Source organism: Pinus tabuliformis, chromosome 1_2 (assembly GCF_031772625.1).
Source record: "Pinus tabuliformis cultivar Carrire ecotype Pingquan chromosome 1_2, CPIR1, whole genome shotgun sequence".
Classification (NCBI taxonomy): domain Eukaryota; kingdom Viridiplantae; phylum Streptophyta; class Pinopsida; order Pinales; family Pinaceae; genus Pinus; species Pinus tabuliformis.
Window position 1 is genome coordinate 497,015,889 of NC_142298.1, and position 72,089 is coordinate 497,087,977.

At 34.5% G+C, this 72,089-nt stretch overlaps 1 pseudogene; it reads right to left on the minus strand.

Moving 5' to 3' along the window:
• Positions 1–45,654: 45,654 nt before the first annotated feature.
• On the minus strand, positions 45,655–53,194 carry LOC149206504 (putative E3 ubiquitin-protein ligase BAH1-like pseudogene; annotated as a pseudogene).
• Between the last annotated feature and the right edge of the window lie 18,895 nt (positions 53,195–72,089).

The following is a 72,089-nucleotide window of genomic DNA, read 5'->3' on the forward strand; positions in this document are numbered from 1 at the left end:
TTCTTACCTTCTTATATTTGCAAGAGTAATGGCTCCACAACCTCAAATTTTTATTTTGTTAAAAACTCCTTCAGGACTTTATTTTTCTTCCTCAACCTTTATATTTCATCAAGAACACTTACCACTTCTCCTTCAAGATCTACTTCTCTTTCTTCATCATCAAAATTAATAACCTTGACTTACATATTTTTTATGGCCATAAACATAAATTCTTTTGGATTCTCATCATCTTTGTCCTCATCTGAAGATTGGCTAGGTTCACTTTTTTGAGGATCTCTCTTCTTGAACATAAAAACCTCTCTTCTTAGTCTTCTTTATATTGTTTTAAACCTTCTTGATTTTTTCTTTAGGATCATAATCCTTCTTCTTATTTTCAGGACACTTCGATGCATAATGACCAAATTTTCCACAATTAAAACATTTAAAAGGTAGCTTACCTTTATACTTGCTTGATCCTCACTTGAGCTTCCTCACAAAGTTGGCTTCTTCTTCATATGATTCACAACATGATTCATCATGCTCATCCTTGCACTTCTTTTCTGCTTTGAAGGATGATCCTTTGGTTGTAGACTTCTCTCATAGGAAATGAGTATTCCAAGAAGTTGATATATAGTGAGAGTGCTTAGATTGGTCATTTCTTCAATGGATGACACCTTAGGATTAAGCCTCTTAGGAAGATATCTTAACACTTTTTGAACTACCATAGCTTCATTTAGTTTCTCACCAAGCTCTCTTATGGTGTTCACAACTTCATCAACTCTAAAAAAATACTTTGCAATATATTCATCATCATGCATGCTTAAAGATTCAAATTGCATCCTATAACCTTAGAGTTTATATTTCTTTACTTTGCTATCTCCCTCATAGCAGCTTCTCATCTTGTCCCAGATAGCTTTGGCATATGTGAAATCCATTACCTTGATAAGGTCTTATTTAGGTAGACCAACAATCAGAGCATTCATTTCCTTAACATTGCATGCAATTTCCAAATTTTGATCTTTGGTAATCATTGTTGGAGGCCTTTGATATGCTTCTTCCACAACATCCCACACATCAGCTCCAAGTGATTGAATGTAGGTCTTCATCCTCACTTTCTAAAACACATTGTTTGTTCCATTGAACATTGGTGTCCTGTTGGTAAATCCTCCTTCCTGATTTTCCATGGTCCTTGATCTTTCTTCCAACTGTTAAATTGATTTGAAGTAACCTGCTTTGATACCAATTGATGGAAACCAAGACAATACTGGGAGGGGGGGTGAATCAATATTGTAGGAATTTCACCCAAAAAAACTTTCTTTTACTTGTGTTAGATAAATGGGAAACCATAGGGTATTTTTAGAAAATAAATAATCATAAAATGAAATAATCTCAACAATTCACAATGGAACACAAAGAACAAATAAATTCTTCAAGACTGTTCTTTTATTGCGTCACAAGGCGAGCTACAACTTGATGTTACAATTCTTTGGCTACAACCAACACAAAACTACAACTCCTTGATTTATTGACTACACCTGAATGGAGCTACAACCTCAAATATTTTCCATCACCCATTGGAAGGAGCACCAACCCCTGATTTTAAAAGCTACAACTTGCTTGACACTCACTAGTTCATATTTAATCCATTTTCATACTAGAAACACTGACTACCAATTTTACTGTCAAACTAAAATGGTTTCCTCAATCACCAATACCTTCATAAATTTATTGATTATTAAGAAAAACCTTCAACAATGTATGATTACTGATACAAAACAACACCACCTTCAGCAATCTATCATTACTGAACAAATCACCAAGCTCTATACACCAGCAACATCAACCCCAATTACTAATGCATTCTATGCATCTCTAAAACACCTTTCAGATACCAATATTGGTCTCTAATTCACCCTTGATGCATACCACCATTATTCATCATGCTGCATTAACAACTCTCATCCACACACTCTGCCACACACACTCTTGCAACCCATCGCCTCAACTCTGCTGCTCAAATTATGCTTTAAAGAATTATGGACTGATATTTTTGGCTTCAATCTTTGGTTAACTTGTCACATGGTTTTATTATTTTTTCCTTTGTTCTATTCACAAATTGTCCTCTAAACCTATTCTCTAAGTCTTCTTTTTCTCTTCACCTGTTACTTCAATAATTTCTGAGTTAAAATGTTGTTTTCCTCAATTATGGTGAGTTACAGGTTTTAGCGAGGCTTTTCTAAATTTAGTGAACCTCTAGTTTTACTAGAATTTCCAAATATGCCTCTTAATTACTGTTCTGCTACTGAAAATCCAAGTGTTCTTTTTAGTTCCAAATTGAGCTGCCAACTTCTGTTATGTTTGGATTAACTGCCAAACTTCAAGTGTTGTTGAACTAAAGCTTCTGACTCAACTATCCATGCAAGTGTATTGCATCATCACTTATTCCAAAAATAGTTGTCAACTCGTTCATGCCAAAGACAAAAGGATTTGTTAGCAATAACTATTGCCAAAATAACTATTGAATCATTCATCATGCGTAAGAACTTTGCTATAGGCCCAAAGGCCTTTGTCACCCTTTTTAATTTCTAAAAGAAATTACTGCCAAAACTGACGAATTTGGCCTTTAGCCCCTTTTTCTCTGGAACCTATTGATTTTCACCATAGGACCGATACTTATGACTATCGGCTAAGCATTTAGGTGCTAAGCCCATTTAAAGGCCTATCGGGGGCCTATTTTCCTTTATAATTGATATGCACCCTCGATCTTATTTCTTCGCGAAATGATCAACCACCTAAGCCTTCTACCCAACTCTTTTGGAAATTCTAATTCCAAAGAGGTTACGGGCTCACAGGCTTTCGAGCATGGCCAACCTTACTTCCACTGCAAGTTATTTATATATATGCTCTCTCTAGAGAGTAGAGCCTGGGTGCCCTGGTGCCCGACACTTTCGAGCCTTCTAGGCCTCTAGGATTTTGACCCTATTGTGCCACTCTAGTATTTGTTACGAGGTTTCAGGGTTTGAGGATTTCGGGCCAGCTTGCGCTACCCTGGCTCAATGTTGTTATGGGCTTCTGGGGCTTGGGATTTTACTAATCTTTGAATTTTGTAGGCCCAAATTAGATGGCCTCTATCTTTTGATCCAGGAGGCCATTTGCAAACTTCTATATACCGTTGGAATGATCTTTCAGAGCACTTTGTAGTTGAGTGGGTATGACGTAGTATTTGAACTCATCTGCTACTTAAAAAATAGTTTCAAACTCTAAAATTAACCTTGCTTATGACCGTGCTAAAATCCTAATATTAAATTTAACTCGGTTTTGAAACCAACCATTTATCATAAAATAGTTAGAATATATTATGGGAGAAATAGATTTGATTAGACTTTTCGGTGTGTCGGGTCATGCCAAAATCAGGATCGAGAGCACTTGCGGGAAACTACTCAGCTGATCATCATATAACACTATAAAGATTATAATGAAAAAATAAGTATTTTGTTCAGTCCCCTGCCATTGCTCTTTAACATGGCCAATGCTAGTATGTGATTTTATTAACATGGATCAGGTTATTGAAAAGTTGGAGGCATGTTGTGTTCATGTGATATAATCCATCATTTAATAGTACATTCAAAGCAAGGTCTGCATTTAATATTTGGTTGGTTTTTATTATTATTTTAATATATAAATGTTGAGAAAGAGAACAATAATGTTGAATCAAAGATAAGGGTGGTAATCAAGGTTGGTAGCTCTGTCGCACTTAAGTAATGCAAGTGGGTTGGCTAAAGTTAATAGTAAATATGTATGTAAGTTCCCATCCAACCAACAAGTAAGCCTTCCCTCTTGTTTAATAAAAAAAGTAAACGTAAGTGCGTCTATGAAAGGTAAATTGTAAAGGTGGTGGCGAGGTAAAAACATCATACAGTAAGCATTAACTACATTCCTATGCAGTCATAATGAATGAAGCATATATGGGGTTGAAGCCTATCCCTGCAAGAGCCACGATAGTGCTATTACTGCATTCTTTCCTAAAACAAGAAGTTGTTGGGGCATTAGTTATTGGGGTAAGGTAGGTAGTGAAAGGCTAGTAAGATGGGTTGGTAGAGTAGGTAAAACAAAAGTAAGAGCAAGTAAGCATGGAAATGTAAATGGTAAACAAAGCATGGTATGCATTTAATATTTTGTTGGTTTTTGCGTTTTTGGAATGACATGAAACAATTCACGCAGTCAATAGTGTTAAGGTCGACTCTGTGCATACAAAGATCTCATTTCTACATCCAAACAATTTGCGTAGTGGACACTATTAGGGCTAACTTTCTGCATGGAAGAGGTGGTGCCTTTTTGTGTGGAATAGATATGTATTTCATTTGCTAGCCTCCTTTCTTCATCGATGCCTTCAAAGTTATATATTTCCTTTGTTTGCTGTCTCATATTATAAATGCTTCCTTTTGGGCTATTGTAACATGCTCAAGTCATTTTTGGTAGATACTTTTAGCAAACTGTTAGGGTTAATACATTACAAGGAAAAGACCTTCTAACAGAGGTTATAATATAGGTTTTTAATGTTATAAAATTGGCAAAATTTGTCAAAAAACATCTGCTAAAACATTCGTTTGGGATAGTGGAAGTTTTAGCGAAGGTTTTAACAGAACTTCATTACAATAGAAAAAATCTTGGCAATTGAAGGTTCTAGCAGATGTTTATATATATATATATATATATATATATATATATATATATATATATATATATATATATATATATATATATATATATATTATTTATATATTATTATTATTATTATTATTATTTTATTTATTTATTTTATTTTATTTTTATTTTATTTTATTTATTTTTTTATTTTTTTCAGTGTTCTTAATGGAACAAGTAGCACTGTTTCCCTACATACATAAAAGCACTAGGCAACATACAAAACTAAAAGCGCTGAGGTGTTAAATGCAAATAATATCGGTGCTAACAGATATAAAATCCCCGAGGTGTTCTTCTAATGAATGAGACCAGGGCACAAACAAAATAATTGTTGTGCAGATCCTTTTTTAAACTTGCAGCGCCAATGTGTATCGTTAGTACAAAGGCCCCAATGTGTTAATTATACAAAAGGAATGGTGTTGTTAGTTCTCTTAAAGCATCGAGTTGGAAATAGTATTTTGTGGGACCGAAAAGTTAGTTATATGAAAGCATTTGTGCATTAAGAATTACAATGCACTAGGGCATTAATCTCAAACAAGACCGGTGCTTGAAGGGATAAATGCATTGGTTCTCTCATTTTATTAAAAGGCACCGGGCATGCAAAAATATAATGTCACGGGGATTTTATATAACACAACACATTAGTGCTTTTATATGTTAGAGACACACCGGTTTTTTGAATGAGATTTTCTCCCTTTTTTGTAAAGATCGACCTGTGAAAATTCAATTGTTGTAATTTTTAAAATCCGTTATTCATAAAAAAATTGACATATATATTATACAAATATTCATATAAATTAAAATTTGATTAGTGCATTTGTATATGTTGTTTGGATTAATTTGTTATATTATTAGATTTCACATCTCTTCATTATGATATTTAATCATCCATATATTTAACTAGTGGTGTAACATTTCACGATGACATTGGATAACACAATAGAATAAATTGAAATGTATTTTTTTATATATCAATAAGAAGCTCTTTGCCATACAAATTGGGATTGTTATTGGTATCCCCTTGTTTTTCAATTGGGACACTATGTCCATTACATCAAACAAAATGTCTAATTTTCATAGACAAATATTTCAAAAAATACAACAGGTTGCATTGATATCCAAATGGATCATCATTCTTCACTGGAACTGCTATAAGTGCTCGAGCTACTTCCATGACTTGGGTTATTTGGAGGAATGTTTTGTTGATTGCATCGATTGTTTTCATCTTTTTGATCTTGCATTTCCATCTACAAACATAAAAATAAAGTGTAATGACTGTATCTACATTCATGAGAATAATGAAAATTGAAATAAAGAATATACATCAATGTAAATAAAAAAAAAACGTACCATAGCAAGAAGTTACTCTTGAATTATACACATTCTTTCAAAACCAAATCTCAAGCTCTCTTTCAACAACTCTTATGTTGGCATAGTTCCATACTTTGTTTCCTACAAGTTTTATACCCCATAATAAATCATATATTTAATATAAAGGATTTTTTTGTTCTATTAATTATAAACTCAGAGAAGTAAAACAACATAGATACTTACAAATTCCACAATTAATTTTTGATATGCCAACATATACTCACAATTGTTATTTAACCCAATGTCAATCAATTCTTTCGATGACTCTTCTTTGTATGTTAGCACCTATTTGAAGACATTCAATGATGGTTGCTGTAAAACAAGTTAAAATATACAAAAATGAAATCTTGAGTCGTTGTAAGGAAATATTAACAATTACTCAAAAATTTTGAAATCAACCATTTTCTTCTTTGTCGTCCTATTTTATGTGCTGAATGAGTTCCATCTTGTTTTATTTTCTACAAGAAAAATACTTGAAAATTAATATTTAATGCTAAATTAATTTTTATATGTACAAATTCAATCATGATTACATACATTTTAAGCACATTGGTGTTGAGATGACTCCTCCTGTGATATAATTATGTTTATTTCTTTAACCATCTCCTTATACACTTTTTTGGACATTCCTACTGGAATGTTTCTCATATTAGTGCGTTGATCATTTTGGATTTTCATAATCTTTCTAAAAAAAGTAATAAACTATTTTTATAATATATGAAAACTAAATATAGGAAAATTGATATTAATAAATTAATGTTTTGTAGTAATATATACATATATAGAAAATCATTTTATACGAATATTACCTTTTGAATGATTCTTTTTTGTTGTTGTATGTTTTTTCTATTGCAAGTTTGACATGACTCATTGACCATTGTTTTGGAAACGCTTCTTGTAGTTTAAATATAATTTGGTTTTTGTAATAAATTGATTGATTTTTGTATTGTAAGTAGAAAGTACATATATATGTTTGTTCCACTAGATCCCTCATAGTTCTGTAAACCCCCCCCCCGCCCCTTTTCATTAACCTCCAACACCACGCTAGATGAGCTAAGGACTAATTCATTGTCATTTACATGTTCTATAGTTTTTCTTTTCTTAGGACATTGATCTTTTCCTTCATTGTTGCTCCTTGTAGAACATTAAACATAATGAATTAATATATTGTTTGAAACATATTATCTAATATTCTTAAGTATATTATTAATGAAAATTTATAAAAAAAACTCGTATTGAATAATATTTTTTCATTCACTTGATTCATCATTCTGCAATTTTTCTATCAGTCTTTTATGCTCTTCTACACTTAGATTAGAAATAATCTTATTGCCCTTATTCATTTTGCGGTTCTGCATGACACACACCAACCAATACATATTAGTTAAACTTACATAGAGCTCAAACATATTATTTTTGTAAAGATTTACAAATAAATTGCCTTCTCTACTTTTTTTGATGTGCTATAACTATGTCGATCAGTAATTTTGTTACTTGAGACCTTCCAAGACATTTTTTAATCAGTATACAACCTGTAGTATTCAATATAAAAGTCATTAAATATATTTTACGAATAAATAAAATACTTTTTAGCCAAAAAAGCTTTGGTAACGAGTGCGTTTATCTAAATAAACACATCGGTGCATCTAGAACATTAAACGCACCAGGCGTTTAATTGTTCAGGTGCACCATCATGGAAAAATAATTAAAAAAAATAAATTTAAATTATTACGGTGAAATTTGTAAGGATAAACACACCGAAATGATATAACAGTGCTATTTGAAAGATGCGTGCCGGTGCATTATATTACATCGGGAGCAACAATTATCAGACTAGACAAAATTGAGAGTGTTCTAATATGCCGGTGCATTGAATTACCCAGGGAGAACCGATGTGTTATGTTACAAAGGGTGCATCGCGGAATATATAAAAGCTATAAAAAAACAGAGACAACCAATAGGGTTTTGATCCAATTCAATAATTTATTCCCCTACTTTACATGTGAAACACCCTATATATAGTAAGTATACGAACCCATTAAATTTAAAATCCCTAAATTGAAAAACCCTAATTGTGAAGTGGTAGAGGAAGTTAAACCCTAAGGTGAAATTTTGCAGGAATAAGCAAGGGTTTAAGGTAAATATTGAATTTATTTATTTTTTGTCCGAATTTTAATTAAATTTAAATAAGAAAGCATATAGTAAAACAATTTACTAGTAAAATCTATAGTAAATTTTTTATTATACAGGGTTTTAAAATTATTATTATTATCATTATTTTTCTGAATTGTGAATAAATCTAATAGAAATTGTAAATATTTTAATAGTAAGATTTAAGATTTTTGCTATCTATAGTTTTGAGTGAATCACCATACCTTTAAACCTCTGATCTTTTGGCGGATCCAAAATATTTTGCATCTCCATAGTGCTCTCAATATGTATCTCTTGCAAATGATCTCTCTTTTGACTAATCCCTAACATAAATTGTATTTTTTTTATTAGTAAAATAAAAAATAAAATAAAAAATATTTATTATGCAGGTTTTTTACTGAATCACCATACCTTTCAGCTTCTGATCTTTTGAATAGTTCTGCTGTTTCAAAGTATTCAGTCGCTGCACAATGCTCCATGTATGTCTCTCTTGCAAATCCCTCACTTGAAATTTTAGGTAAAATAATGAAATGGTGAATGACCTTTTACTATTTAAAACACTTTATGAAATTAGATTTTGAAAAATCAATTGCCATTCGTTTTTGAATTTTAAAAAAGAAAAAAAATGCATTTTTTTTTTCAATTTCTCTGCACATCGGTGCGTTCAATAGTCAAGCACACCGATGCATTTACAAAAAAAGTGTATTGACATTGTCAGGGCGAAAAAGTTTTTCAACGCACCGACATGATACAATTTTTTTATTATTTTCAAAATCCCGAAACGGTGCGATTAATTTTTTTAATGCAACAGTGCAATTTCTATTTAAAAGAATCAATGCTCTAATTGTTATAAGAGCACCGAGTTGGTTGAATTCATTTTTAATTTTTAAAATCAAGAAATAGGTGCGTAGCGATACTGTTTTTTTTTTAAACATATTGGCACGCTTTTATAGAAGAGCACTAATATGATAACATATTTTTTTCAAAATTCCATAAACCGGTGCAAGTATTATTTGAATGCGCCGATGCTGGTATTATTTAAACACATCAATGCACTTTGTTCTGATAAGCGCACTAGTCTGGTTTAAAAATTATCTGAAATTTTGTTTTCACATAAAATGACATAAATCTCAAATTATCCTTTAGGATGCATCCACACGAATTACAACAATTCATACGATAAATTTTCTGCTTAAAGTTGCCTTATTCTTGAAAAATTATTTGAAAACTATAGTGAAATTTAGATTGCGGTTATATGGTTCTCGAGATTAATTTTAGATATGCACATAAATTTTTATTTCTGATTTTTCTCAAATGCAGGGACATAATCTCAATAATATCTAGAAATGGCCAATTCTACAAATTCCATCTCATTCTATATTGCTGATCAAAATCCTTCACAGATTTCTCCATTTCCATCTCCAATGAGTTCAGATTTTATTTATATTTTGATTATCTAATTGTTTTTTAATCCATGTCAATTTGAATAAAAATGTATCCAAATTTGTAGAAACCTGATTCAGAATCAAGTTCAGATGCTAAAAATATTATTCCATATTATATTTAAAAATGCCAGAAACTCTTATCAGGAGGAGCACATCAAAAGAAATTAGTCGGTGAAAATGGACAACCTCTTCACCCTGCCAATTGGAACATAGCATCTTCCAGCCGCAATCCTAGATCAATGATGGTAACAATTGTTTGGTATAATGTAATTTCAACAAACCAATTGCATTGAAGAGTTTAATAATATTATTGATATTGTACCAATTACATTCAATATTTTTTGAAATTAGGATTCTAGTGACGATGAGCAACCCACCAACCATCTTTCGGAGCACCCCAATACAATGTCAACTCAAGAGAAGGCTGCATTAAGAGAAAGAATCAAAGAGGAAGCATACAAATAATGGTTGAATCAACCACCTATTCAGTTCCCACTATCCAGATTCACCAATTAGGAATGACTACAACAATAGTAGTTCTTCATCACAAGTTGGCTATGCAAGAGACAATCAAATGGAGGTTGGTATGGATGGTTACTTACGAGATATGACTACCATGGAGGCAATTTTGTTAAATGCATTCCAGAATGATGAGCTAGGGGATGATGTTCATATCACCGATATCTTATTCAAAAGCCTGAAATCTGCTTCCACCATCCCTCTCTTTGAACCTGGAGACAAGTCAAAGTCTACTAAGTTGGGGACAACGATGTTGTTGTACAATGTGAAAGCATAGTTTGGCATGTTGAATGCATGTTTCTCATGAATATTGAAGTAATTGACTTGCATGATCAATCAAGTTCCTTATATTTTGTGACACAATGAAATTTAAAAATGGTTGATTTTATGAATGTTAAATATTGACATTGTACAATTATATTCCCCACCAACTACAAGATATTCAAAGGTAAGGTTCTTTTGAGTGATAATTTTTTGCTAGGTAGCTGTGAAGAGGAAAAGAAGATGTTGAAAATTTTGGGTTTTATGCACATATCATATCATGCATGTCTGAATGATTATATTCTATATAGAGGAGAATATGCAAACAAAAAGATAAGTCCAAAATGCGGGCATGATAGGTACTATAATTAAAAAAAGAAGGGTAAATCACATGATCGTTGTCATAAGATATTGGGGCACATGCCTATAATCCCAAGGATTCAAAGGCTCTTTTGTTGAAAAGAATTAGATATGTTGTAAGGATGGCATGCCTCACATAGAAGTGAGTTAGGAATTATGCGAATCCCAACAAATTCAATATCCATGAAGTATATAGAGGAAACACGACCTAAAAAATTCAAGGATGAACATAGTCTACGACTCAGCATAGCATGGATGGCATCAACCCATATTCCCTCCAAAACACCAACTATTCCATTTGGCCTATAGTAGTGATCAATAACAATATCCCCTCATGGTTGTCCAAAAAGAATGAACATCTTATGTTGGTTCTCATATTCAATGGTAGAAGACAAGTGAAGAATATGTATGTCTACTTACAACCATTGGTAGATGATTTGAAGGAATTATGGGAAGGGATACATGTGTATGTTGTATCAAGAACCATCACAACAAAGAGGAGTTTTACATTGTATGGCATATGTGCTTACACCATACATGGTTATCTAGAATTAAGAGTTTGCTATGGTAAATTACATGATTATCAATGTATATCAAACTCAGTTGAGGTGGAGAAGGCTGTGGCTAGTCTTCATGAGTAAAAGATGATGGATGGTCAACTGCGTCTGCACCCTAACCATGGTCTAGCAAACTTTTAGGTGGAGAGGTGGTTGGTCTTCTTTGTGAGGAGAAACATGAGGCACCTCCTCTAGATTTAACGTCTAATCATCAGGTGATTGACGAGGAGGTGTACTATTAGAAGGATCACCGACACCCTTACAACCATGATCTGATGGGGTGGTAATACCAGAAGCATCATGATCACAACCCTCATCATCATGATCATGATCATCACCCTAATCATCACCCCGATCATGATCATCATTACCACCCTCATATAATGTATATGCCGCTGCATGATGCTAGCCTACATCCCTCATCTAATGTATATGTCATTGCATGATGCTAGCTTACATCCCTCATCATTGTCAGTACCCTACTAGTTCTGGTGATATGCCCCATAAGAGACATCATCTCACATGGAAAGTCCTTGTACAGATCCATGAAAGTAGAATGATATCTCGAGGCCTCGCAGGGTGGACTCTTGCATCAAACAAAACTCTAGACAATCATCAAAGTAGTCCATATGAACTCGGAGACCATGCCTACAGCCTCAGACGCCCACGCCCCCTGAGGATGTGCCTCACCCTCTTGGGCCTCACCCATCTCCTTCTCCTCATGTAACCGCCCTCCTCCCACACCTAATTGGTCCACTAGGGTAGATATGTGATGAAGAGTTACTACAATATGATTCAACTTCCCATGTATAGTTAAGGAAGTGGAATCGACAACCAAAACATAACTGACCTTCCTCAGGAGCTACAGGACCCTAGGGGCTAACCAACCACTCCAGGTGCCCAACCCCTGAGTTAACTTGATTTTTAACTGAAATGAACCCCCAATCACTCCCATGAAAATCCATCCATGTGACTGTAACCCTCCATTCACTCCCACAACAAGGCCTCCATGCGGCTAGAGACTTTTTCACCCAGTTCTATGCTAGTGACTACGAGATTTAAGCCACTTTTTTTGGCTAGTCTCTATACCATTTCCCATAAATTCATGAAACTATCTAGAACAACGAATGACACCAAGAAAGGCCTTTCATACAAAAATTAGACAATAAATTGACCTAAACATACCTATACATGAAAAACATTTCATCAAACACATCATGAACATGTAATCTATAGGTCATAATTACACATATGAACATAGGGGTCTCATACTTATTTGAGAATCACCAATAAGGTCTGATGCCCTCTCACAACAGCTACATTATCATATATTAAGTCATTCATTCATTAATATTCCTCAATCAATCAAAACACATCAAGGGCTATAGCCATTATACATCTCATGACCAACATATAATCAATAAATGAACAACATATACTTCATGATAAACCAACCATCAAAGCCACATAATAACAAATAGAATTACTTATAAAATACAAGAGGAAATAACTCTTATTAACATATGAAAAATCCAACCAAGTCAGGGACTTCCACATACCACCTGACCATGGATTGGACTGAACCCAATCTCTCATTTAGCTAATCACCTGCACACCATATTCCAATCATGAACATGGGATCTCATGGAATAAGCCAAGAAAACCAAACCACAAATTCTAGAGGAAAAATCCACCTCAACCCTCAACCAATGATGCCACCTCACGATATGACATCACTAACAATCACCAGATCAGTCTCTATCCAAGCTGTTCAGGGCTCTAGAGCATTTGTTCCAACTTAGGTTCCAAGACTAGTAACTCAACCCACAACTACCGCCAAGCTCGAGAGAATTTGTCCAACCAAGGCTTCTAGGACTAGTAATTCAACCCACCAATGGCTCCAAAGTGTTTGTTCGACCAAGGATTCTAGGACTAGTAACTCAACCCAAGCTGTTACAGGGCTTCTAGAGCGTTTGTCTAACCAAGGCTCCAAGAACTAATAATTCAACCCACAACCATAAGGAATGAGAGAACCAACTAGAAACAAAAGGTAAAACCCACAACACCATGGCTATCCAGGAAATGGAAAGGCTAGGAAAAACCATTGTCAATCCAGGCAATCCTCCATGCCAATGACAAATCATAACCAAATAACCACATGCATATGCCATGCATGTAAAAACTAGCAAGGAACTCACACATGCAATTTGGTACCTGCAAGAAAAACCCACTATAGTTACTGATCCCGATGTTCCCTTGCACTTTCTTGCTCTTCCTTTTCCTTCTTGCTCCAAATCCAAAGTATGCCACAATGCTCCAAGAGTGATCCAAGAAAACTCTAAGTGTGCAATAGTATGAGAGAGGGAGTAGAGAGAGAGATCCAAGCTAAAATTGACAAAAAGCTATGAAATGATCCTCAAAAGACTTTTTATCATTGAGGCCTATATTTTCCTCATTTTCCATTATTTTCCTTCATTTTCCTCCTCACATGCAACTTGTGAACTTTCACCTTCATTTTCTCCTAATTTCCATTATTTTCATAAATAAAATGCCAACAAATGCCTCTTTCCTTTCCAAATCCTTATTTCTTTTTCCAATTTCCATAGCCATTAATTAATCACAAGTGATCCCTGTCACTATGTTTTTTCCCAACATTCATCTTGGAATATGTGTCCCATGACCTTGGTCTTATTTTTTCCTTTATTAAATTTATTACATGGATTTTTAACCCGAGGTTGTTACAAACCCCTCCCCCTTGGGGGAACACTGTCCTTGATGTTCAATGACACCTACCGATAGCAAGGCTACTAAAAACCAAACATATTTCCCATGGAGATTTATAACTTAGCTCATTGCAGTATTTACAATGAGCAACCCACTAAAAATAAAACCAACATGACAAACATAGAAACATGAAAACCATATCGCTTATTGGAGCTTTATAACACAACTCATTATGGTATTTACAATGAAAACCATATATAAATATGTACATATACCAAAACTCATTTGCCTCCACCAACAAACAATGAAGGATACATAGCCAACATCTGATCAACCATCTCCCATGTAGCTTCATCGGGCCCAAAATGATTCCACTACACTTTAACCTGCTCGATTGCTTGATTCTGAAGCATGAATATATTTCTTTGCCAAATGAATTGAGGTTCCAACTGGAATTCTCCTTCTAGTTCCACTTGCAATATATACCATTCAATCACATGATTAACATATTTAACATACTTCTTAAGTATTTACAAATGGAAAACATCATGGAATTTAATTGTCGGAGGTAGTGCAAGTCTATAGGCCACGGGTCCAATCCTCTCAAGGATCTCGAAAGGCTCATAATATTGAGGTGCTAGCTTAAAAAATGACCCAATCCTCAAGGATCTATTCTTGGGATTGATGTGAAAATATGCATGTTCCCAACTTGAAACTCCTTGAACACTCGGTGCCGATCTACATAACTTTTCTTCCTGTCCTGTGTTGCCTTAAGATTCTTCTTGATAACCTGCATTTACTATTCCATTCCTCCCGACATGTCTGGTCCTATCAATACCCTATTCACTGGATCAAGCCAAATGATAGGAGTATTACAAATCCATCCATAGAGTGCCTCAAACAAACTAATCCCCAGTGACTCCCGATAACCATTGTTGTAAGCAAACTCAAGCAGTGGAAGATACTCTCCCACTTTCGCTGCTGATGCATAACGTACATTCTCAACATGTCCTCCTGAATCCTGTTGATCCTTTTTGTCAACCCATTTGTATGTGGATGATAAGATGTACTGAAAGCCAACTCTGTACCCAAACCTGCAAATAATTCTTTCCAAAATCTGGAGGTGAACTTGGCATCCCTGTCCAACACAATCTTCTTCGGAACACCATGTAACCTCACTATCTCCCTGATGAAGAACTATGCTACATAATTATCTGAATAAGTAGACTTCACTGGAATGAAGTGTGCTACCTTAGTCAACATGTCAACCACAACCATAATAGAATCATGTTGTCTAGATGTCCTCAGAAAACTTGTAATGAAATCCATGGAAATGACCTCCCATTTCCACTATGGAATTGGAATCAGCTATTGTAAACCACCTGAATGCTTACACTCTGCCTTTACCTATTGGCAATTCAAACATCTAGCCATAAAATCTGCCACTTCCTTCTTCAAATTAGGCCAATAATAGAACTTCTTCACTGCTATCAATGTCTTCTGATATCCTGGGTGACCTGAATATGACTTAGCATGACATTGCCTCAAAATACGTTTCTTGAGCTCATTGTTGTCCAACACATATATCCCTTCCCTAAAATCTGACCAAGCCATCTCCCGTGAGATGATAATCCACATCCTAATCACCTATATCCTGCTATAACCTGTGCCTAAGCTCCCTATACCTGTCATCCTATTATCCTACCTAGAAGATTTTATTATGTAGATCTATCCCATATGAACTCATTGCTGCAATGTGATTCACTTGTATTCTTCTGCTAAGAGCATTTTCAACCCTGTTCCCTTTCCCTTTAATGTACCCGATCACAAAATCAAATTCAATGATCATGGCCAACCATCTAGATTTCTTCAAATTCATATTTAGTTGGTCAAACAAGTATCTCAATCCACTGTGATCACTCATCAATACAAACCTCATTCCGAGAAGATAATGCCTCTACATGTTCAATGCGTGAATGATCCTTGCCAAATCAAGATCATGTGTTACATAATTCTTCTCGTGTTAATTCAATTTCCTTGATTCATAGCACACTACCTGTCCTTCCTGCATCAAGACTCCAACAAGTCCTCTCTATCAAGCATCTGTACACACTACAAAATATTTGTCTAGATCTGCGATCTTTAGAACTGGATCATTTGTAAGCATCTGCTTCAACTGCTCAAAACTAGCCACACATTTTTCTATCCATTCAAATTTCTTACCTTTTTGCTTCAAGGATGTAATAGGATAAGAATTCTGTGAGAAGTTCCTAATGAAACTCTTATAATAACATGCTAACCCCATGAATGGTCTAACCTCATCCACATTCTTAGGAGTTGTCCATTCAATGTTAGATTTTATCTTTTCCGGATCTACTACTATGCCTTCCTTGGAAACAACATGTCCCAAGTAATGTACCTTTGTCTGAAAGCAACTGCATTTACTAAGGTTGGCATGCAACTAATGATCTCTTAGCAATCTCAATATTGATGTTGCCTATTCGACATGCTCTTCCTAATTCTTAGAATATATCAATATATCATCAATGAATACAATAAAAAACTTGTCCAGATAAGAACACAATACACTGCTCATCAAACACATAAAATTAACTGGAGCATTAGTCAAGTTGAAAGGAACTACAACAAACTCATAATGCACATACCTAGTCCAAAAAACAGTCTTGTAAATATCCTATTCTTTGATGCGTACCTGATGATAACCTAATCTCAAATCAATCTTCGATAACACTGTTGCTCCCTTCAACTGGTTAAACAAATCATCAATCCTTGGTAATAGATACCTGTTCTTGATGGTTACCTTGTTCAACTACCTGTAATCAATGCATAATATAAGAGTACCATCCTTCTTTTCAAACAATACTAGTGCGTTCCAAGGTGATACACTTGGCATAATGTATCCCTTGTCAAGAATTTCCTTCAACTGCAACTTTAGTTCCACTAATTTTGGTGTGCTCATCCTGTAAGTTTCCTTTGATGCTGGTGCTTCTCATGGTATCAACTCAATACAAAATTCCACTTCCTTGTCAGGTGGAAAATCTAAAATCTCTGTCGGAAATACATCTTGGAACTGCTACAAAACTAGATACTTCTTCAAGACATCCACATCCTCAACTTACTTACCTTTGTCAATAGAAATATGTAATGAAAATAATACACATCCTTTTCTATGACTACGATTTGCCTGCATAGTTGTAACCATTCTAGCTAATGTTTCCTTTCTCTTACCCTGCAAGATTCTCTGTTATCCATTGTCATCCAAGCATTCAATATCCTTCTCATAGCAATCCACCTTGGTCCTATGAAGATAAAACCAGTCCATACCCAACAACATACTGTATGATCCCAATGAAAGCACGTTCAATGCACTAACGTAGGCATACCATTCAACTCAAATGCACAAGATCTTACTAAGTGATCAACTCTCTTCTCAGTACTTGTAGCTAGCTGCACTAACGAAGACTCTGCACACACTTCTTTATTCAAACCACACCTATCCACTAGGTAAAAGTTAACATAACTATAATTAGATCTAGGGGAAATTAAAATAGAAACAACTTGATTACAAATCTTACCTTCCATCTCGATAATAAATTCCTGGTGATCCGCCTACCTATTATCCAACACTACATAAATCCATGGAATACTTTGTCTAACATCCCATACTGTCTATGCTTCATGAGCACTATAAATATGTGGTCTACCACCCGATTCTATGGACAATATATCCTATGATGATCCTTGCCACACGTCCAACAATGTAAAGGCTTCCTGCCATCGTCCTTGTGTTGCTCCTTAGACTCAAACCTCTATCCTCTGTCAAATGGATTGAACTTCTTAGGCGGTGCTACATTCTCTTTGTTACCTATGTCCCGAGGTCTTGTTTGCTTCTTATCCCATTTTCCTTTATTCTTCTCATTACCTTACCAATCCTTCTTAGTCTCAAATCTATGCTTCAATTGCTCATAACAATGCTTTAGCTTTCTAATGGCTTCCTCTAACGATCTAGGCTCATCAAATTCGATTATGTATTTAAATGCTACCGACAATCCACTGATGAATCTTTGAATCTTCACTTTCTCATCCTTAAGATAAGGCACATACCTTAATAAATCCAAGAATTTGCTAGTGTACTCCTCATTGGTCATGGATTCCATCTTCAGGTCATAGAATTATTTTTCCCTGTCATCATAGTATCTCTCCAATAGACACTTCTTCCTAAAAATTCTCTCGAACTCACTCTAAGTCAACTCCTCCTCCCGAATTTCCCTGACATTCTTTACATTTTCCCACCAAATGTATGCTTTATCGTTAAGATTGAACGTAGCTATTCTGGCCTTCAAGTTCTTTGAGTACTCATGCAATCTGAATAACTTATTTATCCCACGCAACCACACTTCTGATCTTGTGACTTCTTCATTTCTCCATGAAATGTAGGTTCTTTGCTTTCTTGAACTCATTCTACAAATATGCCCTATCACTCCTCCTGTAAGGATGATAACAATGATGACCATGATACATGTCTGAACCAGTACTAGATTAAATCCCATGTCCACTGCCTTGTCTATTAGGTGTATCCAGGAATCTACCATCTCTGACCGTGTCATCTCTATCCAACACATTCCCACCATTATTGTTGAGCCTCAAAATTACTCTTTCCCTAGCAACTCTTCTCATTCCTTTTCTTTGTTTTTCCATAAGAAAGATGCATTCTCATCACTAATAATTGGTATATACTGTCTTGAGGAGGACACTTAGTGATTTACATGTTATGCTTTTTATGTTTTGCTGTTTGAATACGTTTTTGTATATTATCTACAGAACACAGTCTATTCTACAGCTAACCGGCTATTCCACAGCTACCTCCATGCTCTAACAGGTTCCAGGTGTCAGAAGGAGAAACTAGCCACATGGGAAACTTTGAAATCATCATGACATGGACCTTGTCCTATTCATTCAACCCAAGTCGACAAAGAAGACGGCATAAGACTACGATCAATGGATAAATGAAACACAAAGAGACCGAGGGTAACAAGACTCCGTTTCGTGGTTAATTAATGTGTTTCACAGTGATGGGAAGCGTCATCCGAAGCTACTTGTACCTATGGACTCTAATAGCCACCCGTATAAATGAATCCAACAGCCACCATGTCTTGGATTTATTTCTCCAGCAGCCGAGGAAGAAATTCCACATATCTGTCTTTTACGTGTTTGGCTGTAGCATGCTTTTCTCCACAAAAAATTATATGATTTTTCTTATAAATACCTGTGTAAGGACTGAAGAAGTTGGTAATAGTTTTAATGTGAAATAAAAGTTCTAGATTCTATAATTTTTGGGCATTTTGTGTCCCTATTTTAATATGAGAAGACCACATGTTTTATGAACATCTAAAGGAGTTTTCTTGGAGTTGATTGAGCAAGCGTAGCCTAATCAGTTGCAGAGGGCCCCAACACTGAATAAGGTTTCATTTTATTTACTTTTCTTCTTCTTGTTAACTATAAATTCATCATTTTCTTTCTAAAACAATGTTTATAATCATTTTCTTACTAACAATGTTTATAATGCAATTTCTATCATTTTCTTACTAACAATGTTTATAATTTAGAGCAGTTTCCATTAGCTTGATTTCTTTTTAGTTCTTATCAGTAGTTTAGAAGATAGGACTCAATAGTGTTATCTTGTTTCTTCAATTAAAAACTAACCTTGTTTCAGGATTAGAGTAGGATTGAAGAATGATAAGGATACATTGTTGGATAGTTTACTTCATACACTGTTTTGCTAGTTTAAATTCTCAATTAAACTGATCAGTGTCATTTACTGTCTTCACCATTTCATTTTTAGTTTAAAATACTAACTCATGGTGTTAATGAATGTTTATGGAAAACCCTTCAAGTTGATAATTCATCCTTAACTAAGTGGTTGAACATTTCATCTATGCAATGAGTTATTTCTGCATCTTTGTATTTGCTTTCTCTTAGATTAATGAAGTACAAAATTACTTAAATGTCATCCCAAGGAGAATTTCTCCCAAAATTGAGAGGCAGAGTAACCAAGTATTTCATTTAGTTTTATTTTTGTAATTAGTTAGACATCAATTGCAAATTTCACTTTCAGTTTTAATTCATGATTTGGAAATAATGGTAAAATAAGAATAGAAACTTTGTTTTCATTTCTTTCTTAGCTTTGTTTCCATATCTTTCTTAGCTCTGTTTTCATTTCTTTCTTAGCTCTGTTTTCATTTTTAGATTTTGAGTAGTCTTTAAGAAAGTTAGATTTAGTTTTGATAATTTACATTGTAAATCATTAGGAATTAAAAGACCAAAAACCCCCAAAACAACATAAAACATAAAAACAACAAAGTAAGAAGGGTTAGCTAGCACAAACAGTGCACTACACTTCATCAGTTTACGATACCCAGATTGATAATTTATGTAGAGCAATTTAGGACACTAAATTGACCAAACATTTTGGCGCCGTTGCCGGGGAAGTGTAACTAGGTAACTTTATCTCTTACATTAAAAAAAAATGATATGCATAGAGAAAGAGACTCTAGGGGTAGATTTATAGCTAGAGGTATAATTTCAATTCCTACAACACCACCTACTCCAACAAGAAAAAGGAAAGATACACCTCCATCCCAAACTCATACTCCCAGTCATAGAACTCTTGAAATTCTAGGGGAAAAAATCCAATCAAAAGAATCTCCTACTTCATCTACCAAGTCAGTCCTAGAGGAGAAAATTTTTGAATCTCCAACAACATAAATAGCCTTTTTCACCTCCACAGGAGAGCACATTTTAGTTGAAGAAATAGGAATACCTGGTGAGGAAGAAGAAGTAGAACCTCTCTCCCATATCCCATTAATAGAAGAACTAGAGGAGGAGAAAGTAACCTTGCAGGTTGAACCCTACACTGACCCTGAAGAAACTATAATGGCAGAAGAAGGAGAAGATGGAGAATTCACACTGTTTGAAGGAAGGGGTAGAGGAAGAGGTAGAGGAAATAATGGAGGAAGTAGAGGAAATAATGGAGGAGGCAGAGGATATAGGAAAATAGATAATTCTTTTGGATTCGCTATAGTGGATGAGGAAACAAATGCCACAACGAAAAATATCTCACCTTATGTCCTCCCAAACTTCCATGGGTTAAAAAGTGAGGATCCTGAAACATTCTTATTTGAGTTTGAAGTCTTGTGTAGAACCTATGACTATCTAGAAGACTCTCAAAAACATAAGTTGTTTCCTTTAACACTGAAAGGAGCTGCTTTGAAGTGGTTCATGGGATTAGTCACCCAATCCATTAGAACATGGAATGACATGAAAAAAATGTTTTTGGATAGGTATTTGGATTGTTGCATGCCTACCAATCACAAAGATGAAGTGTTAAAAATGATGCAAAGAGAGGATGAAAACTTAGAGGATTTGATTGAGAGATTCAACTATAATTTGAAAAGAGAAACGATGGACAATTTAGATGAAGATACCTTGAAAGCTCTTTTATTAAAAGCCATTAGAGATGAGTGGATAGATATCCTTAACATGATGGGGAAGGGAGATATATCTCAACTCCCATTAAATGATATAGGCGAATTATGTGCTCATCTCTCAAGAGGGAAATCCAAAATAGGGAAAGGTCCAAGAGATCCTTCTCTTATTAGAGTAAATAAGTCTGCAACTGGATCAATGAGTAGGGCAGAAATTGGTAATATGCTTGATGAATTCAAAACATATATCCTAGGGAGTCTTAGTGAGCAAATAGACACCCTTAAGTTGCAAAACAAGCAGAAAACCGAGGCTGATGCTTTAGCTATTTTCTGTCCAAAATGTAGAAAAAAAACATGCTCTAAGAGAATGCCCTTTAGAAAAATTATAGATACTTGTATGATTTGCAAAGAGAATCATGAAACCAATGGTTGTCCTTCGATTCCAGGTCTTAAGGTTGTTTTTCAAGAAGAAACAGTTCCAAATTTAGCAGAACCTCTTTGCTTTGTCTCTAGAAAACCTTGGCAGGGGCCACAAAATCAGGGATTTAACAATCAAATGTATCTTCAGCCCCCACCAAATTGGAATTCTTGGCAGCAACCTTGGCCTCAACCTCAATCTCAATCTCAACCATGGGCACAAGGAGTACAAAATCCTTATGGGAGATTTTATCAATATTATCAATATCCTCCATCATATCAGAATTATCCTCCCCCACACATTTCACAACAAAATTAGCAGCCACAACTTCAAAATCAGAACCCTCAACTTTCATTACCATTTCCACAACAAATTCCACAACAAAACCAAAGTCCTCAACTCTTACTGCCATTTCAGCAGAAACCAAATCAGCTACCTGCCCAACCATTACCAAACCCCAACAATAAAAATCCTCAAAATGCTTACATGGTAGAAGGACAACAATTTCCAACTTATATGATCACTCCTCTAGATCTTAATGATGTTCAACTAAGATCTGGTAGGATATTAGAAAAGGAAAGACCTTCTGTAGTTATTCAGGAACAAGACAGTTCTGAGGAAGATTCTCTAAAGGTCAATAAAAGTTTTGAGGGAACATCTCTCCAAAACCAAAACATTGAAAAAGAAAAACAAAAAGAATCAGTGAACACAACTCCTATCATTGAGCAACCAACATCTACTTCTACACCTCCTTTTCCTAAAAGATTACAAATTGATAGAGGAGTAGAAAAGCAGATTATGTTGCCCAATTATGATTTTCTAGATGAATTGAAGAATGTCTGTATCAAAATCCCTTTGCTACAAGCCATTAAAGAAATTCCAATTCTAGCCAAAACAATAAAGGAGTTGAGCATAAAGAAACTAGGAAGAAAAACAAAGGAAACAAAAAGAATTCACCTGGTAGGAAAAATAGTAGACATAATGATGGGAAAAATTGCCATACAAAAATATGTGGATCCAGGATGTCTAATTGTGAAAACACATATCAATGGAGTTGAAATTCCAAATACATTGATTGATTTAGGGGTAGGAATAAACATCATGAGCAAACAAATAATGGAACAACTCAAGCTTCCTAATCTTCTTTACACACCTACATTACTGCAATTAGCGGACAGATCTGTAATCAAACCAGATGGAGTGTTAGAAGATATTTCAGTATCCTTAGATTCTTGGGAATATCCTGTTGATTTCATGATCTTTACTCCTAAGAACAATCTAGGAGGACATCCACTCATATTAGGAAGACCTTGGCTAGCCACAACTGATGCTTTTATTAGTTGTAGATCTGGTGACATGTATATTTCTAATGGTAATTCAACAAAAAAATTTACTCTATATCCTCCAGCAAAAGCAATCACAGAAATAGATGACAAAGAATGGATTGATGATGAAGATGATATTCAACCTCTCTTTACTATTTCAGATATTAGTGAAGATAGTCAAATTTTAAATACATTGGAAAATTTTGAATCATCTTCAGAATATGACCATGAGCAATTTCAAGAAAAACCTAATGTTGAATATTTGTCATCTAGGCAGATGTCTCTCTATTCTATGGAAGAATTTGGTAGCTCTACAATTGAAATATTTCTAGATAGGACATTGAACATAAACAAAAACTTGGAGAAACTACAACAAGAAGAGCTAATCAAAACATTACAAAAACATTCTGTTGCATTTGCATGGGAATACACCGACATGAAAGGCATTAATCCTAAGACTTGTATCCATCACATCTACATTGAGGAAAATTGTAGACCTATCAGACAAACTCGGAGAAGGATGAATCCAAATCTTAGAGAGATTGTGAAAGAAGAGCTCTAAAAATTACTAAATGTAAACTTCATTTACCCAATTTCAGATAGCCAATGGGTTTATCCTTTAGTGATTGTGCCTAAAAATAATGGTAAATGGAGGGTATGCATTGATTACTGAGAATTGGATAAAGCTACACTTAAAGATCATTTTCCTTTGCCCTTTATAGATCAAGTGTTAGATACATTAGCAGGTAATAATTATTTCTCATTCTTGGATGGTTTTAGTGGTTATAATCAGATTCAGGTGGCACCTAAAGATCAAGATAAAACCAAATTTACTTGTCCATGGGGAACTTATGCCTACCTAGTACTTCCTTTTGGGTTATGTAATTCACCTGCAACATTCCAAAGAGTAGTACTAGGAATTTTTTTTGATCTAATACATGATTGTGTAGAGGTATATATGGATGATTTTACGGTCTATGGGAATACATTTGAAGAAGCTTTGGAAAATTTGGAAAAAGTTCTTAAAAGATGTAAAGAAGCAAACCTTTCACTAAGGCATGAAAAATGTTTTATGATGTTTACAGAAGATATTGTTTTATGACATCACATTTCAAGAGATGGGATTAAAGTTGGCAAATCTAAAGTTGAAGTCATCTCTAAATTATCAATTCCAAATTGCCAAAAGGATGTTAGAAGTTTTCTAGGATTTATAAGATACTATAGAAGGTTTATAGAAAATTTCACTAAAATAGCATCCCCACTCTTCAAATTGCTTACCAAAGATTATGAATTCAATTGGAATTTTGGTTGCCAGTTGGCATTTAAAATCTTAAAAACAAAAATTTCTGAAGCACCCATTTTAAGATGTCCAAATTGGAAACTCCCTTTCCATATTTAAACAGATGCTTCAGATACAGCTCTGGGAGCTGTATTGGGACAAAAAGATTTGATTCCTTATGCCATTTACTATACAAGTAAGAATTTGACTCCCACTGAGTTAAATTATACTGTGACTGAAAAGGAATTTTTAGTTGTTGTTCATGCAATTAACAAGTTCAGACACTATATAATAGGCTATGAAACCTTTGTTCATACAAATCACTCTACAATTAGATATTTAATGAATAAACCTATCACTAATGGCAGAGTTACAAGATGGCTTTTACTTTTGCATCAATTCAACATTACTGTGCTAGATAGACCTGGAAAACAAAACATAGTTGTTGATTTCTTGTCCAGGATTCATAATATCAAAGAAGATTCTTCGGTTGAAGATAAGTTTCCTAATAAATATCTTTTTGCAGTAACTACTCAAAATCCTTGGTTTGCAGATATTGCTAACTATTTAGTCACAGGAAAGTTACCTTCACATTTGTTTCCTAGAGAGAAAAGAAAAAGTATTCAGGTAAGTGCAAGATATTCATTGATCACTAACGAACTGTATAAAACAGGCCCAGATATTATGATCAGAAGGTGTGTCAGGGAAGATGAAATGCCCGAGATTCTTAAGGCATGTCATGATGAGCCATGTGGTGGACACTTTGCTGACAAGAGGAAATCCTATAAAATCTTTTCTTTAGGATATTATTGGCCATCCATCTTCAAAGATGCTAAAGAATATGTTAGGAGATGTGACATCTGCCAAAAGGTAGGGAAACCTGCTCCCTCAAATGAAATTCCATTACAAATTCAGGTACTCATCGAACCTTTTGAAAAGTGGACCTTAGATTTTGTTGGGCCAATTAATCCTCCATCGAAGCAGAAGAAGCATATATTGGTATGCACTGATCACGTCACTAAATGGATAGAAGCTAAAGCATTACCTTTAGCTAATGAAAAATCTACAGTGAATTTTATTTTTGAGGACATATTTACTCGTTTTGGTGTTCTAAGAGAAATTGTGACAGATCAAGGATCTCAATTTACGTTTAACATGGTGGAAGGGCTTGTGGAAGAATACAAGATCAAATGTAGGAAATCTACTCCTTATCATCCTCGGGCAAATGGTCAAGTGGAATCTACAAATAAAGTGATTGAAGGAATCCTCACCAAGACTGTGCATCTACATAGAAGAGATTGCGCGGAAAGGCTTCCTGAAGCCTTATGGGCCTATAGAACTACATTGAAGAACACAACAAGACATACACCCTATGAACTTGTTTATGGGAAACAAGTCCTGTTCCCTATAGAGTTCCAAATCAGAACTTTCAAGATGGCAGTCCAATTGGGACTAGATTTATCAGAGGCACAAAAGCATAGGCTGGAGCAATTAAATGAACTTGATGAAATAAAAAAAGAGGCAGTTCAAAGGACTAGTATAGTCCAACAACAGAGGGCTAAATGGCATGACAAATATATCAAGGACAAGAGGTTTCAAGTGGGAGATTGGGCGCTATTGTTTGATTCAAAGTTTAAAGATTTTCAAGGGAAGTTTAAAACTCATTGGCTTGGGCCATATGAGATTGAAAAAGTCTTTAGTAATGGAGCAGTGAGGATAAGAACAATAGATGAAAGTAAAACTCCTCTTCTTGTGAATGGTCATAGATTAAAGAAATATCAGAAACCAATTTCAAAAGAGGAGTTCATTAAGATTTTCCAAGACAATTCTGAATGAAGCTAGTGAAGAAGAATTCTTCTTCTTCACCAACTTAGTCTTTATTTTTCCTAAAAAATAAAATAATATAGATATATATAAGGTTGAAAACCAATCATTGATTGACATACTTATACAGAAAATACAGGGTGAAAATCAGAGGTTTCTAACACCCTATATTTTCCATTTTCTTTCTATAATAAGTAGTGACAAAAAGCTACAGTCACTCTACAGTTTAGATTATGCAAATTCATCATCTCATCTCACCTCACTCCGTTTTATATTTGCAGTTTCACTTCATCTCATTGTTATATTTCATCAATAAATTTTTTCGATTTTTCCTTTTATAGCTTTCATTCCATTTTCATTTCATTTATCATCTTGTCTTACATCTCATTTCATTTCACTTACATAGCCACTTCCATTTCATTCATGATCCATAAGCCATATTTCACTTTCTTTTTCACGTTCTGCAGCTGATTCTGTTCTGCAGCTAATTTGATTCTGCAGCTACAATTTGTTTATCAGTTCAGGCACAAGTGTACAGCTCATAATAAAATCATGTATGCAGGGAATTGAAAAAAATCAATATTTGAAGACCAACCATGCTCAAGGTACCTGTGGATCAACATAAAAAAAAATTAGCAAGTGAAAGGTAAAGGTTCCAAAGGTAAATGCAAATATTTATTTCAAAAGCAATTTAAAAACATAAGTTTGTATAGTATGTATAATCAGATGTCTCCTTAATCGACCATCATTTGATTTGACCGCCACTATATCTCCGCCATATCTTCCATCTTTAATGACAAACGGTCTCAATGATTATTTCATAACAAATCTCCACTTCAAACTCCATAACCTGTACTCAAACGACCCTCCACAACACCACCTGTTAATGGTCAAGATGACGATGTGACCTACCTATCTACGACTCTCTAAACCCTTACTGTTTATTTATTACACGCAAACCCTTAAGTTTATCTCTTCTATAACACACAGTCATTCTATCACATAGACAATAGTCATTCCATTTTCATATACACATAGTCTTTCCATTTTCATATATACGCAGTCATTCCATTTCCATACACACAGTCATTCAATTTCTTAAATAACACTCGCTTTATAGACAGTAAGAGTGATTTTGAAGGTTAACTGAAAACAGGGGATATGGGGCTTATTGTTAGGACAGAGCTCGTAGGGGTAAAGTATATGGAGGGGTATCCACAACTTAAAGGGATGCTACAGAAGGCCAGATGGTTAAATTTTATTAAGAAATTTGACGGCTACCACAAGGAAATTACCAAGTCTTTTGCAAGGTCATTTGATGGCACAAAAGTGGAGATAGGAGATATTAAATTTGCAGTCACAGAATCCTTCATAGCAGAAGCAACAAAGCTGTCGAGACAAGGAGAAAGATGGTTTAAAAACAAAGAATTTCATGGTGAATCTTGGAAAGTGATCCTTATAAACCCAGGTATGGATGTTACAGTATTTAGGAAGAGAATTCCTATTTCAACACTCAAGAACAAATGGGGTAATATGCTGTTGATATTGCAAAAATTCATTACATGTGAAGGAAGATTTGGGTTTATGTATGTTTACCATATACGCTTATTAATGAATTTCTTAGGAAGTGGAACCATCAACCTTCCCTTATTCCTTCTAAACAGTCTAAGAAGGATGGCTACAAATGTCCAAAAGAAATTTGAATCCATAGAAACAACTATGTATCATCATGGATTAGTGAAAATACTAGTTGAATTCCATTTGAAAAGTATAGGGGATACCTGGGAAGATTTCTTGGTAAGAAAATTTTTCCAGGATGCTCCAGAGTCACCTGAGGAGAGTCATGTTAAGAAAAGTAGGAGGAGAAAGATCAACATTAACATTCAAAACAAATCTGGAACCTCCTCACAAAAGGATGATGCAGAGACAACTTCTAAACCAGAGGTTAGAAAGCAAACTAAACAGAAAGGAAAAATGAAAGAGAGAGCTGAAGAAATCAATGAAGACATTCCTGAACCTTCATCACCACAAGAAGATGAACAGTTACTCTCTGAAAGATTGACCAAGATTAGGGAGAAAATCAAGAAAAAGAAGGAGATAGGGAAGAGGAAGAAGGACACAAGAGAAGAAACCATAAGCTTCCAAAACCTGAGAAGGAGCTCTAGACTCCGAGGTAAGGTGAGGAAGGTAACATCAAAAGGAGCCCAGTTCATAAACTTAGAGGAAGAAACCCCAGTTCAATCTCTTGACAGTATTCCACCTAAACACAGTCCACAAAACTCTCCTCCACTGAATTTTGAAGGTATCCCAATCAAAACTTCTCCTAGCATAGATCTAGTATAGTAGCAAGTCTATGACTACATAGAGTCATTAGAGAGGAAGGATACCTCAATGGATCCAGGATCCTCAACCAATCTAGAGCAGCCTGTCAATCCACAAGAACCTCTAACTAGCTCTCTCAAACAAGAAATCTTTGAGTTAGAGATTTTGAACAGGCATATTCAAAAAGAAAATGAAACCTTGAGGGAACAGAACAATCTGGATAAAGCCATTCATGACAACACAATGTTGCACCTAGGATTATGGTACAAGAAAAATAGGAAGCTGAAGAGGAAAAATAGGAATTTGAGTAGAACACTTATCAACCTCAAATACAGACTTCTTATGAAGAAGCCCAGGATGGCAGTCAGTGCAAGGAGAAGTAAGAAAAGGAAGTTGGATATGTTGGCAGAAGTGTTAGAATAGATGCAATAGGAGAAAGAAGTTCACATTTTTGAAACTTGCATGGGGACATGCAATGCTTTTGCAGTGGGGGTATGTAGAGCCTCAAAATTACTCTTTCCCTAGCAACTCTTCTCATTCCTTTTCTTTGTTTTTCCATAAGAAATGTGCATTCTCATCATTAATAATTGGTATATAGTGTCTTGAGGAGGACATTTAGTGATTTACATGTTATGCTTTTTATGTTTTGTTGTTTGAATAAATTTTTGTATATTAGCTACGGAACGCAACCTATTCTGCAGCTAACCGGTTGTTCCGCAGCTACCTCCATGCTCTAACAGGTTCCAGGTGTCAAAAGGAGAAACTAGCCACATGGGCAGCGTTGAAATCATCATGACATGGACCCTATCCTATTCATTTAGCCTAGGTTGACAAAGAAGATGGCATAAGACTACGGTCAATGGATAAGTCAAACACAAAGAGACCGAGGGTAACAGGACTCTATTTCGTGGTTAATTAATGTGTTTCACAGTGATGGGAAGCGTTATCCGGAGCAACTACCTGTACCTACGAACTCCAACAACCACCTGTACAAATGAATCCAACAGCCACCATGTCTTAGATTTATTTCTCCAGCAGCCAAAGAAGAAATTCCACATATCTGTCTTCTACATGTTTGGCTATAGCATGCTTTTCTCCACAAACAATTATATGATTTTTCTTATAAATACCTGTGTAAGGGACCAAAGAATTTAGTAATAGTTTTAATGTGAAATCGAAGTTCTAGACTCTGTAATTTTTGGGCGTTTTGTGTCCTTGTTTTAATATGAGAAGACCACATGTTTTTATGAACATCTGAAGGAGTTTTCTTGGAGTTGATTGAGAAAGCGTAGCCTAATCAATTGCAGAGGGCCCCTGCACTGAAGAAGGTTTCATTTTATTTATTTTTCTTCTTCTTGTTAACTTTAAATTCATCATTTTATTTCTAGAACAATGTTTATAATCATTTTCTTACTAACAGTGTTATAATGCAATTTCTATCATTTTCTTACTAACAATGTTTATAATTTAGAGCAATTTCCATTAGCTTGATTTCTTTTTAGTTCTTATCAATAGTTTAGAACATAGAACTCAATAGTGTAATCTTGTTTCTTAAATTAAAAACTAACCTTGTTTCAGGATGAGAGTAGGATTGAAGAATGATAAGGATACATTGTTGGATAATTTACTTCATTCACTGTTTTTCTAGTTTAAATTCTCAATTAAACTGATCAGTGTCATTTACTGTCTTTGCCATTTCATTTTTAGTTTAAAATACTAACTCATGGTGTTAATGAATGTTTATGGAAAACCCTTCAAGTTGATAATTCATCCTTAACTAAGTGGTTGAACATTTCATCTATGCAATGAGTTATTTCTGCATCTTTGTATTTGCTTTCTCTTAGATTAATGAGGTACATAATTACTTAAATTTCATCCCAAGGAGACTTTCTCCAAAAATTGAGAGGCAGAGTAACCAAGTATTTTATTTAGTTTTATTTTGTAATTAGTTAGACATCAATTGCAAATTTCACTTTCAGTTTTAATTCATGATTTGGAAATAATGGTAAAATAAGTATAGAAATTTTGTTTTCATTTCTTTCTTAGCTATGTTTCCATATCTTTCTTAGCTATGTTTTCATTTCTTTCTTAGCTCTGTTTTCATTTTTAGATTTTGAGCAGTCTTTAAGAAAGTTAGATTTAGTTTTGATAATTTACATTGTAAATCATTAGGAATTAAAAGACCAAAAACCCCAAAAACAACATAAAACATAAAAACAACGAAGTAAGAAGGGTTAGCTAGCACAAACAGTGCACTACACTTCATCAGTTTACGATACCTGGATTGATAATTTATGTAGAGAAATTTAGGACACTAAATTGACCAAACAATTATACTTGCTACCATAGGCTCCATTAGTCCTGTCCTCCTATTCATAACTGATCCTAAGTGGTCCATGTCTCTGCAAGTTTGACAAGCTCTGAAGGATGATTGCTTTGACCTCTACTTGTTTCTCCTGCACCCTCACAAGTCTCTCTTGTGACTGAATGATTCGATCATTATCTGCTTTACAACTTCTTATTTCTTCCTTCAAACTTCTCAAAGTTTCTGTTATGTCAGGAGAGTACCCATGACCATCCTGCTCATCTGATCTAGAGGGAGAGTCTCATGAACTATAGTCTACCATTTGGGTAGTCAAATTTGATATTCTACCTGCAATGATATCATGTCAGACAAAACAAACATAAACATTCCAACATACCTCAGTGTAGTTCAGGGGAGAGTATCTCATCTACAAGACCAACCTGGTTACCATGGTATGTATATGTATATATATATATATATATCACATCAATAAATCTCAATCATTATCCCAGTTACCATGCATGATGTCACAACTATAACACTGACTAGGTATAATGCATTCATAACAAACATATAGACAACAGACATGCATAAAAAATACATATACAACCATCATGTATTCACGACAACACATCTCAACAACAACGTCATCAACTTCTATATGGCAACACAACTGTAACCATGACCAATTCCATGCATATATAACCATACAAATAGACCACAAGCATAATGAACACATTTTCAATTGACATATATGCATGGAAAACAAATTCTGCCCATCTAGTCCAAGGGTTGAACCATGCTTTGATACCACTTCGTAACCACCATCCTCCCATACTTACCCAAGCTAACCAGTCCATCGGGGTAAATATGTGATGAAGAGTTACTATGATACGAGTCAACTTCTCAAGTAGAGTTAAGGAAGTGGAATCGACAACCAAAACTAAACTGACATTCCTTAGGAGCTAGAGGACCCCCAGGGGCTAACAAACCACTCTAGCTGCCCAACCCCTGAGTTAACTTTCTTTTTAACTGAAACGAACCCCCAATCACTCCCATGAAAATCCATCCATGTGACTGTAACCCTCTAGTCACTCCTACAACAAGGCCTCCATGCGGCTACAAACTTTTTCACCCAGTTCTGTGCCAATGACTGCGTTATTTAAGCCACTTTTTCAGTCTAGTCTCCATACGACTACCGAAAGCTTCATGAAACTTTTAAGGACAATGAATGACACCAGGACAAGGCCTTTCACACAAAATTTAGACAAGAAATTGAACTAACCAAGCATATCCATGACAAACATTTCATCAAACACATCATGAACATGTAATATACATGTCATAATTAAACATCTGAACATAGGGGTCTCATACTTATCTGAGAATCATCAATAAGGTCTGATGCCCTCCCACAATAGCTGCATTATCATCTATTAAGTCATTCTTTGATTAACATTCCTCAATAAATCAAAACACATTAAGAGCCATAACCATTATATATCTCATGACCAACATATAACCGGTAAATGAACAACATATACTTCATGATAAACCAACCATCAAAGCCACATAATAACAAATACAATTACTTATGAAATACAAGAGGAAATAAATCTTATTAACATATGCAAAATCCAACCAAGTTAGGGACTTCCACGTACCACTCAACCATAGATTATTCTGAACCAAATCTTTCTTTCAGCTAATCACCCCTATGCCATATTCCTAGCATGAATGTGAGATCTCATGGAATAAACGAAGAAAACCAAACCAAGGATTCTAGAGGCCAAATACACCTCAACCCTCAATAAGTGATTCCACCTCATGGCCAGACACCACTAACCATCACCAAAGCGGTCTCTATCCAAGCTGTCTAGGGCTCCAGAGTGCTTGTTCCAAATTGACTTCTAGGACTAATAACTCAACCTACAGTTGCCACTAGGATCTACATCGTTTGTCCAACCAGGGCTTCCAAGACTAGTAACTCAACCCACCAAGGGTTCTAGAGTGTTTTCCCAACCAAGGATTCTAGGACTAGTAACTCAACCCAAGTTGTTACAGGGCTTCCAGAGTGTTTGTCCAACCAAGGCTCCAAGAACTAATAACTCAACCCACAACCATAAGGAACATGAGCACCAACCAAAAACAAAAAGTAAAACCCACAACACCATGGCTATCCAGGAAATGGAAAGGCTAGGAAAAACCACTGTCAATCCAGGAAATCCTCCATGCCAATGATAGATCATAAGCAAATAACCACATGCATATGACATGCATGTCAAAACTAGAAAGGAACTCATACATACAACTCGGTACCTGCAGGCAAAACTAACTGTATTTGCTGACCTCGATTTTTCCCTTGCGCTTTCCTTCTCTTTCTTTTTCTTCTTGCTCCAAATCTAAAGTATGGAACAATGATCTAAGGGTGCTTCAAGAAAAATCTAAGCGTGCAATAGTGTGAGAGAGAGAGTAGAGAGAGCTCCAAGATAAAACTGACAAAAAGCTATGAACTGATCCTCAAAAGCCTTTTCATCATTGAGGCCTCTACTTTTTTTTATTTTCCATTATTTCCCTTCATTTTCCTCCTTACATACAACCTATGACCTTTCACCTTCCTTTTCTCCTAATTTCCATTATTTTCATAAATAAAATGCCAATAATGCCTCATGCCTTTCCAAATCCTTTGCCAATTTCCATAGCCATTAATTAATCACAAGTGATTCCCGTCACTATGTTTTTGCCCATCATTCAGCTTGGAATATGTGTCCCATGACCTTGGTCTTATTTTTGCCTCTATTAACTTTATTACATGGATTTTTAACAAGGGGCTGTTACACCTCATCTCCTCTGACATTCGGTGGGGAAGGAGGCACAACCTCATTGAATGTGCCGATATCTACAAAATATATAGTAAAGATAAATAATTAGACAATTTCATTAAACAACTTAATAAAATAAGTTAAATAAGTTAAATAACATGCTAGAATAAATTTTATTCTAATTCATTAAAATAAATAAATGAAACTAACTGATTAATTTAAAGAAAACAATAATATTACCTTTATCATCTGTTGGCTCAGCTGCTGTGAATAAGACGTTGGGACACCCTCTCCAATCAATCCCCGCGTACGGAAACGAAAATGTGATGAATGCATGGTCATTCTCACTGGCCAATAGCGCTAGTGCCTCATGAGAAATCCTCGCTGGAAACTCTGGTAGGCCCCTCTTGGGCACCATCTACCCCCACATGTGCATCCAAACCTCAGTGATTGGCCTAGGAGGGTGAGGGAAAAATTTAGGCCTCGTCTATGGAAACCTCTAAAAAGTAAACAAAAAAAATTAGAAGTGAAAGGGAAGGTCTCCCTACCATGTCTCAATGCACGACATCTTTTTAAAGCCATGCCAAACTTCCTCAAAAAAATGGCAGACCATCTGATGCAACGTGGCACTTGAATCAAAGAATCAACATAATACAAAAGATTGAAACTAATGCGTTGCCCATTAGTACTAGAGTGTGCAATGGTGGTGACTAATAATGAGAGGCTCCTAAGCTCCTTTGCAACTAAAGAATAAATCCATAATTGTCCACCACGGACCTGAAAGTTTGATGGATGGATCGCATGAGGCTCGACATATCTCAGAGTGTATGCAAGTTGAATCTCAACTGCAATCCCATGGGGGACATAAGAGAACTGGGAAAATCCTCCCCTCTTAGATAGGCTAGTGATAAAGTATATGTCCTCCTCGGTGGGCCTATACCACACCCTAGGACTGACATGGAAAGCTTGCTCCTAGACATTCCATCGATGGATCAAATGTGCCAAAAAGACAGAGTGTGCCTTTAGGGATGTAGCCTTTTCATAGTACATGAGGAGGCCTACATTCCTCAAGAGCACTCGAGTCACTGTAGTAATAGGGTGAGGGTATAAATCCCTCCCTCTCTCTGGCCTGCCATGTTCGGGCCATATTATATGGTTCTGCCTATTGTTGCTGCTGCTCCCTCTAATGACGTGCCTACTACGTGATTGAAATATAAAATACATCATCCTCATACATAAAATGCACTTTTTTTAATTAAATGAAACATGTATGTATAAATATGGAAACATAAATTTCAATTTAAAAAAATTGCCAGTGCGCATAAAACATAGTCATGCACCGACATTGGTGTGCGTTCAACTAAAACCACATTGTTAACGATATGCACATAAGTATGATGCACCGCTATTGGTTCACATTTTTAACTTTTGATAGTAGTGCGGAAAAATTGTGCACCTATGCGCACGAATAACCTTTTCGCACTAGTACAAAATGTTTAGGTTATCGAACGCACCGAACTATGGCTATATTTTTAAATATTAAGTTTGCGGTGCATTTGATAAATATAAATGCATTGAGTGTGACACACCGATGTGCAACATTTCGCATCAATATCGGTGCATTTTTTTTTACAAAACGCACTGCAACAACGATAGTGTGTTATGTTCACACATTGATATGCGGTGCACTCTGTAAATTTACAAGGCACATTGCTATCAATGCGAGCCAAACGTATCAAACACACCGCGTGGTGTTTTTTTTTGATAAACAATGGAAAATTTAGCCTAATTTATAATTTTAATATGATAAAAAATTAAATTACAAAGAAACATAAACATTACCTGGACATTTTGTCGTCGGGGAGACATTGTGGACCTGTAATGGAGAAAACAAATTTTAAGACGATTTGAAAAAATTGAAAACTCAAACACAGAGCACGATACAAAAGGATGGTGAGCAAGAGAAGCACCGACAACAGGGCACTTGCATGTGGCAAGAGTGGCATCGGTGCTTTAGAGCTTTCTCGCACTGTAGATTGTAAAAAAGAAAATTACGGCTGGGAGGGGTTTTTTTTTTAATTTTTATTTAACCCTCTTTCGGTGCGTTTTCCAAACGCACCGGTGCGAGATATATCCAAAAGCACCATTTTTTTTAATTAAAAAATATCGTGGTGCTTTTCTTGAGACGTCCGGGGGCATTTCGCTATTGGTACCGCACCGATGCTATGTTTTTACTATAGCACCACCGTTTTTTTTAAATAGCACCACATTTCTCTGAAATTTAAAATTATAGCAGTGCTCCTTACTAGTATGCACCGGAACATTTTACTATGTGAAGAGCCCCGATGCTATCAACTATTAAAGCATTGGCACATTATGTTATGTAGCGCATCATGTTTTCTTTTTAATTTAGAAAAATAATTTTTTGATAGTGCACCGTGTTATTTACATCACCGATGCTTGTATGGATAGTAAACCACTGGTGCATTTATATATTTTAGATGTACCGTTCAAAAAACATCTGCCCGCCCACATCTGCTAGTGACCTCCATTACAAACAAATGTTTAGGGTATTTTTATAGGGACTTCCATAAAAACCTTCGCTAGGAAGTCTTTTCCTTATAGTGATATTTTCTATTATTACTATTATCTACTATAAATAGGTGCCATTGACATTGTTCTTGATTTTTTTTTAACTAGTTCTAACCATATTTAGCTTTCTAAAGCTAAATTTTGTGAATGTATTTAGCTCTAGGAAGCTTCTCTTAAGGTTCAAACAATCACCATTCTTTTTCATGGCTGTTAGTTTTTTCGAGAGTATTCAACAACTTTATCTACTTCTTAAACAAAATTAGGCAAAGGAAATATTCATATGTTTTTGAAAAAATTCTGTCTTTTGTGTGATATTTTTACGCTTTGTTTGGAAACTCTTGGTGGTCAAAATACCTCTTCGACACTCTCTTTCAGGATCTCCCAGCGATCTCTGGAAACTTTGAGACCCTTTAGTGGCTTCATGCCTCAACATTGCTTAAGCATACGTATGGCGAGTCACCTCTCTTGTCATTATGGGTCATAAAGATGATGCTAGTATGGGTCTAAAAGTGTTACCCAATTATTTTGTTAGGGATGGGAAACCATTTTTGGTTAAAAAGCTTTGCTATTTAATTTTAATTTATAAATGGATTTAAGGATTTGAATATATATTATTATTATTTTTTTATATTTATATTATAAAAAATTATTTGGAAAATTCAAAGTTGAAAAATTTATAAATCAAATATAGGATTCCACTGATTTTAATTAGAAAATATATTCATATATTCAAATGGTTTCAATACCGAGTTAATTTTATTATTAAGATTTCAACAGGGTCATAATCAAGGTTGTTATGATTGATAATAGTGGGGGAAATATGAATTTTTCCATTTACCGTAGAGCGTTACAATCACATACAAGCATAAGGGTTTATCACATATATTTATATTTATATCTCCTCTAGGTAATAAGTTGATACAAGTGACAAAACCTTTGGACTCATTTTCCTAATTAATTTGGATATCAGTACATGTATTTTATATGTATACATGCGGTCAAATTTATTATAACAATTAAAAAAGGAAAACATATTTACAACGCAAGCAAAATTAAGTTAACGGTTTTAGTGCTATCTCAGAATTGCATATTAACCTAAATTTCATCAATTGCTTCTCAAGGAAAGTGTATCTCAGAATTGCATATTAACCTAAATTTCATCATCATATTACACTATAAAAATATGTGCTACAATTAAGCAGGTGTATTTTCATAAATTTCATCATCATATTTACAATATAAAAATATATGTATTTTTTTAAACTAAATTACAAGTTAAATTTATATAAACGTCTATGTAGGTGAGTGCGGAGGCGTTAGAATGAATTAAACTTTTTAAAATGATGAACAATTAAGTAATTGTATGCTGTTAATATTTTAAAAACTATTTTATAGTATTTGAGGTTGTAGTTTTCCAATAATTATTTTTTATTTATATTTAAAAATGATTTATAGTTGTGTACTTTGGTTTGACATTATGTATTAGTCTTGCAACGATAAGAGAGGATTTAATAAATGTTTTGAGTATTAGTCTTGCAATGATAAGGGAAGATTTAATAAATGTTTTGAGTATTAATACAAAGAACAAATAGAAAATAAACTACTATTTTAATAATATTAAATTATCTAGTTTATTTTAGATTACTGATTTCATTTTTTTTTTAATTTTTTTTTTACAATAGTGTGTTTAACAAGGATAGGTCAAGTTTAGAGTTGAAGCAAAAGTCGAGGGCGTGGTGTTGGAAAAGCACAACCTCCGCTAGGGGTAGAGAGCGTTGTGGTATTGTTGGGAAGATTTAGGAAGCCACTCATGCTAACCATCTTAAAATGCCCCCCTTGTCCGTCAGCTGATTTAAGGTTGGGAATTGGAGTTAAAGCAGTAGGTCGTGAACACCGATTTGGACTTGGAGAAATGGCAATCTTTGGTCCAGGATCCTGGTAACTCTCGAGGTAGATATACTTAGTTCCAGTAGACAATTTATTTATACTAGATTATGAAGAATATAGTGGCAAAAGCAATGGTGTCCATTTCTATTGGTCTATCCAAACCAGATACATACCTCAAAGAAATTCACAGGGAATTTCAGTTAATTTATTGTACGCAACACTTTAATAATGCAATCAATTTAAAACTTTACAAAAAAATTATATAATATTTATTAAAAAACTAATTTAAAATTAAATTTCAAAAAATATATATCAAAAAATTGTACTATAAAATTTATTATTAAAATTTTTATAATAAAATATAATGATCATTCACTTTTAAAAGCATAAAATTAAAGAAAAACATAAAATTCAAGAAATTTCAATATAGATTTTGAATAAAAAATTTAATAAAATAAAATATATTTCAATTTATTTTAATAAATTGAAATTTAAAATTATATTCCTAGTTTCATTCTGAATTAAAACCATAAATAAATTTAAAATTATATTCCTAGTTTCATTCTGAATTAAAACCATAAAATTTTCAGTCTTAAATAATCATATACTAAATTGACTTTAATGATGTTTTATTTTATTCTAAATTAAAAATAATATAGCTTTCCATCTAAATTAGCCTTCTTATTTTAATTCTAAGTTTAAAAATAATATTACGACATCCTCATAGTAATAATAAAGGGTCTTCACGACATCCGCTGCAACTTCCAAGATTATCACAAGCAATAGAGATCCTACCATGGACACATGATCGAGTGTTTGGTGATCAATTGTTTATGGTAATATGATGACAATAATTCAGTCCTTTATGTATCTCAAAAATATGCTACCTTAGTTTTTTTGTGGCTTTTTCTAATTATTATTTTAAGTGTTGATTCTAATGGAGCTTGTATACAAATTTGTAATTTGTCCAAAAAGGAAAAAACAAATACACATGCCTTACTTGCTAAAGATGTGCATTTACCACCAATGTTTAACTTTCTGTTTTAGAGACCTCTGAGAATGTTGTTATTTGAAATATGGAATTCTGCCATTGTTCTTTTTCCTTAAGATACTCATTGCCTATGCCAAGCACATTATTATACATGTTCTTCATTTATCATTGGAGAACATGTCTTTCCTCAGAAATGCAACAATTTAGTTTCATGATGAACCTTTGATTCTGTCTTTTTTTTAATAGGAATCCAAATTGAAAGTTGATGCCTATATGCTTGATATGCAATGTTTACTTAAAATCAATATTTCCTATCTAACCAGATTGTTTTTTTTGTTACAAGTGTTTGAACACATGCAAACAATGCCATTTTCTGATTTGCTTGTAACTTCTTCTTCATCTTCTTTGTGACAGAGCCAACTACTCACACTTGTTCGATTGTCAAAAAAATAAGAGGGGATACTACATCCTATATAGAAAATTTGATAGTCTTCTTCAATGATACTTATTGGTTGAATACTCAAAATATTATGTGTTCCTTGCATTCTAGAGAAAAATTGCATTTGACAATTTTCCATATTCGCTCACTGGAATTTATGGAAATTAAAAATGCTTTTGCATTGCATGAGACACATGTCCAAGAAATTGATCACAAATTATTCAGATTCCATTTATATAGGTTACAACATTTCTTCTATTACCCAAGAGATTGCCTTGTTTACTCTTTTGCTATTCTCCTTCACTTCCGCTATACATCAATTGAAATATGATAGGGAATTGTAAATCACTTCTGTGATTGATTAAGTTACAAACATGATATCACTTTGCAATCAGTACATACTAAACTAACTTCTGAATACCTTAAAGGTTTCACCAAGTTACTGATGTTGAAACATACTTGCAAATATTGTCTACACCTTCTTCTGTTTGTGCTAATTCAACAATTAGCTCGTGGGGAGATGATTTTTGCATCAAATGATTTTCTAATTGGTTATCGATTCCAATCAATGTTTGGATATTTACAAATGGGAAACCATATCTTCGCTTCAATCAAGACATCAATGACTATCAGTTTAATATTTTGCTACATAACCAAAATCTTGTATGTTTCCATTTTGAACCACTTCTATTGTATCACATAATGAACATTTTACCTCTAATTCCTAGATAAAATTCTCCATGCATTTTTGCATACCAGTGCCCTTTTATACAATTTGACATGGTTTCCATTAGAAAAATCTTATTAGAACAAGAATTCTTGATTTATGATTGTATTTTCAATGGCTGTCATGACTCATTGTTCAGTTCTATTTGTACACTTGCACCATGGTTTGACATGTTTGCTGTGAGAAAAATAATTGCACAAACGTTTTACAAATGTTACACTCACAATGATAATAGAGGTATTAGATGTTTGTAAAAACACCTTCATGCCAAAATCATTGAGCAATAGCAATGTATCAAAGATTGGCACGGTTATATTATTAATTTATCTGTGCCATATGCAAACAGACATATAAAAGTAAAACATTTCTCGATCTAGTGGATATGTGAAATACTTGATGTTAACATTTACATCTGGAATGAAAACACCAAATATATTTTCTTGCGATTCTACTCATGAAATGCTTCATCCAAAATCCTCTATCTTATGCATTTTCCAATGTCAACATCACATGCACATTTTCTTACACTTTTGCAAATTAATAATGTTGACAATGCCAATGATTATAACAATACAAAGGCACTTCTCCAAGAAATGTTAGAAAAAACAAATTGCAATGCCATTTCAAGTGTATCATCCAAACATCTTGTACACAGAAAATCCAATGCTACTACATCTTGTTTCCAAGTAGACAATCGCTTAACTAACAATAAAATGTCAACGCAATTTTTTTTTGTTAAAGTGCCTAAAAATTTCACACTATCAAAACAATACTCTCTTTCTTCTTCATTAGGCGAATAACACATCAAAATAGTCTCTGTTCCTTTTTCCAATCAATCCAATGACCAGTGTACTTGCTTGCATGAATTAAAACATGTAATGCAGACATATGGTGATTTGCTATTCCAAGAACAAAAAAAACATTTACAATCAATTGAAGCAATTGAGACATATTTTCAATCAATCCAAGACACACCTACACATGCATGCTACATTTGTGATAGATTTCATTTTGAAAAAGAGATGTGAATCATCAACAATAGTAGATTGTCAACTTTACATAAGCTCACAACTGCAACCGAAGTCAAACCAATCAAAATCAATGAACAAATTTGCAAATCTTGAAATACTGTAATAGTCAATGGAAATTTGCCTATATTTGCATCACCTTTACATATTCGTCGAAACTAGAAATTGCTCTCTGTTGCAGAGTTAGCATATTTAGAAGAGAGATTAGTGGCACCAATAATGACCTTTGCATAAATAAGGAAACTTGGCTACAAAAATAAAAAATAGGAGTGAGAAGCACAATTATAAATGTTCCTGCCAATTTGAACAACGTTCAAACGATGTTTCCTACAAATATTGATGACTTCATGACAATTGCAATAATGCTAAAGAGATAAATAGAATACAAAAATGCTTATTTGTCTAGAAATGTTCGACCAAAAAAAGTGATGATTGCTTTACATGACTTGTGAAATACCACTCTCTATGAAAATGAAAAAATAGTAATCAACAATGAATGGTAGGAACATTTTGATCAAATGATCCAGGATCTTTTCTTCGGCGATGTTAGCATAATTGTATAAAAGAGCATGTAAAACCATAAATGTGACACTTTAAGAAGAAGAAACACATAAAAGAGACCATAAAGACAATGCACCAATGTTTGATAATGAAGTTCACCCGATGTGGGCTACATCTCCCAGTCCAATTTCAAAGTGGAGAGGCTTCTTCATTCATCTCAGGGAAAATAAAGGAAAGTACATGGAAAAAAATATGATTATACCTCCATTTTTGGGAGGGACCTAAAAATGGGTTGCTCAAATCCATGATCTGACTGCACCAGTGAAATATTTATGAAATTATGAGTAAAATGAGTATAAACTCAGCTATATTACGCCACTGTCAACTCTGGACCCCCCCATAGAATCTTCATTGTTCCACAACAGAACTTTGGGAATATTTCAAAGAATATTCCATGGAATATTTCTTGGGAATATACTTCTCAAAAATCACACCCCCACAAGGTTTTGTAGGCCAAGTTCGACCCCTGTGTCCTGGTTCTACCTCGTCAATAGTGTTATGCTCTTTTCTTCTCGTGGCTTGTCAATCGAATGAATAGATGTGGGTTGAATATAATCTGTAAGGCAGAGATGCCAAGGTTGGGGCCGTTGGCATATTGGCTGGCAGAATTAAAATACAGTAATTGGTTGGAGGGGTCTTAGGGTCAAACCGACTGGCCTTCCTCACTCCTTTTCATTTGTTTGTTTTATACAAGGCATATGATCACAACCATATTTAAAAAACCTGTTACATAACAAATGTGCCCCAAACTTTTTGTTTATTTTAATACTTAAATCCATTGGTTCACAAGGCTTATAATACATGTTTTTTTTAATGTCCATATATGGCACAACCATACAAATGGATCTATTGACAATTAATTCGTATGGTTTATTTGGATTTTATATGGTTATATTAATAACCATATTTTATTATATATGTTTTTTTTTGGGTTTTAAATGATTTTTTTGTTTTAATATTTTGTTTGATTTATATCGTTTATAACCATAATATAAAACTTAGCCAATCACATTGAACCTGTTCCAATGTGATAAGTGTCCATGGTTGGCTGGACCTTATTGGCCACTAGTTGGGTGCCACATCAAATCTATGGTCCTACCTGGCCTACTAACTAGGCTGCCATGCTTTGTCAAACTTAAAACTGCGATAAGAGTGGTCATACAAACTCAGATTGAGGCGTCATTTGCATTGTTAGATTCCTTGCACTGAGATATTCGACTTGGTCTTGGTTTCACAGATATTCAAGGACTTTGATTTTTGGCATTTAGGGATCCTCTTGGATCATTCATCCCCAATAAGAATCTTTTGGTCCTCTAAAAGTATGAAGAGGAATTGCAAGCTAATGTACTCCCCCATTGCTTGATATGCATAACAAATGTCTCTGATAGGCCACACTTTCTTCTCCTTCACCTTTGTACTTTAGAACCATAATGATGAAGTAAACATATGTATCCATATGCAAATCTATAGTTGACAGTGTCATGTATCGCAAATTTCAAGATTCCAACCAAGAGCTTACTTTCCAAGAGTTTATAAAGCACTCATGGTCAAGTTTTACAACAAAACCCATATCCCTTGCTATCCAACTAAAGGCCAAAATATCACTATGTTGCATATTCAAGTGATGTTATACACTTCATCACTTTTACAAGTTTTTTCCCATCTATGGGGTCTTTAAAAAGCAACATGTGATTTACAATGGTGGCCATACTCAACTACTTAAAAAGGTTACCCATCTCTTACCTAACCAAGCTAATGGGATTTCTTCCCGTATATGGCTTCCTTATTGAATTACTTCATCATCTAGTTCCTTCACAGACACTTCCATAGGACTTTGGTCCTTCTTTAGGCATAGCTCTGGATGGAGCTTCCAACATGTGGCTTTCTGATGTCCACCCTTGTTTCAATGGTTGCAATGGTTTTTCTTCCTCCATACTTTCTTGACCTTCTTTTGTGTCTCCTTCCTGGGCGACATAACCTTCCTTAAATGACTATCTTTGGTGTGGATCTAGCAAGGCGAACTTGATTTAGTTCTTCCTTTGAAATTCTCACTATCACTGGAAGGTTGTGATGTGCTCTCAACATCTTGCACTAAATAAAACTTGTTTCTTTAATACTCTCCTATCTCTATGGGTTTGGAGTGTCTTTCTTCATCTTCCTCTCTAACATAGCCCAATCCTGCATATCGAGGTAGTTCCACCACTTGGATGGGTTTCATAATTCCATGACCATTAACTTCTAGTTCCTTTCCTTCATATCCCATCTTCTTTATTAGCTTCGAGCCAATTACCTTGGTGTGACTTTCAAATGCAACAAAATCATCATCATAATGAGAACATGAAATTGAAGAATCACTAAAATCACTAACACTGTTTACCTTAGTTGTTGATTTTGAAGCGGGTGATGATGGATTCGATAAGCTTTCATTACACCTCAACTTTTCCAAGGCTTCTTATGTGGCTTGTAACTGAAGCTACAATACCTACTTCTCTTCTTCTGCTTCTTATAGTAGTCTTCTTAGTTCAACATTCTCTACTTGAATGCTCTAGTTGATCTCCTCAAGTTCTTGGAGCCATGCATTCTTTGATGTTATGCCCATCATTGGTCCAACATCTACAATCCCAACAACTACAATATTCATCTCATTTCTTGAATCAGAACTCAAGTATTGTTGCGCTGTAGCAACCATTTTTTGCTTCCCTTTGCCACCATATTGCTTAGGCTTTTACTCTGGATGTAGTTTCTAGTAATTCTCCTTATCATGCCCTTCTTTCTTTCATTGAGCGCAAGATGGATTTTCTTCCTTTTTCTTTGTTGTCATTGTCTTCTTTGCATGGTCATCTTGTTCATACTTCCCCTGCTTTTAAGATGAATAACTTTCACACTAGCTTCATCAAGAGTAGTGGGATCAAACAACAATAATGAATGTTGAAGATAACTATGCAAATAACCAATATATTTCATCAAAGTATCTGGTGAGTCTAAAGAAATATTCAATGCCAATGCTTGCTTCCTAAACTCTTCTATAAAACTTTGAACATTTTGACCTTTGCCTTGTCTCAGGTTTTTCCATTCCATCATGGCTTTCTGCTGGTAACCCAATGGATAAAATTTCCCTCTTAATGTAGAAACAAACTCAGACCATGAAGAAAGGAGTTTACTATTATGCTTTCTACCTTTTTGAAGTTTTCTATCCCACCATACAAGAGTTGTACCTCCCAATTGAAGATATGCCAAATGAATCTTTGTTTCATCTTCTTCAATTTATTTTATATGAAAATACACTTCAATCTATCTAATCTAGTTATTTAGATTTTTTGCATTAGATTCTCCATTAAACATGGGCAAATAAAATTTCACATCCAACTTAAAAAATAACTTTTTAGAAGCATCTTTATGATGACTATTCGAATGATGAGAATGAGATGAAGAAGAAGAACATTCAATTGAATATGGAGATGGAGGTTTAGGAGGGCCTCCTCAATTTCCTTGATTTATCAAACCATTGTCCTTTGATTTATCTTTCTTATTATTTTTCTTTTTTTCTATTCTCTTCCTTTAATCTGCAGACAATCTATCTACCATGTCTGCCATCCTGTAAAAAGATTTATGGAAATCTTTTTCATTCTCGGCGTGAACATCATCATTCTCCATTTTCCTTGTTCGTGTTGCACATCCAATCTCAGGGTCAAAGGACTTGAGTTGTCCTTCACCCTCTTTGAGTTTGGCCCTGGTTATTATCTACACTCACAATTCACATAAAAAAGAAGCTCGCTCTGATACCAACATGATACGAGATCTTTTCTTTGGTGTTGTTAGATGAATTGTATAAAAGAGCATGTAAAACTATAAATGCTATACTTTAAGAAGAAAAAACACACAAAATATACCATAAAGACAATGCACCAATGTTTGATAACATAGTTCACCTGATGTGGGCTACGTCTCCGAGCCCAAATTCAAAGTGGAGAGGCCTCTTCATTCATCTTAGTGAAAAGAAAGGCAAGTAAATGGAAAAATACATCATTATACCTCCATTTCTGGGAGTTACATGAAAATTGGTTGCTCAAATCCCTGATATCACTGCACCAGTGAAATATGTACGAAATTCTAAGTAAAATGAGTATAAACTCAACTATATTCCCCCATCGTCAACTATGGACCCCCAGAGAGTCTTCAAGATTCCACAGTGGAATCTTTGGGAATATTATAGAGAATTCTAGGGTTTTATACAAGGCATATATTCATAACCATATTTAAAAAACCCTTTGCATAACAAATGTGCCCCAAACTTTTTGTTTATTTTAATACCCAAATCTGTTGGTTCATAAGGCTTATAATATATGTTTGTTTTAATTCCCATATATGGAACAACCATACAAATGGATCCGTTGACAATTAATTCATATGGTTTATTTGGATTTTATATGGTTATATTAACAACCATATTTTATTATATATGTTTTTTTTGGTTTTTAAATGATTTTTGTTTTCTTTTAATATTTTGTTTGATTTATATGGGTTATAACCATAATATAAAACTTAACCAATCCCATTGACCCAGCTCTAATGTGAAAAGTGTCCACAGTTCGCTGGGCCTTATTGGCCACTAGTTGGGTACCACACCAACTCTATGGTCCCACCTGACATGTTGACTGGGTTGCCATGTTTTTTCAAGCTTCAAATTGTGCTAATTTGATTATACAGACTCAGATTGAGGCATTATTTGCATCGTTGGATTCCTTTCACTGAGATATTCGACTTGGTCCTGATTTCCCTGAGATTCAAGGACTTTTAGTTTTGGGCCTTTAGGGATCCTCTTGGATCATCAAAGTAAACAAAACCATGACAACACTATTTCAACACTTGACGAACCAAATTCACCATATGATGACAATGATCTAGAGCCAGAATCAGAAACACTTGAACATGGCTAATCAGAGGCCCATTTAATCCATGATCTTGATACAAAAATTATACAAATTGTTCCTTCTAAAGGATTCCAACCATTGAGTATCTTCCAGGACAAGTTCTCTGAAGAGCTTAACTTCCCAACATTGTTTTATGGCTCTCACCGACCTGTTGATGTCATGAATCATTTTTCATATCAACAGATTGCACAATTGAAACTATTGCACATGTTTGAATATTCCTAAACACATATTATGAAGATATATTTTTATATAAATCCATATATTAATAAACCAAGTTTCTAGCTCAACCTGGAATTCCATTCACAAAGGAGAGCTAAAGATGTCAAATATTGAAACAATCTTTAAAAAATACTGCAATCAACAATCACATATCAATGCTTTAAAAGCATTCACACATATCTTGACTACTTTGAAAGCATATGAAAAGACATATTCACAATGGTATGACAAATTGGTCCTCCAACTTTTTTTGTGACATTCTCTAGTGATGAGCATCTCTAGCATCCATTGATAAATGTATTGAAGAAACAAAGTTCTAGCTATATAGAAAACACATTAATGATCCTTCTAATGAATTCATCGACACATTGATCAAACGTCGCCTAATCATTTGTAGTCAATATTATAGACAGAATATCAATGCTATGTACTTTTATTGTAAAAAACAATGAACTATTTGGACAAGTGCAAGAATATTTGTTTATCACAGAGTTCCAAGGCAGAGGAACAAAACATGACCATGGATTACTCTAGATTCAAGACGCACCAATATCTCAACATTCTCTTGAAACATATGTTATTTCTTTCATTGATTTCTATTTGACTTGTGATTCAACAATGTTACCAAATCAAATGGTTCAAATTCAAACTCATCATCACACAAAAACTCACAAAAAACATAGACATCCCGGCTGTATATTTCGTTTTCCTTTTCCACCAATTCATGAAACGTATATCTTGGAACCTTTATGCAATAATGTCAGTGATAATCTAAAAATGAAAAAAAAAAACTTTCTCTTTTACAAAAAAAACCTACTAAAAAAACATGACATTTGATACTTTGCTAGCTGATCTTGGAATTACAAAAAAAGAATATATATTTCTTTTTTGCTCTTATATTATTCGACCCATTATATTATTGAGAAGAAATCCTTGTGATGTCTAGATAAATACATTTTTCAAAAAAATCCCACCATTGTGGCAAGTGAACACAAATGCCAAATTCATTTTAGATGCACATGTTGCAACAACATATTGTAGTTCCTATATGACAAATATGGACTACACAATGACATCTACTTTCAAAAGATCCCAGAAAATTGTTTGTCTAATGATGATAGTAAAATTGAAACTATTCATAAGCTTGGAAACACATTGCTAAGTTTTCAATAAATGTCAAGTAGGCAAGTAGTTCACATTATTCTTTCATTGCCTTTGTACTGATCCTCTAGAAAGACAATTTCCCTTAACACTGCTACAACTGGAAAGCGAACATGTGTGCTTAAAATACCTTTTCTCTTGCAACAAGAACATGATAACATGTGCATGTCAATCATTGATACATATGTGACACAACCCACTAAACTAAAAAAAATGCTTGGTAGAATATGCTTCTTCCTATTCAGCCACAAAAGAAACAACCAAAGAAACAAAATGCCCATGTGTCATACAATTCATTTGGTACAATGAACAAAAGGAACTTGAAAACCATTATAGAGAAAAAATGATGCTCTATCTCCCATACAGAGAATCTGAATACACATTAAAAAATGCCAACAAGACATGGACCGAAGCATACTTGTCTCAAAAAGGCATTTTTTCCACTACTAAAAAACAATTCTCTTGTTCAATCTTGCCATGGGGTGACATTGACCTTACTTCTACTACAATTTCACCCAAAAATGAAGAGATTCTTGTACTTAAACTCCCATTAGAAAATGGCACTAATACTTGTCTTGATGAGAAATATGATATTCAACATGATCTAGTAGAGAAAATACAATGTAGAAACATGCAAATTGCATATACAGAAAACATTGAATATGTTAAGCATCCCTCTATTCTGAGCACAACATCATATCATGAAATTAGAATAAAACTAAATGAGGAACAACAATCTATAATACAATAGATAGTACTATAGAAAAAAATAATCCAAGAAATCCATTTTATTTGTTTCTTATTGGAGGCGAAGGAGTAAGAAAAACATTCATTGCATAAGCACTTTATCGCGCACTAATGCACTACTGTAACAAAGACCTTCAAAGTGTCCCCATAAAAAAAGGGCCTCATAGTTGCATTCATTGGCAAGGCTACACATATTTCAAATGGTGTGACAATATGTTCAGCTTTACACTTACCACTTTCACCATGTAACATGATGCCATTGACTTCTAACACACTTGATATGTTAAGAAAGGAATATGCATAACTTAGACTTTTTCTCATAGATGAAGCATCATTGATTGACTCTCAATTGCTATATAACATTGACAAACAACTTTGTGAAATCATGCACACTCCAACTACACCATTTGGCAATCTTGACATAATATTTTGTGATGATCTATGTCAAGCACAATGTGTCCATGATCGTTGGATATTTGAGCATCCAAGTCTTAAATAAACTAGTACTCCTTACAATTTTTGGAGAGATAACGTCAAAGATTTCGAGCTAAAATAAGTGATGTGACAAGAAAACAAAGAATTTGTGTCCATTTTAAATAGACTTAGAACTTATTCACATACTGACGATGATCTTGTATATCTGAACAAGCTATGTTATAGATGCCTACCAAATGATCCAACATTTCCATACTTGTTCTACTTAAAAAAAGATGTGAAAAAACACAATGAAAAATGTTGTCTCTCATTGGTATAAAAAAAATAACATTAAGTGCAAATGACAAAACAATTAGATCATTAAATAGAGATCACTATAACAACACGAAAATGCAATTTCCATATGTCATTGTGCTAAAACAAAATATGCTCGTTGAATTGATTGGTGGAAATTATGAAATTAAAGATGGCTTGGTCAATGGAAATGAAGGGATTTTTAGACCATCCACAACAACTGAAAATGGTGCCATTTGGATTGAGTTTGTCGATCCAACAATTGGCAATGTTCAATGAGCAAAAAAGATCCTTTGGTTCAAAGATGGAATAATGTCTAATTGGACACCTATTACTAGCAATTGTCCCAAAAGGTACAAAGAGAGGCCGATAGGATTATTAAATTGGAATTGTTGAATTTTTCTAGAAGAGTTAATTGGTTTGTGGAAAACCTTGTTTTCTTGGACTGGATCATTGTGCAATTACTTTTCTTTAGATGTTTTGTTTATATCTATATTACAAGGAACACATTGAATGTCTTATTTCATTTTAGAGTAAGTTAATTACCCAAAATCAAGAGGTTAAGTTAATTACCCAAAATCAAGAAACCTCTATAGATGGCCAAGCATATACGAAGCTTGCTAGTGACCAAGGCAATAACCACCATGACTATCCCCTACCAATATATTTCATTGAAAACCATAATTGTATATTGCATTTAGAAAGTCAAAACATAATATTAGAAAACATGTTGATATATTGCTATTAAAAAGTTAATTCCATTAGAAACCATGATATTATTATTATATTTTATAAAGAATAATATACATATATAGAATGATACTACATTGAAAACCATAATTGTATATTGCGCTTAGAAAGTCAAAATATAATATTAGAAACCATGCTAAATATGACATTACAAACCTTAAATGTCAAAGGGAGAACTTAAAAGTTGGAAATTAAATGACCATAGCCATTCCGAAGACCATGTCTATAGAGGCGTTAAAAAACCATGGTCAATGCCAAATTAGGAGGCCGGAAGGCACAAACAAAAATAAGAAAATACCAAATCATTGCTAACATTACATGTAGCAAGAATAAAAGAAGCACTTCTTCCTCATGGATGCCTTCTTGATTGTGATCTCACGCTCGCCTGAAGACAACCATGCTTGAAGACGACCATTTAAACATGAACACGGACGCTCGCCTGAAGACAACCATGCCTGAAGATGACCATCTAAACATGAACATGCACGCTTGAAAGGAGGAACAACACATTGGACACTATTCAGATCAGCTAATAAAGTATTATAAATTCTTGAAAATTTTGATATATATATCTATCAAAGTAATGCCAAAAAATTATAATTCTAGAAATATTGAGAATATTCTTCACACAATTAAAGTTTTTATATATATATAATTAAAATTAATGTCAAAAAAATTGTAATTCCAGAAATGTTGAGAATATTCTTCACAAAATTAAGTTTTATCGAACAAATGAGTAGAACACCAATAGGCAATATTATCAATATTAAAGTAAAGGAGAACGACAGAAGGCATATCGCGAACAAAACCATTGATGAAATATGTATGTAAATATAAGAACGTAGGTAGAAAATAGGGTTGAGAAACCTATTTTACACAAACAGAAATATATTATAACACATGACCTAGTAAAAAAGAGTTTTACTGAGCATAGTCTATGTTAACATCATTAAACTTTTTCAACCATACGGAGTTCAAGTGGAAAATATTATAGCAATGGCATCACCCATGTATGAGTGTGCTAAATGCTATAATTATCGCCATAATTGTCATGAATTAGCTCTGCTTTCATGACTGTGTAAACCTGTCGAAGTATTAATTGTATTAATAAAGACTCATACCTGTGAAAATTAGAGTATATTGGTGATGGAAGCTTCTAAACAAATGAAAGGAAGCTTAGAAGCTAGCCTGTAACAGATAGCGACTGAACTTTGTTAATTTGCAATAGAATGCTTAAGTAAATATTTCAAAGCTACACTCAGGAAACTCAAAGTTACCTGGAGAGACTTCTGAGGAACATTTTTGTGTTTTAGAATGCTCGAGGGATTGTTACGTCGGCACCGCATCAGAAAGAGCTATTACTTCAAGATGCACCACGGCTTTGGGGGTTTGGAGATTAAGTCTGTGGAGATACAGATAAAGAGTTGGCTGCAGGTAGTTTTAATTGGTGTATGGGGTATATAATTTAATACTAATCAGTGCTTGCCAAAAGCTAGGGACGAAAAACAATACGGGAAGAAGAACAACAACAACAACAGGCAAACGATTAACTCTGAGGGGAAGAGTGAGATAAAAGGATGGGAAAAAGCAGTAAAAATATCTTCAAGAGTGACATAAAAGAATGGTAAAAAGCAGTTAAAAAAGCACAAAAAAACTCTGAAGTGAAAAGAAGCAACTCAACCGATATTTGGAAAAAGTAGTCACACTTCAAAACAATAGTTGAAAATGTCTCACTGATTGATTGAACAGAACAAGGTAAAAGTGTAGACGATTGTTGATTCATAGGAAAGCCTATCAGCCTAAACATATAAAATCTTTTTGAATGAAATAAAAAACAAACATTTGTAGAATGAACGACTCAGTTTCCCCTGAACTTACTTTGTCATACTTTTTCAGAATCTTTCGAATCGCAATGGCATTCATGGCCACATAGCTGACTAAGTGCCGACCTTCTCGAATCATTGCCTCATGATCATCAGCAAAGAAATGTTTAATACGCCACAGAGACCTTTGAAAACCAGATGCAAGATGTAGATGTAACAAACGTCTCGCATGAGAACTGAAGCAACCCACTATAGCCGATACTTCTTTTGTAGGCTCGTAAAAGAAAATTTTGTCACAGACTGCAAGAAGACGTGTCCGAAAAAGCAAAGTTAGACACGCTTAAAGCGAATCAGCGAGCCAATTCGGTAAGTTTCTGGCTATTAGATATTGCATAACAAACTAAAAGAGGAAGGTAACAATAAGAATTAAACACCTGGACAAGTTTTCGGAGAACATGTATGGTTGGATGGATCAGATGATTTGGAAATGCTTTTGGCTGTTTGTGAACTGGAGAGCCGTCCTTCAGACTCAGATGTGGTCCCGTCATGCAAGTATCCAACCCGGCACTTTTTCAGAACCTTTTTCAACCGTTTGTATTCGACGTTTGTACATTTGTCCAGAAAATGCTCGTCCTCTCCGTGTAGATACTCGGAAAACCTCTCCCCAAACTTCATGATCAATACCTTTAAAGCAATAGTAAAACACACTCAAAAAGAAGAAATCGCATAGCAATCCTGCAATTAAAAATAATTGTCTAAGGCCTTACTACATACGAAGCTGATACTTATCTTCTGCGTTAAGATCGGTAAGGACGATGCTCTGCAGGCGGGAAATTATATATGGGACTTGTAAAAACCGGAAAAGTCGCATGAAAATCTTGTGGACTTTTTCAGGCGGTAAAAGACGCAATAGATCGCACAGCAGAAGATATTGAAAGCATCGCAGAGTCATTTATAAAGAAAATGTAAATGTTCCTGAAATATGAGCAGCTATGGAACTCTGAGATCTTAAAGATAACGCCAGAACTGAAATATACATATGACCCGCTATGGAATTTTGAGATCTTAAAGATAACGCCTAAATTGCAAAATTCCACATAGCTACATTAAAGACTTCAACGGGGACTTGGAATGTTTTCAATCCTTGGAAACTCAGATGAAACAACTTTCTCTCTGCCCAACATAGGCTTAACATGGAAACGCGTTAAATCCTTGTAATAAATTTCCAGAAGCATTGGTGCCCGCGTACCCCGCTGGAAAGCTTTCAATAGAAAGAAAATATGACATTCATATATTTAAACAGTCAAAAGCCAAACGCAGGGAAGATATCGACAATTTCGTATTACAGAGGAAAAACACGCATCACCTTAAGCCTTCAATGGATCGTGAATCTAGAAAACGAATCAAATTAAATTTTCAGAAATTCAAAGCATAGAGCAATAGATGTTGAAATATTATTGAGTTTTCCTCTAAAGATTATTGAGTTTCCTTTAAAGATTCTCGTGAGGAGCAAAGACCGGAAAAATCCAGTCAGAAGGTTGCTAGAAAGTATGAGAATGACGATAATTTCACAGATGTGCCCTAAAGAGGAGAAAAAGCAGTTAAAATATTTGCAAGAGTGACATAAAAGAAAGGGAAAAGCAGTAAAAATATTTGCAAGAGTGACATAAAAGAAAGGGAAAAGCAGTAAAAATATCTTCCCATGTTAAGAAGGCAACTCAACAGATATTTGGAAAAAACAGTCACACTTCAAATCAATGGTTGAAAGTGTCTCCCCTGATCTAATGGTGCAGAATAAAAGTGTTGACTATTGTTGATGCATAGGAAGGCCTATCGGCCTAATCAAATCAATGGTTGAAAGTGTCTCCCCTGATCTAACGGTGCAGAATAAAAGTGTTGACTATTGTTGATGCATAGGAAGGCCTATCGGCCTAACTAGAGTTTGTAGACATATTCAATCAAAAAACAACAATTACACAAGAGAACAATTCCCTGTCCAATTGGCATGTGCACAAACCATAGATCGTTAACAAGGCTAGATAATGGATAAACTAGCTTTTGACCCAAAAGGAGTTAGACAACATGGAATTTCCTACTCAACAATTTTGTGTGTCAATGATATTTAATCCTTGTATCTAATAAATAAATTGCAACAAACAAATGTCACTCTCTATGACAAAGTTGCTTCTGACCTACAAAGACTTCGGGAAAATGCTTCTTACCAGCTTGAATATAGCTTACACTAGAAACAAACAAAATACTATTATACAATATGCTCATTGAACACATGTAACTTCTCATTATATTTTGAAGATATCTTTGCCGACTACGATATAATAAACGCTAACATCCTTTGTTTCCAAGAAACAAAAAAAGGTTCACCTCCACCAAATCCAATATTTGCAAATAAATATGACCACATACATCTATTACATTTACATGGAATTCTCACATATTACATAGAATATATCACAATTGACAATCAATTCACGTATACAACAAACCATATTAAATCAACAATTGCCATTTTCCATTTTCAAGAAAATGCCATTGGAGTTGCAAATGTCTATTGTACACCAATTGAAATAATTTAGGAAATCATTGATTTCATCAAAAGAATTTTAGAACATGTACCCAAAAATTATCCAATTGCAATTGTTGGTGACTTCAATTTGGACATGTTGCAAAATAGATATCAACAAAAAAAAAAGCTACAACTATTTATGCAACAAAACAACTTCAAATTACGTACAACAACAATGGATTATGGCACCATGCTTGACCACTTTTGGCGAAATCTCCCAGATAACAATGTCTCCTTCCTGGTCTTCAATGCCTATTGGAAAAACCGTCATATTATTTGCCTTAACATACCTTTATTATTCACTTGAGCCACTATGGAAATGTCAATTTGACTCAAGCCAAATGTTGAATGCTCACAATTGTTATCAAACTTCTTATCACTAGAAAATCAAATATAGCAATGCATGCATCATAGCTAAACACGAGCTCTCCTCGTGGCCACGTCACCTTCATTTTCAAATACTATTTCAAGATCAATTTAGTCCATATATATTAGCACTTATAGAATTAATTGCATATACCATTATCATTACAAATCTGAACAATGGTCTAGAAAATGTTTTTGCCACTATAGATCTAAATGTCACATAAAATTGTTGTACACTTAACCCATATTTCCATTCAAATTACAAGAACATTGTGTACAGGCTCATGTACAGACCACAATTCAAAATCCAAACAAAACAACTGCAAAAGTGGAGGTAATTATTATAATGTTGAACTTTAATACTTGTCATTAAACTCTTCATCTTGGAGAATCTATTATTATAATACCAACTTTTCTCTTAGGTTATTCAACATTCATAATTTCTGAATTTAGTGGAAATTAATTTCAACTTAGCTTTCTTACTCTCTCAAATGCTACCATACAATAGGCGTTGTATAACACTGATATAAAAAATCCTTGTATCAAGCAACTATGGAATAATAGGGGAGGTAAGAGAAACTAGCCCTCGTTCTCTGGCTAGGGGAGTTTTTTGACATTGTAAATTATTTTACTTTGTTTATACTTAGATTTGGCTGTAGATTTTTTTGTATATCAAATTCCTCAAACATATAACATTCTTGAATTTCCTTAAACATAAATGTTTAATATTCATTGTTTAGGTACCTTCCATGCTTAGTATATGAATGTTCCTTCCCTTTGACTCTTTAACTAAAGTTACTTTGTCTATATCACTATGTACACCACTCTTTAAAAAGTATTTGATTTATGAATCATGTGTTATATACATCTTCCCATCTTATTTTTTGACTGTTGAACAATGATGTAAGTTTTTCCTCTTCTAATAATTACTTCTTGTTGCTATAGCTTTTGTGTCTATATTGCAATGTACACTGACCTTCAAAAAATTTCTTTGATTTCTGAATCATGTGTTGAATAAATCCTATCATCAATTTTTTTAACCGTTGAACAATGATATGAATGCTTCCTTTTCAAATGATTTCTTGTTGTTACTTCTTTGCTTGCAAGAGATTCACAAAATTAGTTTTTCCCTTCCTTAAGTACTATAATTGTGGATAAATTCAAGCTAAAACAAATTGTAACAAGAAATGAACAACAAAATCTTTAAAGTAGTAGCAATATTGAATCAACTAGGACTAAGAGGAATTTTGTTGATGAGTTAGCTCCCATTAGTGCCATTGCATACGGTACTGGACATACTAAATATGATGCTACTCTTGTACCTACTCTTATCAAAATGATTCTGTTGCAAGAACTACCTCCAGAGCTATTCCTGACTCCCATTTTGCAACGATGCATATTGTATGACATCTTACCTTATATTTCGAAAACTTAGCACAATAAAAACAATATATTATCATTTCATCATTTTGCTTTTGGTCCTTTGCCTTTTGCTTCCTTCTTCCTTATTTCCATCCCTTAGTTGAAGCTGCTGAGAAATTCTCTGAGACAAAATGCAAAATAACTTTTGATAGAAAAGCAATAAAATCACACTGCATGTGATAGAGAGCACCCCAATTAACCTGTTTTTTTCATAAATTTGATCCTAAATCAAGCTGCAACTATATTGAATAATAGAGATCCCCTTTTTCCTTAGGAAAATGATTTGACCACAATGCCTCCAAGACTGAAGTCCTTTGATGAAGTTAGTTATTGTCAAATAAATTACTATTCACCTTAAATAAATTACAAGAATCTATTTCCAATGTACAACTAGGCCTTGCTTTTATGATTGTCTCGCATCTAACAATGAGAAAAAAATCACAAAAAAATGTTTAGTGCATAGTAATGCTATTTATCTTGCAAGATTTTGAATTGTCTTTCATTCTTTTCAAATGGAATTATACAGATCAAGTAAACAATAAATCAACATCAATCCTCCATGTTCTTTGCATCTTTAACAACAAAAAATTAAAACAACAAATCATTTGTTCTCAAACATATTTTTCTCTACTACACTGTTTTTCATTTTCGACATTTATTTTTATATAATTATGTCAAACTTCAACTTATTGACTTGTATTTGATACTAATAGGCCATTAACTCTTTTGAAAACACCATAGAAAACAATAACTTGGTTCTCTGATGCTGCAGGGAAAAATAGTAGAAGACCAAAATAGAAAGAGGTAATATTACCTGCTCAACTTGGCCATTTGTAACTCCGTCACTAACTATTTCTCTAAATCAAGTGCAACTTTATGAACACTAAGTGACTTTATTTTTGAAAATGCCCAGTCTAAAAACTCTACAAACAACTCCTTGGTCAATTATACAATTATGCATAGGTGCACATACAAATGTTTTTGAAGGTGATGTCCTCATAGTATATGGGCCAGGCCAAAACATAAATCCTAACTCACTAGTTAAGACACAACTTGTGCACACAGATCTTGTTGAAAAAAATGGTCAATTGACCATCATAGTCAACATAAGCAATAATCTTATATAGCGTTTTCGTGACAAGTTTTGTCCTGGAAAGAGTGTCTGTATTAGAAAATTTGCAGTAAGAAACAAAGGGATCTATGGAAAAGGAGATGCAAAATCTTGTATAGTATTACATGAAAAAAGTTCAGTGCAAATAATACCTCAAGTTTGCGACAATTGTAGACTAGCTCCAAACACAATGATACAAAACCTTGTTCTGTCAACTGAAATATATCCAGTTGGTTCTATTGTAGCTATGGTTATAGCATGTCACCAAAACAATAAACAGTTTAAAATCAAAATCAAATATGGTGAGGCTACCAATGATACAACAACTGTAAGCCAATTATTATTACTCCAACCCATTTTCCAATTTCTATTACAAATTGATCAATTATTATTGCTATTATTTTCCTTTTTCTAGCAAGTGACATAGAAAGAGAACATGTTCTTTCATCGTTACCATATTGCTTAACTGTAACATTCATAATTCTTTACAATCAATGTTAGTTGCAATTCAATGAACATTATAGAGAACATTTTTTTGCAATAAAGCGTCAACTAGCATGCAAAAACACAACGCTCTACTTGTTCAAAAATATTTTAAGGAATAGTCCAAAGGGATGCCAAGTGCTATGATCTGTAGGAGAAACGTTCATTGATGTTCTCAATGAAAATTGTGCAAAAGCACACTTTTTATCCTTTATCAAATCAACAAAAAGGTATTTATTAACAATTTTCTTTTTTCAATCAATGCACATATAATATTCTGTTCAAAATCCTGATATTTTCCTCAACAAAACACATAAAAGCTTAATAATTACACTCACTTTTGAAACATGTAAAAGGAATACTCAAACCAAAAAATGTTTTTTCACCACCCTATCAACAATTCTGTAGTAAATGTTCAAATCCCATGCTTCCAAATTCATCAAACTTCACATTCTGCAAAGAAAGCACAACATCTTTCTATCACCTCAGTGTCGAGTGCACAGTGGAAACACATGACAACAAAATAGATTTCATACTACAAATGCCACAACTACAACAATACTACCCAACAATTGGTGAAACAAGCTTCCAAAAGTATATGGAAAACATATCATCTATAGTATTTGCATTACGAAAGCTCTTTGTTCACAACATCTTCACTTTGACATTCAATAACATTATTGTTGATATCAAGCCACTTTGAACAACCTTTCTTGCAACATCAACTATTCTAGTTTCACTGTTCTCAATGTATGTGGCTTCCTAAAACATTGCATTACTAACAATTTTATTTACTTGTTAAATATTTTGAAGGACATAATTCTTACACTAGCATTTCTTTTCTTGCACTAATATTTTCTTTTATGCTAATTGTCACATATTTTGTTACAATGGCACTTGGACAAATTGTGTTAATGGCAAAAGAAATCTACCACTCCTAGTACCAATGGCATCCATATTCAGTTCCTTGTATTGTTCTTACACAATTTTGTACCAAAAATGCTTTTATTTACAAAAACTTCAACAAAAATATCCAACAGTCAAAAGAGCCATTATTTTTTATATGTCTGAAAGAACATATTACTATAACATGACTACTTCTTTTTTGCTTATAGACAATTTTTTTTGGCAATAAAATTTGCTATCTTTTACCTAACTAATTCATGAGAAATATGGGTTATGAGTGTTATTAATATGAGTGTTTTGATTTCTATTTGTTTTTTTCTTTTTTCTTTTTCCATACATATATCAATCACTAATTATGTTGGATTATATCTAGAAAAGAAATAACGATTAAAAAAATATCTAACATTTAAGCTAACATTATTTTTTAAGTTTACTTTGCCATAATTTTTTTAAATATAGTTTAATAGATTTATTAATATAGTTTTTTTTGTTAATTAAAATTTATTATTAAATTAAAAAAATGTAAATTAGGAAAATAATATTAATTTTTTTATATGATTTTATTAAAAATAAAATTTAAATGAAATATACACATGTTCAATTAGTTTTGATTTTTTAAAATAAAAAATATGGTTTTATTAAAATAATATAAATTATGATTAAAAATACATAAAATTATTAATATTGTTGTCTTGATATAATTATATTATGAAATTGGCATTAACATTACAGTTCAATGTGCCCATCCTTTGCGCTGAAAAGTCACACTAATGTATGACAACCCTACAATTATCAATTATGTTGTTTCCGAAAACAAAGTTGACATTACACCTAAGGTCTAGGGCAAACAAGTTTAGAGTGTTAATTAATCCACCTTGCAACTTTTTCCATTGTTTAAATTTCATGGAATGGCATGAATCATGTGTAAAAGTTCTTCTCATAATCCAAGCGTCTGTAGGAGAATTTTAAAACTATGAACCATTAAGTAATTGTATGTTTTAAATATTTTAAAAGCTATTTTATAGTATTTGTGGTAGTTTTCGCATACTTATTTTTATTTATATTTTAAAATTATTTATACTTGGGTATTTATTGTTTATTGGTTTGGCATTATGTATTAATATTGCAACGAAAGAATATTTAATAGTTGTTTTGAGTATCAATACGAAAAAATATAATTGGTATATTGTGATTTTATTTTTGGTCGAAATTTTATCCATAAAATTAAGGGACTTGTACATTGTTTGTTGGTTAGCAATTTAACTTATATTATTAATTTAAATTTTATAATATATCAATTATATAATACATTTTCTTAACCTTGCATATTTATAATTTTATTAATAATATAATTTATTTTTATAACATTAACTTTTCGAGAATTCTAAATGTATTATAAAATTAATAATATAATAAATTATTTCATAAGAGTCACATGGTGTCAATGTGTAAAAATGTAAAGGCGGTGACATTATTACCACGTGGTTCTTGCAAGTAAAATAATGTTAATGGTACCGCGTTGTTGTCCTGGGTGGTTGGGACGGAGCAATATTGCCCTTCCCACCCAGGTTTGAATCTCGCCATACATGATGGGTTGCTTACGCAACATATGTAAGACTTTTGCTGGGTTGCTGTCAGTGTGACACAACGGATTGTACAGATATATCGGTTGTACAGATAATGTAAATATTGTAATATAATGCTTCTTCTACGGGGACCCCCGCTTTTCAAAAAAAAAGTAAAATAATGTTAATGTAATCAATGGGTACTTAGCTTGAGTGGTAGGGATGGTGGTTTTCCATCCCATCCACCCAGTTTCAAGTCCCCGGAGATATGACCCGTCATAGTAAGGCTGGAAGGATAGAAAACTTGTTGGAGTTTGAGATCCCAACTCTAGTACCGGTGGTCTTCGTACATCTTGGTCTTAGGCTGAACTATGAGTTTCTTAGCTTGCAGGCTATTGCATATATTCACGGAAGTTGCTAGTTCCCTTGACTTAAAAAAAAATGTTAATGTAATAAATTATATAATATTATTAAAGTATTGAGTTTCTTAGCTTGCAGGCTATTGCATATATTCACGGAAGTTGCTAGTTCCCTTGACTTAAAAAAAAATGTTAATGTAATAAATTATATAATATTATTAAAGTATTATTAAAACAAACAGTCTTTAAGTGCAACCTTTTGGAAAGTTTTCCGGTTTATTTTCCGATCTAATTTGTCTAGAATCCAACGAAGATTCATTGAAATCACAAGTTTGACAAGTGAACTCTTTATGATCGAAGTGCCCTAGGGTTTTTGAGGGCGTTGAGCCCATATATGTAGTAAAAAAGCCAATTTAAACAATACAAATCAAAATTTGGCCACAATTTTTTTCGCCGAATTTCAGTTAAAAATCCTCCCAAAACTCCAAAAAATCGAACTTAAAAACTACTCCAATAATAAAATACTAATATTAACAATATTACAAATATTATCAAATTTATAATAAAAATAAAAATTCTAAAAACATTTTAAAAACTATACACATTTAAAAATGAAATAAAATTTAAATAATCCCAAAATTTAATTTAAAAAAAAAAAAAAAAAAACCTTAAATTAAATAATACTTATATATAGACTTCCGTTTCTAATACAATTGAATTATCTCATATATATATATATATACACGTTTGTTTCTAGCACAATTAAAAACGCTTTCATTTCACCAATTTTTTTCCGGCTCCCCTTAGTATCTTTCTTGTGGGAGGCCCATAGTATTATATCTAGGAAATCTTAAGTCTTCTTATTTTTTTGGCGGTGAGTTCTAACTTTGAAAAACCTTTCATTGTCACTAATTTATTTTTATTTTATTTTTCATTTTTTTTTCGTTCGAGTAAGGGGAATAGTGATGTGTGGTTTGACGGTAAGTCACATGGGCGAAGCCCGGGCAGACCGAAGTTCAAATCTATTGAGTATAATGACCTGCTGTGGTGGAAGCTAAAGGGGCGGATTCCCCAATCCCGTCTTGGTGGCACGTGAGTTTGCTCTTGCTAAAATCATAGGAACTTAGTATACCCGACTTGCAGGTGGTTGGCTATGCTCTTGGTGTTATAGTGGTAGCTATGGGGATTGTCTTGGATTTCCCATAGTTTAGGCTTGGCAGTTACCAATTCACCATGTGGTAAAAAAAAAAGACTCTCAGTAACCGATTCACCATATGGTAAAAAAAAGAGACTCTGTTTTCGTATCTTTCTTGTGAAAGGTTCACAGTATTATATCTCAGAAATCTTAAGTCTTCGTATTTTTCTGGGGATGAGCTCTAAATTGAGACATAATTAAAAAAGCTTTCATTGTCACCAATTTATTTATTTTATACGTATATTTAAATTATTTATTTATTTTTTTCGGGTAAGGGAAGCTCCACATTCGTATCTTTTTTGTGGGAGGTTCATAGTATTATATGTAGGAAATCTTAAGTCTTCATATTTCTTTGACGATGAGCTCTAACTTTAGGCACAGTTAAAATTTTTTCATTGCCACCAATTTTTTTTCTTCGTTTGAGTAAGGGAGGTTCCGCCTTCGTATCTTTCTTGTGGGAGGTTCATATTATTATATCTGGGAGATCTCAAGTATTAGTATTTTTTTGGTGATGAGCTCTAAATTTAGGCACAATTAATAAAGCTTTCACTGTCACCATTTTTTTTTTTCATTCGGATAAGGGATGTTGAAAATTTATGTAGTCACGATTAACACTTTTCATTGGAAAATATGAAGGAAAACATATTTTTTTTGGTCACCAAACAAGTCGGCCTCATGATTTCATTAATTTGACCCCATTAGGGCTAATTAGCTCACATGAAACTAATAGAAAAAGGTGCATTGTTGGCATTCATTTCGACATCGAATTATCACAAGTTCAGTGTGCAATTTCAAGGAGTATCTCAAAACGTGCGAAGGACAGATATAAGATTTTTCAGCTGCATTGAACTTCTCTCTCAGGCTGTTTTGATTGCGTTTTTGACTTGGGAATTTGGCATTTGTTTTACCTTTGATCAGATCTCCTTGGAAGACCGAATACCTCAGAAGTTTGTTACTGGAATTTTGCTCTAGCATTGTGACGTTGACCTGAGTTGACCATATTACTTGACTAAGGATTTGTCTGAGATTCTTTGATTGATATGTTGAACTTTATGTGGTGGATTTAGGAAAGAATTTCCACCTCTCATTACAGTGACCTCAAGGCCAAATTTTGACCTCATTGTGCAGATTATTGCAGTTGACTCGAAGTTGAATTTTTTTTCTCTCTGTTGACTAATTTTGATTGGTACTTCGTTGAGGTCATATTCGGATTTGTTGGATTATTATTGATGTATTTTGATGGACATAATCTCTTTCTAATAAGGAAATACTTTTGGTTGGGTTTCCCCTTGTGGGTTTTTCCCTGGTTGTGAGCCTAATTCTTGATGTCTATTGTCTACTGTTGATTGTTTATTGTGACCTCTATTTAATGCTCTTATTGAAGAATTGAATGGTTGAAGTTTTTCATGTATATATACTTTTTGATTGAAATAAAAAGAAAGAATTGATTGCATCAATAGAAGTAGTTATCAATTGTGAAAAACTAATCTAGTCCTAGCTATACTAGAATTTCAACATTGTTGAAAAGTGTAACTAGGTTCGGTCTTCATAGTAACATGTAATTGTGATTTTATGTAAGAGATGTAAAGAAGAAAAATAAAATTATTGTAATACTTGCATCATGGGTTTCAGGAGAAAGAGATTTTATTTGTTTAGTTGAGGCTCCCATTGACAGCCCTTAGGTATATTGTCATCTAGTCATAAAAGTCTAAAAGAGTCATTGTCATGTAATGAAGACATGTTACACATTATAAAGAGTCATAGTTGTCTATGTAAAGTAATCCTCCAAGACCTTCTCACTAGCTCTCATCATGTTGGCCTACAACGAAGGGATGTATCTAGAAGATGAAGTCGACTTTCCTCCAAGAGATCATGTCGGCCTAAAGGTCATGAAAAAACTAGTATATATACCCATACTCGATCTCATTTGGAGACAATGAATTTGGTGAAGCAAGTTGAGAAAGAAGTGTGAAATATACACCAGAAGAAGCCTTTATATCAGTGCAGCAAAAAGGAAATATAATGAAGATAGCCAAGCATTTTTTTGGGTTAGTTTTTCCTCTCACATGTGAAGGTAGCAGATCCAAAGGTATCTAGAGGAAGTCACTTTGAGGTGATCATTGTTTGGGTATAGAGCCTCGCTAGAAGAAGTCGAGTACAAGTACAAGAGGTGTCTCTCTTGAAGAGACTATAAAGGAAGCAAAGATAATCTAGGGTTTCTGTTGTAAGGTTGCAAGCCTACAAGAAGAGACCGAGAATCAAAGGAAGTCGAGATCAAGAAGGGAAGAAGCCAAAATAAGAAGAGAAAGGAAGCCGAGAACAAGAAGAGGAAAATCAGTATTGAAGAAGAGGCTAGTGACTTGGTCTTTGTCATGGTCTTGGTGTTCATCAATTGAAGATCTATAAGAAGAACTTTGTTTGGTTTTTTCTCTAAAAGAGTGAGAGGTTTTGGCCCTAGATGAAAAGCCTACATAGTGTGTCTCTTGTCTTTTATTGTTTATTTGGTACTTGTCTTGATGAAAAGAACAAAACAATAACATTAAGAAGAGAAGATCATAATACATGAAGTAAAAGTCTATCACAAGCAATTATCAAGAAGAGAAATATCCTAACTACTGATGCCCTATATTTCTCAACATGGTATTAGAGCTTAGGTGCTGAATTCAAGAAGGAGCATCTAATCAAGAAGACACACAAGAATCATGTTTCAAAGAAGGATTAAAGAAAATCAAAGGACACCAAGCAAGGGATCAAGATCTTCATCATACCGAAACCCTTAATCAAAGAAATCTACTCTAACAAGAGTCTTGAAATCATCTTCAAGAAGGAAGCAGGAAGAAAGACCAAAAACCTAGAAGCATTTTCGATATCATCATCTAAGGAAGCTCTTCAAGGACAAAGGTAGACTAGAACATTCAAGACGGATTGTAAAGAAAGCTCTCTCTCAATCTTTCAAGGAGTAATATTATATCAACATCAAGATTAAGGAGGAAGCAAGAAAAAACTACTCAAGTAAGTTTATGACTTTATCTGATACTATCAAAATGTCTTTTTTCAAGGAAAGCAACAAATTGGTTGGGGCTTCAAATTTCCTTGCATGGAAGAAAAGAACAAACCTAAATCTCATTGAGAATGAAGTCATGGACCAAATCAAAGTGTCAATAACCCAACCTCTCAAAGAAGATACTCAAGCACATATTAGATTCATGAAGGGAGAAGTGAGAGCCCATAGGATTCTCATAAAATCCATCAAAGGCTCTCTCATCTCATATGTATCAAAATTAGACACTGCAAAAGCAATATATGACAAATTGGTAGAGTTGTTTTCTGTAAGTATTGTTGGAGAAGTAATCTCTCAAAGGAAAGAACTCTACAAATTAAATATCTCAAGGGAAGAAGGAATAACCTCATATTTTATGAGGATTTTAGAAATAAGAGATCAACTTCAAGATCTGGGTGAAATAATGTCTGAAAAAGAAATGACCATTGTAGTACTGAATGCACTATCGGAGGAATGGGGCCACTTCACTTCAAGTATCTATGGGAAGAAATAAGCCACTCCTTTCCAAAATCTATGGTCATTAGGTAAGATCAAAGAAACGAGACTGAAGGCTAAGTCTGATGTAGGAAAAATTGAGCAGAATCAAGCATATGCTGCTATGACAAGAAGAAAATGAAAGTTTGGAAAATTTGGTCCTCAAAAGAAAAAGAACATGGCTAAAGTGAAATTATATGGATGTCAAGAATATGGGAACTATAGAAGAGATTGTCCTAAGCTTAAAATGGATAATAACAAGAGGAATAAGGAAGAAGCCATATTACCGAAGAAGTGGAAGAGCTCGAGACAAAGAAGCCTAAGAAGGAGGAAGTGAAAGATCTCTACTATGATTGAGATAATCTCCTTCAATTAAAGGTACTATTTGCTTGTGTAAATTATAGATAGGAAGCATTGAAAATAAGATAGGATGCATCATATTAGAGAATGACATCATGGTAGAAGCATTAGAAGAGACCGTGACATAAGCAACATGAAGGATGTCTGGAACAAAATCTATGACAATCAACTATGTAGAATATAGCTCTTGCAAACCTCATTGAAAGCATAAGTCATACTTATGGAAAAAGGAAGAAGTCATCTAGGACAAGGCTCATCATACATTGGTCAATAAGATAACATATGTAGGATAAGATATGCAAGATCCTCTAGATTCTCTGATGGAATATTCATTGTAAGGTTCACCGATCATGAGGGAAAGAAAGTGTTGAATTCCAAATTTGCAGAATTCGAGGGATGATGATATGATGAAATAAAAATGAAGCAGATCAAGGGGATGAAGTCCCTTGACTCAAAGGAAGCTGTTGCAAGAAGTCTAGATGATCCAAAGGAAATATGAGGTATGTATGCTCACATTTTATATCATGGAATTCATGTCATATGGTTGCAGACAACATGGATCACTGCTCTATCTCAAGAATCATGATAAAAAAAAGAATCTCCTCCCTAAAAAGGGATGCAAGAATGCATGGGTCACATATTTATTAGATGAAATCAACATAATATGCCCTAATATGGAATATGAAGTGGTTGAATACAAATAAGGAACTCTGAATCTCCTGGGAATGAAATGTGTGAAGAAAGGAAGGAACATATCATGAAAATATGCAACAATGGTAAAGGCAGTCAACATTTGAAAGACCAAGAAGATTTGACTATGATATCTCCCATAAAGATACAAAGACTATGATGGAAGTCTGGAAAAATATGGAGACCCTTGACAATACATATCTTTAGGAGATGTGTCAACATATATGCAGGATGATGATGCCTACATGAAGATGTCATGATGAAATACCATCACAAAGGTAATTATGATTTAAGTGTTCATTATTTATGAACTAGTATCTAGATGGGCTTATGTAGGGCTACCAAAGGGAAGAACTTTGAATGTCTTCCATGAAGAACCATGTAGAAGGATGCAAGAACCTTCCGGAAAAGAAAGCATGATGAAAGTAGCATAACATGAAGAAATGCCAGATGAAGACTGTTGGATCACTTTATGATAAAAGGAATGATGACACGATTGACTCATGGATGAAAGTGATGGATGGTCTATGTCCTATGAAGAGGTCCCAAAAGATGAAGACTCCATATCGAAAAATAAATTCATGACATCGAAGGAAGGAGTTCTTCAAGCAACTAGTTGTCCCATCATCTCCACCTGAGGAGCTGTTGTAGGTCCCTATTTTTAGAGGGAGCCTAGATAGAAGTTTCTTACTTAGAAGAAACTTGGAAATTCCTAAGCCAAAAGGGAGCTTAGGTACATTCCTTGTGTAGGAATGAGTAAATTCCTTTATTGGAATAGATATGTCCTCCCTAATTGATAGGGAGAGATAGACACATCATTCTTTTCACTTGGTAAGACACAATGAGAGGAATAGGTAATCATTTGACATCTGATACTGTTTGAGGATGAGATAGGGCATCTAAGATAAGAGTAGTCGTGAAGGACTGATATTCTTTGAGGATGAGATAGGGCATCCAAGATAAGAGTAGTCGTGAAGGATCGATATTCTTTGAGGGCCGAGAATCCAAGACAAGAATGGTCCTAATGGAACACACCCTGAGAACCCACGTAGGCTATGTTCCGAGAGAGACAATGATGAGAGTGTTTATAAATCATTGGTCTCACCAAAATTAAGCTCAGACCTTGTGGGGAGATAGAGGTATTAATTAAGGCCTTGCTATGTGACAATGCTGGTTGATATGACGCTAAAAAAATGGGTTACCAATCCAATTCCTCTTATGAGAAATTCTTTAGATTGAGAATGACCAAGTACCATTATGAATACCTTCCTAGTTAAGAGGGAGTGTTGAAAAGTGTAACTAGGTTTGGTCTTCATAATGACATGTAATTGTGATTTTATGTAAGATATGTAAAGAAGAAAAATAAAATTATTGTAATACTTGCATCATGGGTTTCATGAGAAAGATATTTTATTTGTTTAGTTAAGGTTCCCATTGAGATCCCTTAGGTATATTGTCATCTAGTCATAAAAGTCTTAAAGAGTCATTTTCATGTAATGAAGACATGTTACACATTGTAAAGAGTCATACTTGTCTATGTAAAGTCATCCTCCAAGACCTTGTCACTAGCCCTCATCATGTCGGCCTACAACGAAGGGATGTATCTAGAAGATGAAGTCGACTTTCCTCCAAGAGACCATGTCCACCTAAAGGTCATGAAAAAACTAGTGTATATACCCATAATCGACCTCATTTGGAGATAATGAATTCGGTGAAGCAAGTAGAGAAAGAAGTGTGAAATATACACTAGAAGAAGCCTCCATATCAACGCAACAAAGAGGAAAGATAATGAAGATAGCCAAGCATTGTTTTTGGGTTAGTTTGTTCTCCCATGTGCAAAGGTAGCAGATCCAAAGGTATCTAGAGGGATTCGAAAGAGCTGTTGTCACTATGAGGTGATCATTTTTTAGGTATAGAGCCTCGCTAGAAGAAGCCAAGTACAAGTATAAGCGATCTCTCGGTTGAATAGACTATAAAGGAAGTGAAGATAATCTAGGGTTTTTGTGGTAGGATTGCAAGCCTACAAGAAGAGATCGAGAATCAAAAGAAGCTGAGATCAAGAAGGGAAGAAGCCGAGAATAAAAAGAGAGAGGAAGTCGAGAACAAGAAGAAGAAAATCAGTATTGAAGAAGAGGCTAGTGACTTGGTATTGGTAAGAATCTAGAGTCAAGGGTCTTTGTCATGGTCTTGGTTTTCATCAATTAAAGATCTATAAGAAGAATTTTGTTTGGATTTTCCTCTCACATAGTGAGAGGTTTTGGCCCTGTCTGACAAGGCTACATACTATATCTCTTGTATTATATTGTTTATTTGGTAATTGTCTTGATGAAAAGAACACAACAATAACATTAAGAAGATAAGATCATAATCCAAGAAGTAAAAGTCTATCACAATCAATGATCCAAGTGGATATTGGTGGCCACCGTCCAAGTCCACTTGGACCCCCACCATTGTTTCTTTCAGCTTTTCAATTTCCTTAATTGTAGCACAATTTACTATTTTTAGCAGTTTTTTGAGTCTTGAACTTCCAGAGCTGTTTTGAGGCCCTAAATGACGTTTTTGGGAAAACTGGGAGCAACATGGGTCCATAGACTGATGTTGCTTTGCCCAAAGTTGTAGTTCTCGGATAGATCTTTCTAACGAGATATTGTGCGCGTCAAATGGAGATCGTATGCCAAAGATACGACCCCGGGAAATTGATGTACCAATTTACCCAAATGGGGCCCACAGTTTGGCATTTCATCTTCTAGGGTTAGGTTTTTGGATGTTTTGGATTTTCCATTGTTTCTCAACAATAAATAGGCCTTTGAGCCTCATTGTAACACAATTTAGAGGCATGTAGCCGCCACATCTCTTCTCAGAGATAAGCTACCATCGCCCTAGCTGTTTATTTCCATTTTCTGTTTGTACGCATATCTCAGTGTTTTACATTAATGAAATGAAGTACTATTTCTGCTACATGCTTGTGTTTATGGTTATCTCTGTATTTTGTTGCGTTCCTGTTTGAATTCGGATCAGTGGTATCAGAGCGGTTTGCTTTTTCTCTATTTTTCTTTGCATGTCCCCAACAAGGTCGGGATATAAGGAGTTAGGGCTTGAACTGGTCGAATCTTTGCAAGACTAGCATCGCAAATCCCGACGGCCTCCCATGGCAGATGAAAAGAAAGACGAGGGGGCAGGAGATCCTATCAAAATCTTGCTCGAGGAAGCCCTCGAGCGACAACAGAATGCGATGATGGACAACTTTGCCCAGATCCTTCAGCGGCTACCTAGGGGCGACGCATCGGCTTCCAACAGCTACTCTGGAAACGCCACACCATTTAAGGTACAAGTTAATTTTGAAATCCCCATATTCGAGGGTCAGATAGATGCAGATGCCGTCGATAAATGGTTAAATCTGCTAGAAGGTTATTTTTCTGTTCATGATTTTTCCAGTCGGGAAAATATTATTTTCGCTCTTCTCAAAGCAGCCCCCCACGTCAAGGACTGGTGGGAAACCTACTATGAGCAGAAGGATGAAAGTACTGGCTCACTATTTTCAGCCGCACCCACCTGGAATTCATTCCGGGATGCCATCAAGGAGCAGTACTACCTTGTTGGAAGCTATGAGGATCAATACATAAAGTGGACCATGCTGTGGCAAGGAAGGGACCAAGATGTGCCAGAGTTTACCAATATTTTCTATACCCTTCGCACAAAGTTGGGTATCAAGGATTCAGAGTAGCATTTGGTACTCAAATACCGTGACTGCCTACACAAGTACATCTAGGAAGAAATAGAATTCTTGAACATCTCCTCGCTCGACATGGAATACCAATATTCCGTTAATGTCAAGCAAAAGTTTAAACAGAAGAAGTGAGACTTTGGATCTGCGAACCCGAAGAAAGAGAAAGGTACCCCCAAACTACAGAACAAAGGACAAAGCTAAGGCGGGGCAGTCCAAAACAACCCGCCAAAGCTGCAAGCAAAGAACAGCGTTGCGAAGCTGAAAGAGGACATGGGAAAATGGTGTGAGTTCCATAAGAGCCCCACTCACAACAAAAGTGAGTGTCGGGCCAAGTAGTCACTGGTGGCTAAGCTAAAGGTTTCAGAATCAAATGCATGTTCTGACTCTGAATCAGAACCTGACAAGGGGAATGACAAAGGGAAGCAGATTATCGACGCGGAGCCCAACGCCACCGTTGCCACCATGAAGATCCAAAAGGAGGAACTCGAAGATCCAGAGGAGGAGAAGCATCTCTTCCACTCCCAAATGTGGGTAAAGGGATCCCCACTATAATTCATTTTCGACAGCGAGAGCCAAAATAACCTCATTTCCGCAGAGGTCGTGAAGCGGCTGGTCTTACCAACCACAACACATCCACAACCGTACACCATCAGGTGGCTTCACTAAGGATGAGATCTTCACGTGAGCCAGCAGTGCTGCCTTCCATACAACATCAAGCCCTTCACAGATGAGGTATTATGTGACATTGCTCCCCTTGAAGTTTGTGATGTATTATTAGGACAACCATACTTGTGGAAGCGACATGCTATGTATGAATCAAGGCCCCGTGTTGTTATTATTACTTTGGGAAATAAGTTGTACAGGATACCAGAGGTAGCACCACCGACCACCATCTCTTTGGTTACTGCAAAACAATGCAGTAAGCTCATTTTAAAAACCAAGAAATTTGTTTTCCTGATGATATGCCCTCAAGGAAAGAAGAAGATGGTGGCCACAACCTCTAGACAGGGCCCCTCCACACGAAAACTACAGATGGACAAGGTCGTGGAGGAGTACGAGGACATCTTCACCTCCCTTGCAAGGGTTCCTTTGCACTGTCAGGTCAAGCACTCCATCGATATGACCCCAGGTGTGCTGCTGCTCAATGGACCAATCTATTGGCGCTCCGTTCTAGAGAACGATGAAATCAAGAGGCAGATTTAGGAGCTGCTGCAGAAAGTTCACATCCATCCGAGTTCATCGCCCTGTGGGAGCCCGATCGTGTTGGTACAGAAGAAGGATGGGACTTGGAGACTCTGTATTGACTATCGGGCGCTGAACAAGATCA